At 49.3% G+C, this 72,089-nt stretch overlaps 1 protein-coding gene across 1 annotated transcript; it reads left to right on the forward strand.

Annotated features, from left to right (window-relative positions):
* Positions 1-1,988: 1,988 nt before the first annotated feature.
* LOC147097576 (uncharacterized) lies at positions 1,989-37,534 on the forward strand. Its single transcript, XM_085971414.1, has 8 exons — positions 1,989-2,720; positions 3,388-3,507; positions 19,512-19,586; positions 20,291-20,362; positions 31,436-31,510; positions 32,589-32,660; positions 36,287-36,361; positions 37,440-37,534. The coding sequence occupies exons 1-8, from the start codon at positions 2,630-2,632 to the stop codon at positions 37,532-37,534; spliced, it is 675 nt and encodes a 224-aa protein (XP_085827540.1). The 5' UTR covers positions 1,989-2,629.
* Positions 37,535-72,089: the final 34,555 nt, after the last annotated feature.

Raw genomic sequence — 72,089 nt, forward strand, 5'->3', positions numbered from 1 at the left:
ACCCCCCTCCTTTTTTATCCCTCTCTCTATCTCGTTTGAAAATCCTGTAACCAGGAATGTTGAGCTGCCATTCCTGCCCTTCTTTCAGCCATGTCTCAGTAATAGCTATGATATCATACTTCCAAGTGTCTATCTGTGCCCTTAGCTCATCTGCCTTATTCCCTATACTCCTTGCATTGAAGTATATATCATTAAGCACTGCCAAACTCTTCTGGTGTCTATTTTCTAGCCTTTGTTTCCTCTGCCTTCCAAACTCACTTACTAATTTTCTGCCTTCCATTTCCAGCTTTGCTTCTCTTCCTTCTGAATCTCCTCTCAGGTCCCCATCCCCCTGCCAAGCTAGTTTAAACCCTCCCCAACAGCACTAGCAAACCGCCCCACGAGGATATTGTTTCAGGTCCTGTTGAGGTGCACCCCATCTGGCTTTTACAGGTCCCATGTCCCCCAGAACTGGTCCCAATGCCTCAGGAATCTAAAGCCCTCCCTCCTGCACCAGCTCTCCAATCACGCATTCATCTGCTCTATCATCCTATTTCTGCTCTCACTTGCGCGTGGCACTGGGAGTAATCCAGAGATTACTACATTTGAGGTTCTGCTTATTAATCCCTTTCCTAGCTCCCTAAAATCTGTCTGCAGGACCTCATCCCTCTTTCTACTACGCCATTGGCACCAATATGGACTACGACATCTGGCTGTTCACCCTCCCCACCTCAGAATGTCCTACAGCCGCTCAGTGAGATCCTAGATACTGGCACCAGGGAGGCAACATATTATCCTGGAGTCATGTGTGTGGCGGAATAAAGAACTGTCTGTTCCCCTAACTATTGAATCCCCTATCACTATTGCTTTTCTGAACTTCCTCCTCCTCCCCTACACAGCTGAGCCACCCATGGTGCCGTGGCCTTGGCTCTGGCTGTACTCCCCAGAGAAACCAGCTTCCTCAACAGTATTCAGATCTGAAGATGGAGATGAGAGCAAGATGCACTCAGAGGGCTCCTGAACTACTTGTCCTCCTTGTCTGTCTGGCAGTCTCCCATTCAGACTCTGCCTACAAACTCTTAAGCTGCGGGGTGACCACCTCCTGAGACATGCTGTCAACGTTGCTCTCAGCCTCGCGGATGCACTGCAATGGCGCTCGCCACTGCTCGTGCTCCGAAACCCAGAGCTCCAGCTCCTCCAGCTGACAACACGTCCTGGAAACGTGGTTGTCCAGGACATAAGAAGAATTCCCACGTGGGATAGGATGTGCATTCGACAGGACTGAGGTGCCCTGCATTCCTCTATTTAATGGACAACTAACTAAACTTTTTATTTTAACCCACTGCCCTAAATTATAGAGAAAAAGGAAAATTATTTACTCAAGTTTAACAAGAACCATTGAGATACCAAACACAAAGGGGGAGAAATTCAGTTGGCTGCGCCACCCGTTAGCGCCTTAAGAGGGCGCTAAGTGGGTCGTTAGCCAACTGGCGCCCGGGCGCGGCACTGTCCACGCCTCCCGCTAAATTCCACGGGACGCTATTGGTGGCGCTAGCTGTTAGCGCTGCGCCACTACCGATGATGTCATCGGTATGCGCAGCGCCCCGCTAACGCCCCAGCCGTGATTTGGAAGCGCCCCTTGACTTACCGCCAGACGCTATGTCCGACCGGTTCAGGGGGGCCTACCTGTGGCCAGGGAGGTGCAAATTAAAGGTGTGGGGCGGCCATTTTTGTTGTTGGCCGCCTGCCAACACCTGCCTGCGCACCCCCCCCCCCCCCCCCCCGCAGAGTGCTGGCTGCGTTCCAAGAGCCCGGCACTTCTCCTCGGTGCTGGGCTCTTTTGCCGGCACTCGCGATCCTCGGGGGCCCAGCTGGGCCCCAGATTGCGCTGCACAAGGCCCCTCCCCTTTAAGAAGGGGAGGAAGGCCTGCAATACCACAGCACGACATGCCGCAGCGTGTGGCACTGCGGTACGTTGCGCCACGATATTCAGTCGCAGTGCCCCAAGAGGGATGCGGGGCGCTCAATTTCCGGTGGGCGGCCGCGAATGCTTCCTGGGTGCTACTTTTAGCGCCCTGGTGAGGCTGGTGCCCCAAACGGGCCTACACTCAATTTCTCCCCCAAAGAATCTAAATATTAGATATCTAGATACTTAGCTTAGAGTCCTCAGGTTCTGTGGCTCCACTCCTCCTTTTGAGATTCCACTGAAGTTTGTGGTGTCTGTAACCCATTATACTGCACAGAGGAATTAAACATCACCTGAAATAATTCTCTTTCTTGGCACACTTATTGTACCCAATAGCAGTCCAGGGAGCTGAAGGCCACTTTCACTCATGGGCTCCTACCGACAGTGAATATCTACAAATCCAAAGAAATCTGTATAAAAGCCCTCGGTCTGAGAGCACGTTTAGGGCAGGAATTCCTGACAGACCCCTCAAGGTCCTCAGTTCAGGGCATTGCCAGTTACACCCATCATCTAAAAACAGAGGTGCTAAAATATCTTGGTGCCCATCAGAAAATAGTAACAGTTGTGGTTTTTCAGAGAAACACTGAAAGCGCAGCAAGAGGAAGTGTGAGTGTCAAAAAGTTCCATTTCTCTAACAGCCTCTCACACATTCTTCAAAGACAAGATTATCATCCAACTAATAACATGGAGCTAGACGACGATTATCAAAATATCGCCGATCTTTTTCCTGATCGACTAAGAGGAGACAGAGGAAAACAGGAAGAGTTGAAGCCAGGTACACATCAGTGATCTGATCATTATTGTAGTTTATTCAGTTTGAGTTAATTAGCTCGAATTCATTAAAACCTTCAGATCTGTTAACAACAGTGTAAAGGTCATTTCTTGTTGGTTCAGAGAACATGTTGTCAGGACATTCCACTACTTCAGAAAACTGTTGGGTTTTAGATCTGAACAGTGAAATAAAGCAGTGGGGTCAGAACCCCCCCCCCGTGACCATCCCTTTAACTGATGGTGTTCTTGGCTCACACTGAAATCTGCGAGGAAGGTGATGATGTAAAGATGCTGGATGAGGGATGGTGAAATGTTGAAGAAATGGCAAGGACGAGGTGTGAGATGAACGAATGGTCTTTATTCCTTGTACCCTGCAGATTACCTGAGTAAATGATATTTTGTGCCTGTTGTTTGTAACTGTCCATAACTTGCGCCACTTCAGTTTCCTGCCCAGTTTAGATCTCTAACCTGCTGTTGATGAATGTTCTTGAATTGAAGAAATGTGTGTTCGAGAGGCCCAATGGTGCAAAGTTTAAAAAATTCCAGTGTTGACAACATCACTCGGCTCCTCTGCCTCTTCTCCAGGTCCAAATGAGAAAAGGTTTGGAGCCTTTTTCACAAGACGGTTCCCTCTAATCCTTTCAGTGATGACTTTCACTTACACTTTGCAGAACCTGGAGTCCGATCAGCAGAGGCTGTCCGAGAAAAATGGTCACCTCTGGTCATTTACATTCTCCTGGGTCTCTCCATCCTGCTGTCTGTAGTGATTCTTGGCACTGCAGTTATACTGCGTAAGTTTTGTGATATTTTAAACTATGGAACTTACTGTTGTGAATTCTGCAATGAGAGTTAACAAAGCTAATTCAGAGCTGTGCATCAATTAGCATGCATTAATAATGTAGGTATCGGGACAGAATTTGCTGAAACAATATCTGTGTGAAAGACGCACGCCATTATTAATGTACAAATCGGCCGACATCTTGTGGCGAGGAAGAGATACCCTGAATTATGAATCGCCCCAAGTTGCTGGACGATTTGTGCCGCTCCGCCGTTAGCCTCGCGAAAACGGTATCTCGCCCTTAACCTCCCCATGAGCTTCCTGAAGTTTCTGCATCTGCACATTAATTGTCCATTAAACTCTGTTCAGAAAATTAAGTCTAGTAATTAACAATGCGATTATTGTTAATGAGTGCCAGTCAACCTCCCTGGCCCAGAAAGTGAACAATTAAACTGTGAATCCTCATTCCTTCAGGTAATGAAATGTTTTTGGAGATTTTACGAATGTTAAATTTAAAATTTAAATGTTTTTTCTTATTTTTCCTTCCTGTCTCTTTCTTCTCTATCCAATCTATTGTTGGCATTGAATTCACCCTCTTCTCAGTCATTCCTAGTTCATTTTCAATCCTTAAATCTCATTGGTTAAGGAGATAGACTGTTGGTCCCATCGTTCACTAAGGTCTCAGATGTCCCGTTGCCCTCGCCGCGCCGCTGTGAGCTCGAACTTCCAGCAAGTTACGGAGCAAAAAACCTTTGAGCTGAAGAGGGCAGGAAAAATCTAACTAATGGCGCTGCCGCGAGATGCCTCACTCCAGCCAGATTTGGCCCAATATTAATTCAGTAGTGGGACTGGGGATCAGTAATAGTAAAGGTGGTCCTACTCGACAGTGTGGGGCAGGACACATAACAACACCTTATAGTAAATACAGGCTCACTGATCTAACAGTGAATTGGACACATCTTTACACTCCTGGGGAGGGGTTGGAGTTCCTTACTGCATTAGAGAAAAGACACACACATATTAGGGGGACTTTTACCTCCTTCTACCCGGCAGTAACTGGACAGAATGGGAGTTAAAATCCAAGCAGTAAACTTCCTGTTCTTTCACTGGCCTGCGGACATCTTAATGCTGCTGTTTTCTTGGGCAGTTGAGGCTCTTTGACTCAGGCGGGCGCCTCATGAATAAATGTAATTCGGAGTCCTGTGATGTACAAAAGAACCCAAAGCTATTTTAATAGCTGACTGGACGGAGCCTGTGTTCAGTAGAACTGTTAAGGCAAGAAGCAGAGGCCACGTGAGCCGCCTAGACTAATCCCACTCCTGCTCGCTCCTCGCACTCTTTAATCTGCCTCTTTTTCAAGCAACTGTCTAATTGACTTTTTAATTACAAGGGTGTAAATTCTGATCTGTGGGAATGTGGAGAACTGCAATGTGACTGGTGATTGTTATTAGTGTGGAGCCCAGGTCCGCAGAATTTCCACCCCTTTCAGCTCCCCTGGGAAACTGCTCAATTGAGGGGCTGCCCCACTTAGACCTGCCCCGTTACATCGCAACGACTGGGGGCATGCCTGGGGTTTTCCAGGACACGCCCAGGAATTCTGCCCATGGAGTCCCTGATAGACCCAGTGTCAGGCACGCTGCTGAGAACGAGCGAGGGTCCAGTGTGTCCTGGAGAAGTTCCATGAATAATGAACACAGAGGTGATTGATCCTGAAAGGACCGATTACCTTCATTGGGTTTACCCTCTGTTCCCTGAGGGGCAGGTCAGCAATTTCAAACACTTATCTTTGGATTTGGGCCTCTGTGCCCCATCATGAAATTTAAGGGAGCCACGCCAACATCCACCTCCTCCGTGAGGCGAACACCTCCATTGGAGAACTACAGCTGTCTGTGCCCAGCTTGGATATCCCAATAACCCCCATCCACAGGATTTGGGAGAGGATCAAGGAGACAGAAAAAGAGCAGCGAGAAGTCCCGCCCCGATGTATTTCTGTCCCCTCAACAGGGTCATTGGAAGCTTTGGGCTAAGGAATTTTATCTCCATTCCCTTGTGTGTTTTCCATGTCACTCCAGACCCAAGCCCATTACTTCTATCTCCATTTTTTTCTCTTGTCTCCTCTCTTCTCTCCTGTCTACTCCCCTTCCTATCACCCAATCATGTCACCTTTCATTGATCAAATCACAATTCCGACTCCAACCCAGCCTACTCTCCTGGCACTGTAACACGTTTGTATCCGCTTTGGATAAGCCCACAGCTTTCCTCTGTGCCTCTCTCGAAGGGTCTATTGAGGAACCCATCACTGCCTCCTGACAAACAGCAACCCTAGCTGCCTCATCCTTCTCTCGCTTCACACAGAGTGCACCCCGGGGAAAACCTCGCCAACCAGCTTCCCATCCCGATTATAACAACAACAGCTTGTATTTATATAGCGCCTTTAACATAGTCAAATGTCACAAGGCACTTCACAGTCATGTCATAAAACAATATTTGACACCGAGCCACATAAGGAGATATTAGGGCAGGTGACCAAAAGCTTGGTCAAAGGGGCAGGTTTTAAAGAGTTTCTTAAAGGAAGAAGGAGAGGTAGAGAGGCGGCGAAGTTTAGGCAGGGAATTCCAGAGCTTAGCGCCTAGACAGCTGAAGGGACGGCCACCAATGGTTTAGCGATTAAAATCAGGGATGCTGAAGAGGCCAGGATGAGAATTTTAAAATCGAGGTGTTGCTTAACCAGGAGGCAATGTAGGTCAGCGCGCACAGGGGTGAAGGTTGAATGGGACTTGGTGTGATTTTGCACACGGGCAGCCGACCAGGATCTCAAGTTTACATAGGGTAGAACGTGGGAGGCCAGCCAGGAGTGCATTGGAATAGTCAAGTCTAGAGGTAACAAAGGCATGGATGAGGGTTTCAGCAGCAGATGAGCTGAGGCAGGGGCGCAGGCAGGCGATGTAACAGAGGTGGGAATAGGCGGTCTTAGTTATGGTGTGGATATGTGGTTGGAAGGTGGTCGGAAGCTCATTCCAGGGTCAAATATGACACCAAGTTTGCGAACAGTCTGGTTCAGCCCCTGACAGATGCTCAGGAGTGGAATGGAGTCAATGGCTAGGGAATGGAGTTTGTGGCGGGGACCGAGGACAAAGACTTCGGTCTTCCCAATATTTAAATAGAGGAATTTTCTGCTCATTCAATACTGGATATCAGTTAAGCAGTCTGACAATTTAGGGACCGTGGAGGGGTCGAGAGAGGAGGTGGTGAGATAGAGCTGGATGTCGTCAGCGTACATGCGGAATCTGATTTGTTTTCGGATGATGTTGCCGAGGGGCAGCATGTAGATGAGAGATAGGAGGGGGCCAAGGATAGATCCTTGGGGGACACCACAGGTAAGGATGTGGGAGCAGGAAGAGAAGCCATTGCAAGTGATTCTCTGGCTAAGATTAGATAAATAAGAATGGAGCCAGGCGAGTGCAGTCCCACCCAGCTGGACGATGGTGGAGAGGGGCTGGAGGAGGTTGGAGTGGTTCACTTTGTCAAAGGCTGCAGACAAGTCGAGAAGGAGAAGGAGGGAAAGTTTACCTTTGTGACAGTCATAAAGGAAGCCATTTGTGACTTTGATAAGAGCCGTTTCAGGACTGTGGCAGGGATGGAAACCTGATTGGAGGGATTCAAATATGGAGTCCCGGGAAAGATGGGCACAGATTTGGGAGAAGACGTCACGTTCAAGGACTTTGGAGAGGAAAGAGAGGTTGGAGATGGGGCGGTAGTTTGCAAGGACGGAGGGGTCAAGGGTTTGTTTTTTGAGGGGAGGGGTGATGACGGCAGACTTGAAGGAGAGGGGAGTGTACCTGAGGAGAGAGAACCGTTAACAATACCCGCTAACATTGGAGCCAGAAAAGGAAGTTGTGTGGTCAGTAGTTTGGTGGGAATAGGGTGGAAGGAGCAGGAAATGGGTCTCATGGACAAGATCAGTGCGGAGAGTGTTGTGTATGTCCCTTTAAGGGAATAACTGGTCTCAGACTGCAGTACCGGCAGTGACCATCCCTGTATAAAAGGCCCTGGCAGGCTTCTGTAGTTTCAGTTTCCAGATTGTCTCCATTCAGTAAAGACTTGTTAAACCAACTCCTGCATTCCGTGCCTCCATTAACACACGGATTTAATACTGGCGACGAGTAAGAAACGAACTTACCTGCAACTCGGCAGCACCTCAGACGACGTTATTGAAGGTCGAAGCCAGAAAAGAAAAAAAAAAATAATCCAAAGAAACTCGAGAAACGGGCGTTGACCGTGGGCAACCGCCCTCCAAATCATCAGATTGAAAACTTGCAGGGGAGACTGTCAAGAGCCAGGCTTGGTTCCCCAGTCTGTGGTTTCCCAGCTAATCGGGCTGGTGGCAGGTAGTGCACTGATCCTTCCTGGGCTGCGGCGGGCGAGAGCTCGATCGGGTGGCTCTGCAACGGGGCCGGGCAGCGAGTCGGGAAGCAAAGAGAGAGAGAGAGGGTGGAGCACAGAGGGCGTGGCCGGTGCTTCGCAGCCGGGCAGCGTTCGGACCTAAGAAGACGGAGGGAAGTGTCCCAGAAGGTCCGCTCCACGACGGGAACAGTTAAAAATAAAAATACCGTGGAGAGCAGCGTTGACAGCAGCAGCAGCGGCGGGAAAGCGCGGGAGGCACCATCTTAATTCGGCGGGGAAGAAGGAAAAGCGCGGGAGGCGCCATTTTGATCCATCGGGGATGAAGGAAAAGCCCGGGAGACGCCATCTTAGGTTTTCAAGATGCCAAAGACTGGCGCTATCACTGCCTTCGATAATGCAATAGAAGACTGGACCACGTATGTGGAAAGAGTCGAGGTATATTGCGAGGCAAACGAAATAGCCGAGGAGAAAAAGGCATCGGTATTGCTAAATTTAATGGGCGCAAGAACATACGGCCTATTGCGGGACCTGATTACTCCAGCCAAACCGAAGGCGAAGAGTTTTAACGAAATTGATGCTATCCTGCAGGAACACCCAAATCCTAGACCGCTGCTGATAGCAGAAAGATTTAAATTCCACAGGAGAAATCAGCATAAAAATGAGAGCAATGCTGATTACCTTACGGAACTACGCAAGCTATCAAAGCACTGCTAGTTCGGAGCAGGACTGGCAGATACCTTACGGGACAAATTTGTCTGTGGACTCCTGAGTGAAGGAACCCAGAAGAGGTTACTCTCAGAGAAAGAGCTGATGCTAGATAAGGCTTTCAGCGTGGCAGTATCATATGAAGCAGCAGCAAGGGGAGCTGCGGAAATACAACAAAAGCCACAGGAATACGGCACCCATGAAATGACACAGGGATTTGCAAAATGTTATCGCTGCGGCAGAACAAACCATGACCAGAAGGACTGCTGGTCCAAGGACAAAATATGCAGGCAATGCGGAAAGATGGGACACATTGCACGAGTTTGCAGGTCTGGGAAGAAGACCAACGACAACAAAAAGGCTACTAAGGAACTGTACAGGAAAGTACAAAAGATGACGGACAGTAGTTCCGAAGACCAGATGAGCGATAGTGAATCCGGGAACAAGAGACTAAGCTGTCTCAAACTTCACAACGTAATCGCAAAAGAGGATCACTGAACCATTTGGGTCACCCTCACGATAGCAGGGTCTCAAGTCAAAATGGAATTGGATACAGGATCAGCTCTAACCATCATGAATCGACGAGACTACGAGTGGCTATTCTCACACATACCCTTGAGAGAGACATCCATTGTCTTGAGGACGTATACGGGGCAAAAAGTATACCCCAGAGGAAAAATAAGGGTGCCTGTCGAATACAACGGCAAGAAAATACGGAAATTGTATCTCTACATTCTGCAAGATGGTGGCCCACCGTTATTGGGACGTGAATAGATCAGAAAGATAAGTTTAGACTGGCACTCCATTCAGGCACTGACGGTGGCTGGTAAAAAGGATGACGACGTCACTCCTGGACGATTGTCAACAATCTTAGCTGACGCCAAAGAGGTATTTCAACAAGAACTGGGCACTCTTAAAGGCGTAACCGCCTTGATAAAAATAGAGGAGAATGCAATTCCCAAGTTTTTCAAAGCAAGACCGGTACCATATGCAATTCGCCCAGCCGTCGAGGCAGAGCTGGAGAATCTGGAGAATGCAGGCGTGTTATCTAAGGTAGACTGGAGCGAGTGGGTGACACCCATCGTTCCTGTCATGAAGAAAACGTTAAACAATAAGTCTGAGGAGCCAAGGAAGGTTCGCATCTGTGGGGACTTCAAGGTGACAGTGAACCCAGTCCTTCACACAGTACAATATCCTCTTCCAAGGATAGAAGATATCTTCGCCTCACTATCCGGAGGGAAACGTTTTACAAAAATTGACCTAGCGTAAGCATATTTGCAGATGGAGGTTGAAGAATCCTCTAGGAAGTATCTCACGATAAACACTCACAAAGGTCTTTACCAGTATAATCGACTGGCATTCGGAGTAGCATCAGCTCCGGCGATATGGCAAAGAGCGATGGAACAAGTCCTGCAAGGGATTCCGAGGACTCAGTGTTACTTGGACGACATCCTAGTGACAGGTGAAGATGACAGTGAACACCTTGCCAACCTAGAGCAGGTGCTCACTAGACTACGTGAACATGGGCTACGAGCCAATCGCCCCAAGTGCGAGTTTTTTAAGAAACAGATATCGTATTGTGGCCACGTGATTGATGAAGAGGGGTTGCATAAGTCCCCTGACAAAATTGAAGCGGTAGTTAAGGCTCCAGCGCCTGAAAATGTGTCACAACTGAGGTCATTCCTCGGATTGGTGAATTACTATCGTAAGTTTTTGCCGAATTTGTCCACAATTCTGCATCCACTGAACGCCCTACTACGAACGGGAGTAGCATGGAAATGGAGCAATGAATGTAAGTGGGCCTTTCAGAAGAGTAAGGACCTAATCACTTCAAGAAAAGTATTGGCTCACTACAACCCATCACTACCGATAAGACTGGCGTGTGATGCGTCTCCCTACGGCATTGGGGCGGTACTGTCACATAAATTACTTGATGGTTCTGAGAGGCCGATAGCTTTTGCGTCACGCTCGTTAACTTCAGCCGAGCGTAACTACGCCCAGATTGACAGAGAGGCCCTCAGCCTGGTGTGGGGGGTGAAGAAGTTCAATCACTACCTGCACGGTCAGAAATTTACTCTACTAACTGATCATCAACCTCTCGTCTCCATTTTCAACCCTGAGAAGGGCGTACCGATAATGACGGCACAACGGCTACAGAGGTGGTCCCTTTTCCTAGGGGCACACCAATATGACATCGAGTACAAAGGAACTAAACAGCATGGGAATGCTGATGGATTGTCGCGCTTACCGTTGCTGACGGTGGAAGAAGAACTGGCAGTGGATCCAGTGGAGTTATTCCACTCGACTATTGTCGAATGTCTCCCTGTGACGAATGCAAACATAGAAAAGGAAACACGAAATGACCCAACACTCTCCTGGGTCTATGATTTAACGGTGAAGGGATGGCCAGCACATGGCGAACCACTGCTGCCAGCATTCTCGCAGAGAAGAGAACAGCTGTCAGTGTGCAGAGGAACCTTGATGTGTGGGTCCAGAGTAGTAATTCCACCCAAATTGAAGGATAGAGTGCTCAATGAGCTTCATGAGGGTCATCTGGGAGGGGTAAAAATGAAGAACTTAGCCAGAGCGTTTGTGTGGTGGCCGGGAATCGATAGAGAAATCGAAGAGATGACCAAGAGCTGTATAGGATGCCAGAAGGTCCAAAATGCCCCACCACAAGCCCCTCTACATCCATGGGAGTGGCCCTCATCTCCATGGCAAAGGGTGCACATTGATTTTGCTGGTCCCTTTATGGACTCGATGTTTTTAATTGCAGTGGATGCACATTCAAAGTGGTCAGAGGTAATAAAAATGTCCTCAACCACCACAGAAAAAACTATCACAGTCTTACGAACCATATTCGCCAGGAATGGGCTGCCTGAACAGATTTGCTCTGACAATGGACCACAGTTTGTGTCTGAAGAGTTCCGGAGGTTCTTAAAGAACAATGGTGTTAAGCACTACACATCCACCCCATATCATCCAGCCACTAATGGATTGGCCGAGAGGTTTGTTCAAACATTCAAGAAGGCTATCAAGGCAATGTGTAATGAAGATATACCCCTACAACACAAGGTGGATAACTTCTTGTTTGCCTACCGGAATGCGACACATGCAGTTACCAACCAAACTCCAGCCATGATGTTCTTCAATCGAAGACTACGATGCCGCTTGGATTTGGTTAAGCCAAACATCAGAAGAGATGTGGAGAACAGGCAGTTTCAGAATATGAATGAAAGGCCGACCAGGAGTTTTAAGATAGGTCAACCAGTTTTGGCCCGGGACTACCGCACAGAGAAATGGCAGCCAGGAACGATTTGTACACAGCAAGGACCTCTATTGTATACCGTGGACATTGGAGAAAGGATTGTAAGACGCCATGCTGACCAGATTCTAGAGTCACTGGAAAACTTCAACTCCACACCACGATCTGATACACCTAGCGATGAAACCGAAGTACCAATTGCATCTACCGCAGAATCGGTGATATTGGAAGCAGACGAACCAAACAACGACATTGATCCCAACTCAACCTTGCCAGAAGAACCTGATATCCCAAAGAGGCGTTATCCAGACAGAATCAGGAAGCCTCCTCAAAGACTGAACTTATAATTGCTTAACTTCAACTAATGTATCTAGCAACCGTAATTGTAATTGTAATTAGTTATTATTTAGTTGTTAAATGAATGTTATGTACTGTTTATCTAAAAGGGGAGGAATTGTTGTGTATGTCCCTTTAAGGGAATAACTGGTCTCAGACTGCAGTACCGGCAGTGACCATCCCTGTATAAAAGGCCCTAGCAGGCTTCTGTAGTTTCAGTTTCCAGATTGTCTCCATTCAGTAAAGACTTGTTAAACCAACTCCTGCATTCCGTGTCTCCATTAACACACGGATTTAATAGAGAGGTCATGAGGAGAGATCGGAGAGAAACCGGAGAAAGATGCGAGTTCAGGGCTAGGGCATGGGGGATCCTCAGGGGAAGTTTGGCCTGGGGAAGGATGCGAAGTGGCAGAGGCATGGTCGCAACCTAAGAGGCAAAGAAGTCCATGAGCTCCTCACACTTGTTGTTGGAGGTGACGGTGGAGGAGACAGGGGAGAGAGGTTTAAGAAGATGGTTTGCAGTAGAGAAAAGAAGCCGGGGGTTATCTTTGCATTCTAGAATGATCCTGAAATAGTGAGCAGATTTGGCAGACAAGAGCAGGACCCGATTTAAGTGGTCCAGTCAGATCTGGCGGTGAATGGCTAAACAAGTTGTCCACCATATCCGTTTAATTCTGTGTCCCTGCAACGAAAGGTCGCGGATAAAGGGCCATACCAGGGGGAACGGCTAAGATGAGCGAGAGTAATGGTTTTAATAGGGACAAGGGCATCAAAGTTGATGGTGAGGGTGTGGTTGAGCAGATCGGTAGTTGCTGAAATGTCCTGGTGAATGGAGGGCCAAAGAATGTTTGGATTTTGTAAGTGCAGTTGCAAGTGATTTGGGTGAGAGTATTTTCCAGGAGTGAACACAGAAGGAAGTAGGTTTGACGGGGGGTCGGGGGGGGGGAGGGTGGAAGGGGGATGTGGGTGGAGAGCAATACATGGAAGTAGTCAGAGATGGCCTTATCTGTGATTGACACGATGCAAGTAGCGAGGCCACGAGAGATGGTAAGATCAAAGGGGTGGCCGTGAATATGTGTTGGGGAGTTTACATGAAGGGAGAGATTAAGGGAGGATGGGAGGGTAGTGATCTCAGAGGAGAGAGAGCGTGATGAATTGAGATGGAGGTTGAAATCACCGAGGATGAGAAATCGCTTGGTGCAGGGGCTGAGGGAGGAAAGCAGTGAAGATATCTCGGTGATAACATTTTTATGGTGCTTGGGTGTGCAGTAGAGAATGAGAATGTTAAATGAGAGGTGAGGGGGTGGAGCAAGGTGAGAAGCTCAAAGGAGGAGAAAGTGGCGGAGGAGTAGGGGGACAGACCAAGGTGCGATTTGGTGATGAAAGCCACATCGCCACCACGGCAGTTTGAGCGGGGCAAGTGGTGGAAGGTATGACCAGGCAGGGAGGCTTGTTTAGGGGGGAAGGTGTCATCACCCCTCAGCCAGGTTTCTGTCAAGGCCATGATGGCGATGCAATCATCCACGATAAGCTCATGGATGGCAAGGGCCTTGTTCACAAGTGAATGGACATTCTGGAGGGAGATGCAAAGATTGCTGATCCCCTGCCAGAATCCACAGGGTCAGCACTGGGAGGGGTGAGTTGGACGGGGAGGAGATTGGCAAGATTAGCCTCCAGCGGGTGCGCTGAGCGGGAAGGTTGGCGAGAGGGTTGGGGCAGACGGGGTTGCTGCTTGTGAGGAGGCAGTGATGAGTGCCTCAATGGGCCCTTCGCAGGATTCCAAGAGAGGCACAGAGGGAAGCTGCAGGCTTCTCTAGGAGGGAGTCAAGCCGGGGACGGCGGAAGGAGAGTAAGAAGGTCGAAGTGTAATGAAGGGTTGGGGTAATGATTTGGGAGGGCAAAGTACCCGAGAGAGGTGAAATGAAAGATGGCATGACAACAGGATAGAGCGCTCAAGGTTGGGTAGGAAAAAACAGTGGGAGAAAAAAGTGGAAATAGAAGTGATCGGCTCGGGTCCGGAGCAGCAGCCAAAGTGCGCACGTGAATGGACACAGGGAAAACTCAAGTTTCATAGGCTTGGTTATGTAGCAATTATTGGGATACATATTTCCTGGTAGTAACAGGGAAAAGATAGGAGACAATAGGAGGGTGTTCAGAGTCAAAGTCAGAGGTCCCGTGGAAGGATAAGGTTGACGTAGATAGGGTAGAGTCGGCATGGAGCTTCGACGAAATGTTGTCCAAGTTCGAGACAGGTTTAGCGGCCGAGTGAAATCCAGAAACTATTCGCAGGGTAGAGAATTGGAGGAGGAAGGTTATTTCCATGGGAATGAAGATCCAGGAGATGTGCAGAATTGGTTGCGGAGCCGAAAGTTGATGGCAAAGTTGGAGGTCACCATAGATGAGAGCAGAGGAGAAAAGTAACCCACTAGCCAGAAACCAACAAAGTTGAAAAACCAGTGCTCACCTTATACAATACTGCCCCCTTATACTTCGCCTGTAGATGAACATTCACTGCCCTCTCCACACCTCCCTCCAGAATGTCCACTCGCTCGTGAACAAGGCCCTTGCCATCCACAACCTTATTGCGGATGGTTGCATTGACTTCATGGCTTTGACTGAAACTCGGCTCACCGGTGGTGAGACTTTGCCCCTTACTGCAGAAGGCAGTAGAAGCCAATTCATTAAATATATTCAAGAAGGAGTTGGATATATTTCTTAAGGCTAAAGGGATCAAGGGGTATGGGGAGAAAGCAGGGACCGGGTACTGAAATTGGATGATCAGCCATGGTCGCATTGAATGGTGGAGCAGGCTCGAGGGGCCGAATGGCCTACTCCTGCTCCTATCTTCTATGTTACTGAAACCTCCCTGCCGAATTTTCCTTCCACCACGTGCCCCACCCAAACTGCCATGGTAGTGGTGTGGTTCTTACCACCAAATTACAACTTGGTCTCTCCCCCTATTTGACCGATACCTTCTTTTCCTTCAACTGCCTCACCTTGCTCCACGCCTCGTCTCTTTTAGAATCTGTCTTCTCTACCAACCCCACCCAAGCCCTATGCCGAGTTTCTCATTGAGATAGACTTCCTGCTTTCCTCCCTCAGCCTCTGCATGGAACACGTTCTCATCCTTGGTGATTTCAATCTCCATCTCAGCTATCCTCGCCCTCTTTCCTCTCAATTCACTGCCCGCCTGTCCTCCCCAAACCTCTCTCTCCATAGAAATTCTCTCCCCATAACCACGGCCAGATGCTTGATCTTTCCATCTCATGAAGCCTCCCACTTCCATGGTCTTGATCGCTGATTAGGTCATTTCCGACCCCTTCCTTGCACCTCCTAACTCCCTTCCAACCCCACTGCCTTCTGCATCCATTCCTGAAAAAAACTCTCCTCCAGGTTACTGACAACTGCACTTTGAAACTGCCAACTGTCTCGACATTAGTTCTGCACTCACCATGATACTTCTGCAGCTAACGATCTGCTCAAACAGAAACTCACCTCCACATTTGATGGTCTTGTCCCCAACAAAACTATTACTCGCTCCTGCCCTCATCATTCCCCCTGACATGACCCTCACCTTTGCTCCTTCAAGTGCAAGGGACCACAAATTGAGCATATCTGGCCCACAACTAGTTTAGCCTTCCATCACCAGATATGGCAGGAACAGATCGAGTGCTATCGGACCTCACTCTGCTCTGCCAAAGCCACCCACTACTCCAGGATCACCCTGGATGGCAAATATAACCCGGCTTCTTTTCTCCACTATCAACCATCTCCTGAAACCCCTCTCCCATGCCCGCTCCTTCCTCCCATGCAACAACGAGTACGAAGAGCTCATGGATTTCTTTGTCACTAAGATTGCAACCATCTGTTCAGCTGCCTCTGCTGCTTCCGCACCTTCCCCTAGCACACCGGGCCAAACCTGCCCCCAGGCTCTTCCCTTACTGAGTGCTGATCCTGTGTCTTTGTCTAGTTTCTCTCCTATCTCCCTGCTGCACTCTCTGATCTCAGCTTGTCCATGAGACCCATCCCCTGCTCTCTTGACCTCCCTCCCACCAAACTGTGGACCACCCAACTTCCCTTCCTGCCGCCATGCTAATTGACATAAATTATTCCCTCTCTGCATGTACTGACCATCTATCAAAACTGCTCTTGAGAGACCTGTAGCTGGACAGCAGAGAAGGGGCAGCAGAGAGAGAGAGCAGCAAAGGGGTGGGCAGCTGAGAGGGCGCTGCACAGAGAGGGAGCAGCAAAGGGGGCGCTGCACAGAGAGGGGGCAGCAGAGGGGGCACTGCACAGAGAGGGGGCAGCATTGGAGGTGCTGCATAGAGAGGGGGCAGCAGAGGGGGCACTGCACAGAGAAGGGGCAGCAGAGGGGGCGCTGCACAGAGAGGGGGAAGCAGTGGAGGTGCTGCACAGAGAGGGGGCAGCAGAGGGGGCACTGCACAGAGAAGGGGCAGCAGAGAGGGCGCTGCACAGAGAGGGCAGCAGAGGGCGCTGCACAGAGAGGGGGCAGTAGAGAGGGCAGTGCACAGAGAGGGGGCAGTAGAGGGGGCGCTGAACAGAGCGAGGGCAGCAGAGCGGGTGCTGCACAGAGAGGGGGCAGCAGAGGGGGCGCTGCATAGAGAGGGGCCAGCAGAGGGGGCGCTGCACAGAGAGGGAGCAGCAGAGGGGGCGCTGCACAGAGAGGGGGCAGCAGAGGGGCTGCTGCACAGAGAGAGGGCAGCAGAGGGGGCGCTGCACAGAGAGGGGGCAGCAGAGGGGGCGCTGCACAGAGAGGGGGCAGCAGAGGGGGCGCTGAACAGAGAGAGGGCAGCAGAGTGGGCGCTGCATAGAGAGGGGGCAGCAGAGGGGGCGCTGCACAGAGAGGGGGCAGCAGAGGGGCTGCTGCACAGAGAGAGGGCAGCAGAGGAGGTGCTGCACAGAGAGGGGGCAGCTCACAGGGGGGCTACGCTCGACACAGGGAGTACAGGCCGAGGCTGAGTTTCCTTGACATGTCCAAACAGCAGTGTTTCAGGAGGCTCAGGTTGTTGTGCCAGGTGGTGGCAGACATCTGCAGCCTCCTAGAAGAAGACCTGCTCCCTTCGGGACCTGGTTGGCCACCAGTGACTGTAAAAGTGAACACAACCCTCAACCTTTTTGCCTCCGGATCCTTCCAGGACACGACCGGAGACATATCCAGGATCTCCCAGTCGGCGGCCCAACAATGTATAAGACAGGTGAGTGATGGCCTGTTTGCCAAGGCTGGCAATTGTGTCAACATCACCTGAGGTGAGGCTAGTCAGAATGAGCGGACACTCGGGCTTGCATCTCTGGCTGGCTTCCCACAGGTGCAGGGCATCATCGACTGCACGCACGTTGCAATCTGTGCACCCCAGATCAACCAGGAGTATTCGTCAACCACAAGGGCTTCCAATCCATCAATGTGCAGCTGCTGTGCAACCACAAGGTTCCCGGGGAGCTGCCACGGTGCTTTCATCCTGCAGTAGTCCAAGCTCTCTGATGTCTTTGGAGCTGCAAGCAGACTTAAGGCATGGCTGCTAGGAGACAAAGGTTACCCACTTCAAACTTGGCCGATGACACCCGTGAAAACCAACCAATGAAGCCCAAGAGCAGTACAACAAAAGCCATATGTCAACCAGATGTGTCACAATCGGCATGCTCAAGATGCGCTTCAGGTGCCTGAACAGACCTGGAGGCGCCCTTCATTACGCACCAGCCAGGGTGTCCAGAATGATCGTGGTGTCCTGTGCTCTGCACATCATTGCGCAGGATAGGCTCCACAGGAGGAACAAGGCGCTGAGCGCACACCATCTACAGGTGGATCCGAGGAGGAAGAGGAGCAGGAGCAAGAGGAATATGGCAACCCCAATGTAGCACCAGCCACTCACATTGCTGTCCGGGTGCCAGGGATTCCCTTATGGCTGTAAGGTTCAGTTAGATGCCAGCACTGGACCGATGTAGCAATCACACCCAACAGCCACTCTCCTCGCTCCTCTCCTCAGACCCACTAAAACAAAGCAGTTCAAAAACAACCCATCACCTATTACACATCCATTGATCTGTCATCCTATTTAAGGTATCCAGAGACGTTGTGATCAAGGGCTGCATGATCTCATTTGATTGCCGTGATTGATGTGCCATGAGGAATTGTACTCACCCTTCCTGACCTGGTTAGGTCATTATAGCGCTTCCTGCACTGAATCCAGGAACGTGGCACAATGCTCCTGCTGCTCACTTCCTGGGCCACCTCCAGCCAGGCCTCCTTTGTGCCAGCAGCAGGTTTCTTCTTCCCGTTGCTGGCGAAGAGGATCTCTCTCCGGCTCCTGACAGCATTCAGCAGTACATCGAGCGATGCATTATTAAAGTTGGACGCAGCCTTTGAGCGTCCTGAGTCCATTTGTACAATGGCTGTCTCTGGGCAAAAACTCCCAACTCCTCCAAATTCCATCTTTGAAATGGACCTTTAAATACTGGAGTTGAGATTATGTCAGGCAGGTCCGCGCCACGCCCGGTGCCGCGCATTCGATGTCAAACCCGGAAGTAAAATGATAATGAGGTAGCCATGTTAAAATTCCACAGACAGAGATGCTGAAATTCCTTCCGGGTTTCCCACCCGACATTGCACATCCCGCTCCAAACACACCGCGGAGTTATTATTGGGGCCATTGTCTCAGGCTGATCCAAAATGTTCCAAACCTCAGCATTCTATTGGACCCCGACTTTAGCTTCCAACCCCATATCCATTCCATCGCGAAGACTGCCTACTTCCACTTCCGTAACATCACCCACCATGTGCTGCTGAAACCCTCATCCATGCCTCTGTCCCCTCCAGACTCGGCTGTTCTCCTGCCCGGCCTCCAATGTTGCACTCTCCATAACCTTCAGCTCATCCAAATCTCTACTGCCCATATCGTGTCCCACATCCCAAGTCTCACTCACTCATCACCCCTGTCCTTACTGAACTACATTGGCTCCAGGTCCCCCAATCCATTCATGGCCCAGCCTTTCCCTATCTCTGTAACCTACTTCAGCCCTAAAACCTGAGCTTTCTCCTTGTCCTCCCTACAATTGTGTGGTGTGTTCAGAACTCTCAAAGGAATACACATACTCACCTCGTGTGAGGAAACATCAAAGTCAACAGCAAGCAAGAATAATGATGGTGACGCGACCATTAGTCTATTCACGGTATCATTAAACTCCAAACTGGTATCAGAACAGCCTCTTAGCTGCCATTTGTGTACAAACTATTCCAACCTGTGCCACGGTGTGTTTCTGGGTTGAGAGCTAAAGCTGTCTTTCCATTTCAGTTCCACAGATGTTCAGTGAAATGAAAGCGTCATTGGCCGATTTCAAGATGGAACTTTCCCAGATAAAGAGTAACAGTAAGTGTTAAATGCCAGTCAGGATCTCCAGTTCAAAGGGCTCTCTAGTTTTTCAGATGGTCTGCTCATTCTTCGAGGATTGATCTCCAATGCATTTCACACTGGAGTGTTTGGCTTGGTTCAAATTTTGAACCAATCAAGTATAAGTGGATTTGATTGGTTCACATTTCCCATGGGCCCATTATAAAAGCACTACAGATTTTTATGCTGTGAACACATTGGGGGAATTCCCAGAGAAGAAAATTAAATAGATAATAAATGAGTGTCCATGTACTGTACAATTAAAATCAATAGAATCTTACAGCACGGTAGGAGGTCATTCAGCCCATCACGTGTGCTGGCTCTCTGGGATTACAACAGTGACTACACTTCAAAGTACTTCATTGGCTGTAAAGCACTTTGAGACGTCCGGTGGTCGTGAAAGGCACTGTATAAATAAAAGTCTTTCTTTTTTTCCGACATTATTTCTGGTTGGCCATTCCATGTCATAAAAACCGTTTGTATAAAACAATTCCTAACCTCTCCCTTCATTGTGTTGCTGATCATCTTCAAATCTTCAGTTGATGCCCTCCAGTTAGCAACTCACCAAACAGTGGAAGCAGTTTTGTCTGTTTTCTCCTGTGAAAATCTCTCATGTTCGAAAGCAAAATTGATCTTGTTCTACAAACAGTGCCACACGATCTCAAGTGTTCTTCCTCTTTCAGTTACAGGAACGTCTGAGGAGACAAGAAGCTCAGTCGCTGAACTTAGGACTGACATTTCACAGCTGAAGGAGAGTAAGTTTAATAACCATCAGAGGGACCTTTGATCTCCAATTATTCATACTGGAAACTATCAGAATGGTGACACTGGGATCGGGTGGATTGTAAATACTGCACAGATACTGATCACTGGCTCTGGTTACTACAGACATTTATATTGATGCACAGAGTGGGATTAAACGGAATGGAATGAACAGAGTGCCTTATTTGGGAGTTTGTAAAGAGTGGAAATTTGGAGAAGAGGGGGAAGAAGTTGCTGCTTGTTGCCTACGCTACTTGTAGTGCTTTGTGTTACAGGCAGATATTTAATTTCAGTACCCTTAACCTAATCTAGATCAAGTAAGTAGTCAAGAAACTACACTATAAACTAAGTTACCTAAATACAAATTTATTGAATAAAACAAGCTCATATTGGGATGGCAGTGTAGGTGGTGTGCCGCAACTGCAGCATGTGGGAGTTTGTGGAGAGCTTTGTGATCCCGAACAACCACGTTTGCAGTAAGTGCCTGCATCTTGAGGAACTTCAGCTCAGAGTTTTTGAGCTGGAGTCTGAGGTACAGACATTGCGGGGCATCAGGGATGGGGAGAGTTACCTGGGTACTTTGATCCAAGAGGCAGTCACACCCCTTAGGTTAGATAGTGGTACAGGTCTGGTTAGTGGTCAGGGACAGGAGGGTGTGATTGCAACTCAGGCAGGTAAGGGGACTCCAGGTACAGTGCTGGAGGAGCCTCGGCCTTTGCCGTTGTCCAACAACTATGAGGTTCTTGCTCCGTGTGTGGATGAGGGAAAAGCCTGCAGGATGGATGAGCAAGCTGACCTGGGTGGGTAAGGCCTCCTGTGCCGACGCCTGTTGGCCCTTCTCCATCTGGCCATGATTGGCACTGGGGGCGCTGCACAGAGAGGGGCAGTAGAGGGGGCGCTGCACAGAGAGGGGGCAGCAGAGGGGGCGCTGCACAGAGAGGGGGCAGCAGAGGGGGCACTGCACAGAGAGGGGGCAGTAAAGGAGGTGCTGCACAGAGAGGGGGCAGCAGAGGGGGCGCTGCACAGAGAGGGGGCACTGCACAGAGAGGGGGCAGTAAAGGGGGTGCTGCACAGAGAGGGGGCAGCAGACGGGGCGCTGCACAGAGAGGGGGCAGCAGAGGGGGCGCTGCACAGAGAGGGGGCAGCAGAGGGGGCGCTGCACAGAGAGGGGGCAGCAGAGGGGGCGCTGCACAGAGAGGGGGCAGCAGAGGGGGCGCTGCACAGAGAGGGGGCAGCAGAGTGGGCGCTGCACAGAGAGGGGGCAGCAGAGGGGGCGCTGCACAGAGAGGGGGCAGCAGAGGGGGCGCTGCACAGAGAGGGGGCAGCAGAGGAGGTGCTGCACAGAGACGGGGCAGAAGAGGGGGCGCTGCACAGAGAGGGGGCAGCAGAGGGGGCGCTGCACAGAGAGGGGGCAGCAGAGGGGGTGCTGCACAGAGACGGGGCAGCAGAGAAGGTGCTGCACAGAGAGGGGGCAGCTCACAGGGGGCCCTACCCTCGACACAGGGCGTACAGGCCGAGGCTGAGTTTCCTTGACATGTCCGAACAGCAGTGTTTCAGGAGGCTCAGGTTGTCATGTCAGGTGGTGGCAGACATCTGCAGCCTCCTAGAAGAAGACCTGCTCCCTTCTGGACCTGGTTGGCCACCAGTGGCTGTAAAAGTGACCACAACCCTCAACCTTTTTACCTCCGGATCCTTCCAGGACACGACCGGAGACATATCCAGGATCTCCCAGTCGGCAGCCCAACAATATATAAGAGAGGTGAGTGATGGCCTGTTTGCCAAGGCTGGCAATTGTGTCAACATCACCTGAGGTGAGGCTAGTCAGAATGAGCGGACACTCGGGTTTGTATCTCTGGCTGGCTTCCCATAGGTGCAGGGCATCATCGACTGCACACACGTGGCAATCCGTGCACCCCAGATCAACCAGGAGTATTCGTCAACCACAAGGGCTTCCAATCCATCAATGTGCAGCTGCTGTGCAACCGCAAGGTTCCCGGGGAGCTGCCACGGTGCTTTCATCCTGCGGTAGTCCAAGCTCTCTGATGTCTTTGGAGCTGCAAGCAGACTTAAGGCATGGCTGCTAGGAGACAAAGGTTACCCACTTCAAACTTGGCCGATGACACCCGTGAAAACACACCAATGAAGCCCAAGAGCAGTACAACAAAAGCCATATGACAACCAGATGTGTCACTTAGCAAGCAATCGGCATGCTCTAGATGCGCTTTAGGTGCCTGGACACATCTGGAGGCACCCTTTGTTAAGTATGTGTATTGTATTGAACAATTAACACAAAGACTTAAACGTATAACTCAAACAGGTCTTTACTGGTTGGAGGTAGGGACTACACGTAGGTCTTTACTTCATGCCCACAGGCGGGAACTGAGGGGAGATCAGTACCCACAGTACTATTTATACCCCTATGGCCAGGAGTGGTACTGCGTATCACTACGCCCTACAAGTAGTGCAGTCCTGTCCATAGGTTTAAAGTAGCACACATATTACATACACAACATTCCTCCCTTCTTAGCTTTACAGTCATCTCCCCATTTAACATAACGTAATAACATATATACATATATAACTTCAGGTTTACATAACAGAATAACATAGATACATAGATAACTTCATGTCAAAACAGATCACAGATTCAGTCTCTGCGGAAAACAGTTCACAGATTCAATCTCTGCGGAAAATAGTTCACAGATTCAGTCTCTGTGGTGTAGTCAGTTCACGTTGCTGGAGTGACTCATTCAATAGTCCTTCCATGGATTTAACAGCTTGAACTTCCGAACTGATTTGGCTCCGTTCGGAGGGACCACGTGTGTGATCTGGTAGGGGTGATAATGGTTCAGATGGTTATCATCTTCTGCTTCGTCTTTTCCTTTTCTGCTTCTTAGAGACTCTCTGGGCTCCCCTGTCAGCTGCCAGCTGTAGCGCCACCATCTCCCTATGTTCCTTAGACTTTAAGTGATTCATCCTGATTTCTGCACTTTGGGAGTTTTCATCACAAGTTGGGCAGTCCAGGTCACTATAATATTCAGTGTCACTCAATAGCTCACGGTAATATTCGGTGTCGTCCTGATCTAGGCCAGCGAGAGGGTCTTCTATTTCCTCCATACCCAGCTGGGCGTTAGCCAGCTTTTGTTCCAAGTCCAGACATCTTTCCTGAAGAGACTTCTTCATGCGTACCTCTTCATCCAGCTTTTTCTGGGCTTTCAGCAAGTCGTTTACTAATGACCTCATTTGAGATTTTACTACTTCAACTTCTTTTGGAGATTGATTGATCGGACTATTCAATCCCTCTACCGGAGCAGCTGTTTCAGCGGTCTGTTGTTCTACGTTGACGTGAGTCAGCGTACTTTTGGCATCCAAGGGCTGCTCTGTTGCAGTCATCTCAGTCTGTGTTGCCACCTCAGCTCTTCCAATAACCTTTGAGAGCTCCGAACCCCTTTCGTTTGAATATTGAAGTTCGTGTTCAAGTTTTTCCCATTTCAGAGTCCTGTCCTTCAGCATATGCAGGAGTTGGCTGACCGTTAACTCCTCTGACATCAGACGTTTTGTGTGCTCCTGCTCCATTTGCTCCAGCAGCTGCTTCTGTTGTCTTTCCAGATGTTCCCACTCTATATCAAAGAACTCTTTCGTCGCATTCATCTCTTGCTCAAAACGGCGAATCATTTGTTCTAATTGCTGTTGCAGTTTGAAATGGAGTTGAGTTGGAGCCCGGTGTCCCTCAGAAATGTGCATGTCAGTAGACTGGACAGACTCAGAATTCTCTATCTCAGTGGAATTCTGTGCTGAAACTTTGTCTTTTGCACACGGGTTGGTCTTACCATCATCAGTTCCAGAGTCTGGGTTGATTATGTTCACCGAGTTCTCACTCGTTATTGTTTGTAGGAAATGCCAGTCGATATTCATTTTCCTAATCCACTCCCATCCTGGTAGAGGAGGACCTCCTTCAGATAGCACATATAAGTCCATTATTTGACTTTCTTCGCCCTTGTGGACCACTGTGACCTCAATTTTCCCGATGGGGTACACTCTTTGCCCCGTGTATGTTTTCAATATGAGCTCCGTATCCTGTAGGGGAATATGTTGGAATAACCTTCCATAATCTTTCTTATTTATGACCGTCAATGCCGATCCAGTGTCCAATTCCAGTTTTACTTGGACTCCTTCTATCTGAAGAGTGACCCAAATTGTCTGGAGGTCTGCACCCTTACCCACGTTGAGTACCCTTAAGCTAGCCAGTTCAATACTGCTTAAGCCAGCCAGTTCATTACTACTAGCATCTGAATCGGACTCCTGTTTGGCCACCTTGTGTACTTTTGCGTATTTTCCTTGCGGTGACTTCTTGTTGCTGGTCTTCTTCCCTGACCTGCATACTCTAGCTATGTGTCCAAGCCTACCACAAGTTCTACATTCTTGGTTTTTAAACCAACACTGGTTCTGATCATGCGTTGTCTTTCCACAACGATAACATTTTCCAGAACTCACACCCAATTTGTGTGCACTGAGCTCCAGTGACCGTAGCTGCATTACTGCCGTGCCTCTTGCTGCGGCTTCGTGTGCTGCTGCCATAGTGACCGCCTTCTCAAGCGTCAGCTCATTCTCCTCGAGCAGTCGCTTTTGTGTATCCTGTTTAAATAAACCACACACAAATTTGTCTCGTAGTGCATCTGTCAGTCCCGTTCCAAACTGGCAATATTTCGCTAATTTACGCAATTCCAGCAAATATTCAGCATTGCTTTCATGCTGTAGCTGCCTTCTGTCGTAAAATTTAAATCGTTCCGCTAGCATCAGCGGCGTGGGGTTTAGATGATCTTTCAGGACAGTAACAATCTCATAGAACGTCTTATCCGCCGGTTCATCTGGTGATAACAGGTGTTTCAATTGCCCGTATGTCTTCGCACCCATTAAATTTAATAAGGTTAGAGCTTTATCTTGGTCACGAATTTTATTGGCCTTACAATAATTTTTTACTCTTTCAACATATATGGCCCAATCTTCGAGGTCACTATCAAAGGTACTAATATTCCCGTGTTTAGGCATTGTAGATTTGCAATTTCTCAGATTTTATTTTCTTTACTTGTTATCAAAAATGGCGGCTTCCCGCTCTTGCCGTCGTCCTCCGCCCACAAAATGGCGGTTTTCCCGCGCTTGGCGGTCTTCACCCGTGCCCCGACGCCGTCTCCCTTCAGCCCCCGAGTGCGGCCCTTATCTTCACCGCGATCGCCCGAGTGCGGCCCTTATCAGCGGATGCGATCGCTGGATCATGAAGTGGCTCCCGACCGAAGCGGCTCTCGGCCCTTATCTTCTGTGCGTTCGATAGCCTGTGCACCGCGGCTCTCGCACCTTGAGCTTCTGCAGCCGCCGCGCCTTTCAGTCCGAGTGCGGCCCTTATCTTTGGTCCCGATCGCTGGCCTGCACTGCGCCTCGCACTTGAAAGCGGCTTATCTCCGATCGCGATCGATGGCCCTTATCTCCTCCGACTTCCCCAGCCCTGTCTTTGCAGCCAACACTGCACGGCTTACCCCACCACCTAGGTTGAACAAGGAAACTGCAGAAAGACTTCTGTCAGTCGCTGGGAGCTGTCAGGATGGCTGCTGCACTCCAGTGCTCAGTCGCTGATGGAGGCTTCAGAGTCCTAAAGCCTGTCGCTTCTAGTGGGGTGGTGAGGTTTGAAACTTCTCTTCAACTGCCGCAGGGTAAGAACCTGACTCATCGCCAGTGTTAAGTATGTGTATTGTATTGAACAATTAACACAAAGACTTAAACGTATAACTCAAACAGGTCTTTACTGGTTGGAGGTAGGGACTACACGTAGGTCTTTACTTCATGCCCACAGGCGGGAACTGAGGGGAGATCAGTACCCACAGTACTATTTATACCCCTATGGCCAGGAGTGGTACTGCGTATCACTACGCCCTACAAGTAGTGCAGTCCTGTCCATAGGTTTAAAGTAGCACACATATTACATACACAACATTCCTCCCTTCTTAGCTTTACAGTCATCTCCCCATTTAACATAACGTAATAACATATATACATATATAACTTCAGGTTTACATAACAGAATAACATAGATACATAGATAACTTCATGTCAAAACAGATCACAGATTCAGTCTCTGCGGAAAACAGTTCACAGATTCAATCTCTGCGGAAAATAGTTCACAGATTCAGTCTCTGTGGTGTAGTCAGTTCACGTTGCTGGAGTGACTCATTCAATAGTCCTTCCATGGATTTAACAGCTTGAACTTCCGAACTGATTTGGCTCCGTTCGGAGGGACCACGTGTGTGATCTGGTAGGGGTGATAATGGTTCAGATGGTTATCATCTTCTGCTTCGTCTTTTCCTTTTCTGCTTCTTAGAGACTCTCTGGGCTCCCCTGTCAGCTGCCAGCTGTAGCGCCACCATCTCCCTATGTTCCTTAGACTTTAAGTGATTCATCCTGATTTCTGCACTTTGGGAGTTTTCATCACAAGCTGGGCAGTCCAGGTCACTATAATATTCAGTGTCACTCAATAGCTCACGGTAATATTCGGTGTCGTCCTGATCTAGGCCAGCGAGAGGGTCTTCTATTTCCTCCATACCCAGCTGGGCGTTAGCCAGCTTTTGTTCCAAGTCCAGACATCTTTCCTGAAGAGACTTCTTCATGCGTACCTCTTCATCCAGCTTTTTCTGGGCTTTCAGCAAGTCGTTTACTAATGACCTCATTTGAGATTTTACTACTTCAACTTCTTTTGGAGATTGATTGATCGGACTATTCAATCCCTCTACCGGAGCAGCTGTTTCAGCGGTCTGTTGTTCTACGTTGACGTGAGTCAGCGTACTTTTGGCATCCAAGGGCTGCTCTGTTGCAGTCATCTCAGTCTGTGTTGCCACCTCAGCTCTTCCAATAACCTTTGAGAGCTCCGAACCCCTTTCGTTTGAATATTGAAGTTCGTGTTCAAGTTTTTCCCATTTCAGAGTCCTGTCCTTCAGCATATGCAGGAGTTGGCTGACCGTTAACTCCTCTGACATCAGACGTTTTGTGTGCTCCTGCTCCATTTGCTCCAGCAGCTGCTTCTGTTGTCTTTCCAGATGTTCCCACTCTATATCAAAGAACTCTTTCGTCGCATTCATCTCTTGCTCAAAACGGCGAATCATTTGTTCTAATTGCTGTTGCAGTTTGAAATGGAGTTGAGTTGGAGCCCGGTGTCCCTCAGAAATGTGCATGTCAGTAGACTGGACAGACTCAGAATTCTCTATCTCAGTGGAATTCTGTGCTGAAACTTTGTCTTTTGCACACGGGTTGGTCTTACCATCATCAGTTCCAGAGTCTGGGTTGATTATGTTCACCGAGTTCTCACTCGTTATTGTTTGTAGGAAATGCCAGTCGATATTCATTTTCCTAATCCACTCCCATCCTGGTAGAGGAGGACCTCCTTCAGATAGCACATATAAGTCCATTATTTGACTTTCTTCGCCCTTGTGGACCACTGTGACCTCAATTTTCCCGATGGGGTACACTCTTTGCCCCGTGTATGTTTTCAATATGAGCTCCGTATCCTGTAGGGGAATATGTTGGAATAACCTTCCATAATCTTTCTTATTTATGACCGTCAATGCCGATCCAGTGTCCAATTCCAGTTTTACTTGGACTCCTTCTATCTGAAGAGTGACCCAAATTGTCTGGAGGTCTGCACCCTTACCCACGTTGAGTACCCTTAAGCTAGCCAGTTCAATACTGCTTAAGCCAGCCAGTTCATTACTACTAGCATCTGAATCGGACTCCTGTTTGGCCACCTTGTGTACTTTTGCGTATTTTCCTTGCGGTGACTTCTTGTTGCTGGTCTTCTTCCCTGACCTGCATACTCTAGCTATGTGTCCAAGCCTACCACAAGTTCTACATTCTTGGTTTTTAAACCAACACTGGTTCTGATCATGCGTTGTCTTTCCACAACGATAACATTTTCCAGAACTCACACCCAATTTGTGTGCACTGAGCTCCAGTGACCGTAGCTGCATTACTGCCGTGCCTCTTGCTGCGGCTTCGTGTGCTGCTGCCATAGTGACCGCCTTCTCAAGCGTCAGCTCATTCTCCTCGAGCAGTCGCTTTTGTGTATCCTGTTTAAATAAACCACACACAAATTTGTCTCGTAGTGCATCTGTCAGTCCCGTTCCAAACTGGCAATATTTCGCTAATTTACGCAATTCCAGCAAATATTCAGCATTGCTTTCATGCTGTAGCTGCCTTCTGTCGTAAAATTTAAATCGTTCCGCTAGCATCAGCGGCGTGGGGTTTAGATGATCTTTCAGGACAGTAACAATCTCATAGAACGTCTTATCCGCCGGTTCATCTGGTGATAACAGGTGTTTCAATTGCCCGTATGTCTTCGCACCCATTAAATTTAATAAGGTTAGAGCTTTATCTTGGTCACGAATTTTATTGGCCTTACAATAATTTTTTACTCTTTCAACATATATGGCCCAATCTTCGAGGTCACTATCAAAGGTACTAATATTCCCGTGTTTAGGCATTGTAGATTTGCAATTTCTCAGATTTTATTTTCTTTACTTGTTATCAAAAATGGCGGCTTCCCGCTCTTGCCGTCGTCCTCCGCCCACAAAATGGCGGTTTTCCCGCGCTTGGCGGTCTTCACCCGTGCCCCGACGCCGTCTCCCTTCAGCCCCCGAGTGCGGCCCTTATCTTCACCGCGATCGCCCGAGTGCGGCCCTTATCAGCGGATGCGATCGCTGGATCATGAAGTGGCTCCCGACCGAAGCGGCTCTCGGCCCTTATCTTCTGTGCGTTCGATAGCCTGTGCACCGCGGCTCTCGCACCTTGAGCTTCTGCAGCCGCCGCGCCTTTCAGTCCGAGTGCGGCCCTTATCTTTGGTCCCGATCGCTGGCCTGCACTGCGCCTCGCACTTGAAAGCGGCTTATCTCCGATCGCGATCGATGGCCCTTATCTCCTCCGACTTCCCCAGCCCTGTCTTTGCAGCCAACACTGCACGGCTTACCCCACCACCTAGGTTGAACAAGGAAACTGCAGAAAGACTTCTGTCAGTCGCTGGGAGCTGTCAGGATGGCTGCTGCACTCCAGTGCTCAGTCGCTGATGGAGGCTTCAGAGTCCTAAAGCCTGTCGCTTCTAGTGGGGTGGTGAGGTTTGAAACCTCTCTTCAACTGCCGCAGGGTAAGAACCTGACTCATCGCCAGTGTTAAGTATGTGTATTGTATTGAACAATTAACACAAAGACTTAAACGTATAACTCAAACAGGTCTTTACTGGTTGGAGGTAGGGACTACACGTAGGTCTTTACTTCATGCCCACAGGCGGGAACTGAGGGGAGATCAGTACCCACAGTACTATTTATACCCCTATGGCCAGGAGTGGTACTGCGTATCACTACGCCCTACAAGTAGTGCAGTCCTGTCCATAGGTTTAAAGTAGCACACATATTACATACACAACACCCTTCATTATGCACCAGCCAGGGTGTCCAGAATGATCATGGTGTGCTGCGCGCTGCACATCATTGCGCAGGATAGGCTCCACATGAGGAACAAGGCGCTGAGTGCACACCATCTACAAGTGGATCCGAGGAGGAAGAGGAGCAGGAGCAAGAGGAATATGGCAACCCCAATGCAGCACCAGCCACTCACATTGCTGTCCGGGTGCCAGGGAATCCCTTATGGCTGTAAGGTTCAGTTAGATGCCAGCACTGGACCGATGTAGCAATCACACCCAACAGCCACTCTCCTCGCTCCTCTCCTCAATCCCACTAAAACAAAGCAGTTCTATAAACAACCAATCACCTATTACGCATCCATTGATCTGTCATCCTATTTAAGGTATCCAGAGATGTTGTGATCAAGGGCTGCATGGTCTCATTTGATTGCCGTGATTGATGTGCCATGAGGAATTGTACTCACCCTTCCTGACCTGGTTAGGTCATTATAGCGCTTCCTGCACTGAATCCAGGAACGTGGCACAATGCTCCTGCTGCTCACTTCCTGGGTCACCTCCAGCCATGCCTCCTTTGTGCCAGCAGCAGGTTTCTTCTTCCCGTTGCTGGCGAAGAGGATCTCTCTCCGGCTCCTGACAGCATTCAGCAGTACATCGAGCGATGCATTATTAAAGTTGGACGCAGCCTTTGAGCGTCCTGAGTCCATTTGTACAATGGCTGTCTCTGGGCAAAAACTCCCAACTCCTTCAAATTCCATCTTTGAAATGGACCTTTAAATACTGGAGTTGAGATTATGTCAGGCAGGTCCGCACCACGCCCGGTGCCCCGCATTCGATGTCAAACTTGGAGGCAAATGATAATAAAGTAGCTACACTAAAATGCCACAGACAGAGGTGCTAAAATTCCTTCCTGATTTCCTACCCGACATTGCACATCCCGCTCCAAACACACCGCGGAGTTATTATTGGGGCCATTGTCTCAGGCTGGTCCAAAATGTTCCAAACCTCAGCATTCTATTGGACCCCGACTTCAGCTTCCAACCCCATATCCTTTCCATCGCGAAGACTGCCTACTTCCACTTCCGTAACATCACCCACCATGTGCTGCTGAAACCCTCATCCATGCCTCTGTCCCCTCCAGACTCGGCTGTTCTCCTGCCCGGCCTCCAATGTTGCACTCTCCATAACCTTCAGCTCATCCAAATCTCTACTGCCCATATCGTGTCCCACATCCCAAGTCTCACTCACTCATCACCCCTGTCCTTACTGAACTACATTGGCTCCAGGTCCCCCAATCCATTCATGGCCCAGCCTTTCCCTATCTCTGTAACCTACTTCAGCCCTAAAACCTGAGCTTTCTCCTTGTCCTCCCTACAATTGTGTTGTGTGTTCAGAACTCTCAAAGGAATACACATCCTCACCTCGTGTGAGGAACATCAAAGTCAACAACAAGCAAGAATAATGATGGTGACAGGACCATTAGTCTATTCACGATATCATTAAACTCCAATCTGGTATCAGAACAGTCTCTTGGCTGCCATTTGTGTACAAACTATTCTAACCTGTGCCACGGTGTGTTTCTGGGTTGGGAGCTAAAGCTGTCTTTCTATTTCAGTTCCACAGGTGTTCAGTGAAATGAAAGCGTCATTGGCCAATTTCAAGATGGAACTTTCCCAGATAAAGAGTAACAGTAAGTGTTAAATGCCAGTCAGGATCTCCAGTTCAAAGGGCTCTCTAGTTTTTCAGATGGTCTGCTCATTCTTCGAGGATTGATCTCCAGTGCATTTCACACTGGAGTGTTTTGCTTGGTTCAAATTTTGAACCAATCAAGTATAAGTGGATTTCACAGAATCACAGAATCACAGAAACCCCACAGTGCAGATAGAGGCCATTTCGGCCCACCGAGCCTGCACCGACACATATCCCACCCGATTCCCGTAACCCCTACACCAACACATATCCCACCCTATCCCCGTAACCCCATGTATTTAATCCCCCTAACACTAAGGGTCAATTTATCATAGCCAATCAACCTAACCCGCACATCTTTGGACTGTGGGAGGAAACCGGAGCACCCGGAGGAAACCCACGCAAACACGGGGAGAATGTGCAAACTCCACACAGACAGTCGCCCGAGGCTGGATTCGAACCCGGGTCCCTGGCGCTGTGAGGCAACAGTGCTAACCACTATGCCACCGTGCTGCCCACTGTTTGATTGGTTCACACTTCCCATCGGCCCATTATAAAAGCACTACAGATTTTTATGCTGTGAACACATTGGGGGAATTCCCAGAGAAGAAAATTAAATAGATAATAAATGAGTGTCCATGTACTGTACAATTAAAATCAATAGAATCTTACAGCACGGAAGGAGGTCATTCAGCCCATCATGTGTGCTGGCTCTCCGGGATTACAACAGTGACTACACTTCAAAAGTACTTCATTGGCTGTAAAGCACTTTGAGACGTCTGGTGGTCGTGAAAGACGCTGTATAAATAATAGTCTTTCTTTCTTTTTTTCCGCCACTATTTCTGGTTGGCCATTCCAGGTCTTAAAAACCATTTGCATAAAACAATTCCTAACCTCTCCCTTCATTGTGTTGCTGATCACCTTCAAATCTTCAGTTGATGCCCTCCAGTTACCAACTCGCCAACCAGTGGAAACAGTTTTGTCTGTTTTCTCCTGTGAAAATCTCTCGTGTTCGAAAGCAAAATTGATCTTGTTCTACAAACAGTGCCACACGATCTCAAGTGTTGTTCCTCTTTCAGTTACAGGAACGTCTGAGGAGACAAGAAGCTCAGTCGCTGAACTTAGGACTGACATTTCACAGCTGAAGGAGAGTAAGTTTAATAACCATCAGTGAGACCTTTGATCTCCAATTATTCATACTGGAAACTATCAGAATGGTGACACTGGGATCAGGTGGATTGTAAATACTGCACAGATACTGATCACTGGCTCTGGTTACTACAGACATTTATATTGATGCACAGAGTGGGATTAAACGGAATGGAATGAACAGAGTGCTTTATTTGGGAGTTTGGAAAGAGTGGAAATTTGGAGAAGAGGGGGAAGGAGTTGCTGCTTCTTGCCTACGCTACTTGTAGTGCTTTGTGTTACAGGCAGATATTTAATTTCAGTACCCTTAACTTAATCTAGATCAAGTAAGTAGTCAAGAAACTACACTATAAACTAAGTTACCTAAATACAAATTTATTAAATAAAACAAGGTCATATTGGGATGGCAGTGTAGGCGGTGTGCCGCAACTGCAGCATGTGGGAGTTTGTGGAGAGCTTTGTGATCCCGGACAACCACGCTTGCAGTAAGTGCCTGCATCTTGAGGAACTTCAGCTCAGAGTTTTTGAGCTGGAGTCTGAGGTACAGACATTGCGGGGCATCAGGGATGGGGAGAGTTACCTGGGTACTTTGATCCAAGAGGCAGTCACACCCCTTAGGTTAGATAGTGGTACAGGTCTGGTTAGTGGTCAGGGACAGGAGGGTGTGATTGCAACTCAGGCAGGTAAGGGGACTCCAGGTACAGTGCTGGAGGAGCCTCGGCCTTTGCCGTTGTCCAACAACTATGAGGTTCTTGCTCCGTGTGTGGATGAGGGAAAAGCCTGCAGGATGGATGAGCAAGCTGACCTGGGTGGGTAAGGCATCCTGTGCCGACGCCTGTTGGCCCTTCTCCATCTGGCCATGACTGGCACTGGGAACGCTGCACAGAGAGGGGCCAGCAGATGGGGCGCTGCACAGAGAGGGGGCAGTAGAGGGGGCGCTGCGCAGAGAGGGGGCAGTGGAGGGGGCGCTGCACAGAGAGGGGGCAGCAAAGGAGGTGCTGCACAGAGAGGGGGCAGCAGAGGGGGCGCTGCACAGAGAGGGGGCACTGCACAGAGAGGGGGCAGCAGAGGGGGCGCTGCACAGAGAGGGGGCAGCAGAGGGGGCGCTGCACAGACAGGGGGCAACAGAGGGGTCGCTGCACAGAGAGGGGGCAGCAGAGGGGGCGCTGCACAGAGAGGGGGCAGCAGAGGGGGCGCTGCACAGAGAGGGGGCAGCAGAGGAGGTGCTGCACAGAGAGGGGGCAGCTCACAGGGGGCGCTACCCTCGACACAGGACGTACAGGCCGAGGCTGAGTTTCCTTGACATGTCCGAACAGCAGTGTTTCAGGAGGCTCAGGTTGTCATGTCAGGTGGTGGCAGACATCTGCAGCCTCCTAGAAGAAGACCTGCTCCCTTCTGGACCTGGTTGGCCACCAGTGGCTGTAAAAGTGACCACAACCCTCAACCTTTTTGCCTCCGGATCCTTCCAGGACACGACCGGAGACATATCCACGATCTCCCAGTTGGCAGCCCAACAATGTATAAGAGAGGTGAGTGATGGCCTGTTTGCCAAGGCTGGCAATTGTGTCGACATCACCTGAGGTGAGGCTAGTCAGAATGAGCGGACACTCGGGTTTGTATCTCTGGCTGGCTTCCCACAGGTGCAGGGCATCATCGACTGCACACACGTGGCAATCCGTGCACCCCAGATCAACCGGGAGTATTCGTCAACCACAAGGGCTTCCAATCCATCAATGTGCAGCTGCTGTGCAACCGCAAGGTTCCCGGGGAGCTGCCACGGTGCTTTCATCCTGCGGTAGTCCAAGCTCTCTGATGTCTTTGGAGCTGCAAGCAGACTTAAGGCATGGCTGCTAGGAGACAAAGGTTACCCACTTCAAACTTGGCCGATGACACCCGTGAAAACCCACCAATGAAGCCCAAGAGCAGTACAACAAAAGCCATATGACAACCAGATGTGTCACTTAGCAAGCAATCGGCATGCTCTAGATGCGCTTCAGGTGCCTGGACACATCTGGAGGCGCCCTTCATTATGCACCAGCCAGGGTGTCCAGAATGATCGTGGTGTGCTGCGCTCTGCACATCATTGCGCAGGATAGGCTCCACAGGAGGAACAAGGCGCTGAGTGCACACCATCTACAGGTGGATCCGAGGAGGAAGAGGAGCAGGAGCAAGAGGAATATGGCAACCCCAATGCAGCACCAGCCACTCACATTGCTGTCCGGGTGCCAGGGATTCCCTTATGGCTGTAAGGTTCAGTTAGATGCCAGCACTGGACCGATGTAGCAATCACACCCAACAGCCACTCTCCTCGCTCCTCTCCTCAGTCCCACTAAAACAAAGCAGTTCTATAGACAACCAATCACCTATTACACATCCATTGATCTGTCATCCTATTTAAGGTATCCAGAGACGTTGTGATCAAGGGCTGCATGGTCTCATTTGATTGCCGTGATTGATGTGCCATGAGGAATTGTACTCACCCTTCCTGACCTGGTTAGGTCATTATAGCGCTTCCTGCACTGAATCCAGGAACGTGGCACAATGCTCCTGCTGCTCACTTCCTGGGCCACCTCCAGCCAGGCCTCCTTTATGCCAGCAGCAGGTTTCTTCTTCCCATTGCTGGCGAAGAGGATCTCTCTCCGGCTCCTGACAGCATTCAGCAGTACATCGAGCGATGCATTATTAAAGTGGGACGCAGCCTTTGAGCGTCCTGAGTCCATTTGTACAATGGCTGTCTCGAGGCAAAAACTCCCAACTCCTCCAAATTCCATCTTTGAAATGGACCTTTAAATACTGGAGTTGAGATTATGTCAGGCAGGTCCGCACCACGCCCGGTGCCCCGCATTCGATGTCAAACTTGGAGGCAAATGATAATAAAGTAGCTACACTAAAATGCCACAGACAGAGGTGCTAAAATTCCTTCCTGATTTCCCACCCGACATTGCACATCCCGCTCCAAACACACCGCGGAGTTATTATTGGGGCCATTGTCTCAGGCTGATCCAAAATGTTCCAAACCTCAGCATTCTATTGGACCCCGACTTTAGCTTCGAACCCCATATCCTTTCCATCGCGAAGACTGCCTACTTCCACTTCCGTAACATCACCCACCATGTGCTGCTGAAACCCTCATCCATGCCTCTGTCCCCTCCAGACTCGGCTGTTCTCCTGCCCGGCCTCCAATGTTGCACTCTCCATAACCTTCAGCTCATCCAAATCTCTACTGCCCATATTGTGTCCCACATCCCAAGTCTCACTCACTCATCACCCCTGTCCTTACTGAACTACATTGGCTCCAGGTCCCCCAATCCATTCATGGCCCAGCCTTTCCCTATCTCTGTAACCTACTTCAGCCCTAAAACCTGAGCTTTCTCCTTGTCCTCCCTACAATTGTGTTGTGTGTTCAGAACTCTCAAAGGAATACACATCCTCACCTCGTGTGAGGAACATCAAAGTCAACAACAAGCAAGAATAATGATGGTGACAGGACCATTAGTCTATTCACGATATCATTAAACTCCAATCTGGTATCAGAACAGTCTCTTGGCTGCCATTTGTGTACAAACTATTCTAACCTGTGCCACGGTGTGTTTCTGGGTTGGGAGCTAAAGCTGTCTTTCTATTTCAGTTCCACAGGTGCTCAGTGAAATGAAAGCGTCATTGGCCGATTTCAAGATGGAACTTTCCCAGATAAAGAGTAACAGTAAGTGTTAAATGCCAGTCAGGATCTCCAGTTCAAAGGGCTCTCTAGTTTTTCAGATGGTCTGCTCATTCTTCGAGGATTGATCTCCAGTGCATTTCACACTGGAGTGTTTTGCTTGGTTCAAATTTTGAACCAATCAAGTATAAGTGGATTTCACAGAATCACAGAATCACAGAAACCCCACAGTGCAGATAGAGGCCATTTCGGCCCACCGAGCCTGCACCGACACATATCCCACCCGATTCCCGTAACCCCTACACCAACACATATCCCACCCTATCCCCGTAAACCCATGTATTTAATCCCCCTAACACTAAGGGTCAATTTATCATAGCCAATCAACCTAACCCGCACATCTTTGGACTGTGGGAGGAAACCGGAGCACCCGGAGGAAACCCACGCAAACACGGGGAGAATGTGCAAACTCCACACAGACAGTCGCCCGAGGCTGGATTCGAACCCGGGTCCCTGGCGCTGTGAGGCAACAGTGCTAACCACTATGCCACCATGCTGCCCACTGTTTGATTGGTTCACACTTCCCATCGGCCCATTATAAAAGCACTACAGATTTTTATGCTGTGAACACATTGGGGGAATTCCCAGAGAAGAAAATTAAATAGATAATAAATGAGTGTCCATGTACTGTACAATTAAAATCAATAGAATCTTACAGCACGGAAGGAGGTCATTCAGCCCATCATGTGTGCTGGCTCTCCGGGATTACAACAGTGACTACACTTCAAAAGTACTTCATTGGCTGTAAAGCACTTTGAGACGTCTGGTGGTCGTGAAAGACGCTGTATAAATAATAGTCTTTCTTTCTTTTTTTCCGCCACTATTTCTGGTTGGCCATTCCAGGTCTTAAAAACCATTTGCATAAAACAATTCCTAACCTCTCCCTTCATTGTGTTGCTGATCACCTTCAAATCTTCAGTTGATGCCCTCCAGTTACCAACTCGCCAACCAGTGGAAACAGTTTTGTCTGTTTTCTCCTGTGAAAATCTCTCGTGTTCGAAAGCAAAATTGATCTTGTTCTACAAACAGTGCCACACGATCTCAAGTGTTGTTCCTCTTTCAGTTACAGGAACGTCTGAGGAGACAAGAAGCTCAGTCGCTGAACTTAGGACTGACATTTCACAGCTGAAGGAGAGTAAGTTTAATAACCATCAGTGAGACCTTTGATCTCCAATTATTCATACTGGAAACTATCAGAATGGTGACACTGGGATCGGGTGGATTGATAATACTGCACAGATACTGATCACTGGCTCTGGTTACTACAGACATTTATATTGGTGCACAGAGTGGGATTAAACGGAGTGGATTGAACAGAGTGCTTTATTTGGGAGTTTGGAAAGAGTGGAAATTTGGAGAAGAGGGGGAAGGAGTTGCTGCTTGTTGCCTACGCTACTTGTAGTGCTTTGTGTTACAGGCAGATATTTAATTTCAGTACCCTTAACCTAATCTAGATCAAGTAAGTAGTCAAGAAACTACACTGTAAACTAAGTTACCTAAATACAAATTTAATTAAATAAAACAAGGTCATATTGGGATTGCAGTGCAGGTGGTGTGCCGCAACTGCAGCATGTGGGAGTTAGTGGAGAGCTTTGTGATCCCGGACAACCACGTTTGCAGTAAGTGCCTGCATCTTGAGGAACTTCAGCTCAGAGATTTTGAGCTGGAGTCTGAGGTACAGACATTGCGGGGCATCAGGGATGGGGAGAGTTACCTGGGCACTTTGATCCAAGAGGCAGTCACACCCCTTATGTTAGATAGTGGTACAGGTCTGGTTAGTGGTCAGGGACAGGAGGGTGTGATTGCAACTCAGGCAGGTAAGGGAACTCCAGGTACAGTGCTGGAGGAGCCTCAGCCTTTGCCCTTGTCCAACAACTATGAGGTTCTTGCTCCCTGTGTGGATGAGGGAAAAGCCTGCAGGATGGATGAGCAAGCTGACCTGGGTGGGTAAGGCCTCCTGTGCCGACGCCTGTTGGACCTTCTCCGTCTGGCCATGACAGGCACTCTCTCACGGCGTCTCTGAGCCCTCTGAATGCAATGCAGTAAGCCAACTTTTGCACCCATTACAGTCCCCATTAGATGTATCGAATTAATGCTATGGCACTGAAGTTCCGGTTCGGGGCGCACAAAGGGCGTTGCACCATGAAATGACGTCAGGATCAGCGCGCGCAGCTGAGTGGGCACAACAGTTTTGCACCGCCGCTAATTCTTGACTGAAGTTCGCGAGAGGTGCAGATCGCGCCGCGCCCGGGCGCCAGCCGCCTCGCGCCCCGCTTCTCGGCCTCTTAAGGCGCTAGCGGCTGGCGCTAACCACTGAGTTTCTAGGCCCAAGACTTTTGCAGATTTATGTAGGAAATCTAAACAATATGATATAAAAGTAACTAACAATAGATGTTTGGAACAATCTTCCACAAATGGCAGTTTATGCTGGGTCAACTGTTAATTTTAAATCTAACCAAAGGTATTAAGGGATTGGGGTAAAGGCAGGTACATGGAGTTAGGTCAGAGATCAGCCACAATCACATTGAATGGCGGAAAAGGCTCGAGGGGTTAAAAGGCCTCCTCCATTCCTATCTTCCCTTCCCCATCACTAACTCCATCCGATCCATATCGCTAACTTCATCACTTCCCCATCACTAACACCATCCCTTCCCCATTTCTAAAACCATCCCATTCCCTTCACTAACTCCACCCGTTCCCCATCACTAAATCCATTCCTTCCCCATCACTAACTCCATCCCTTCCCCATCACTAAATCCATCCCTTCCCCATCACTAAATTCATCAATTCCCCATCACTAACTCCATTGCTTCCACATCATTAAATCCATCCCTTCCCCATCCCGAACACAATCATTTCCCCATCATTAACTCCATCCCTTCCCCATAACTGACTGCATCCCTGCCCCATCACTAACTACATTGCTTCCCGATCACTAACTCCATCATTCCCCATCATTAACTCCATTACAGTCCAATCACTAATTCCATCCCTTCCCCATCACTAAATCCATCACTTCCCCATCACTAACTCCATCCCTTCCCCATCATTAAGTCCATCCATGTCCCATCACTAACTCCATCCCTTCCCCATCACTAACTCCATCCCTTCCCCATCACTAACTCCATCCCTTCCCCATCACTAACTCCATCCCTTCCCCATCACTAACTCCATCCCTTCCCCATCACTAACTCCATCCCTTCCCCATCACTAACTCCATCCCTTCCCCATCACAAACTCCATTTCTTCCCATCACTATCTCCATTCCTTCCCCATCACTAACTCCATCCCTTCCCCATCACTAACTCCATCCCTTCCCCATCACTAACTCCATTCCTTCCCCATCACTAACTCCATCCCTTCCCCATCACTAACTCCATCCATTCCCCATCACTAAATCCATCCCTTCCCCATCACTAACTCCATCCCTTCCCCATCACAAACTCCATTTCTTCCCATCACTAACTCCATTTCTTCCCCATCACTAACTCCATCCCTTCCCCATCACTAACTCCATCCCATCCCCATCACTAACTGCATCCCTTCCCCATCACAATCTCCATCACTTCCCCATCACTAACTCCATCCCTTCCCCATCACTGACTCCATCCCTTCCCCATCACTAAATCCATTCCTTCCCCATCACTAACTCCATCCCTTCCCCATCACTGACTCCATCCCTTCCCCATCACTAACTCCATCCCTTCCCCATCACTAAATCCATCACTTCCCCATCACTAACTCCATCCCTTCCCCATCACTTAGTCCATCCATGTCCCATCACTAACTCCATCCCTTCCCCATCACTAACTCCATCCCTTCCCCATCACTAACTCCATCACTTCCCCATCACAAACTCCATCCCTTCCCCATCACTAGCTCCATCCCTTCCCCATCACTAACTCCATCCCTTCCCCATCACTAACTCCATCCCTTCCCCATCACTAACTCCATCCCTTCCCCATCACTAACTCCATCCCTTCCCCATCACTAACTCCATCCCTTCCCCATCACTAACTCCATCCCTTCCCCATTACTAACTCCATCCCTTCCCCATCACTAACTCCATCCCTTCCCCATCACTAACTCCATCCCTTCCCCATCACTAAATCCATCCCTTCCCCATCACTAACTCCATCCCTTCCCCATCACAAACTCCATTTCTTCCCATCACTATCTCCATTCCTTCCCCATCACTAACTCCATCCCTTCCCCATCACTAACTCCATCCCATCCCCATCACTAACTGCATCCCTTCCCCATCACAATCTCCATCACTTCCCCATCACTACATCCATTCCTTCCCCATCACTAACTCCATCCCTTCCCCATCACTGACTCCATCCCTTCCCCATCACTAACTCCATCCCTTCCCCATCACTAAATCCATCCCTTCCCCATCACTAACTCCATCCCTTCCCCATCACAAACTCCATTTCTTCCCATCACTAACTGCATCCCTTCCCCATCACAATCTCCATCCCTTCCCCATCACTAACTCCATCCCTTCCCCATCACTGACTCCATCCCTTCCCCATTACTAAATCCATTCCTTCCCCATCACTAACTCCATCCCTTCCCCATCACTGACTCCATCCCTTCCCCATCACTAACTCCATCCCTTCCCCATCACTGACTCCATTCCTTCCCCATGACTAACTCCATCCCTCCCCCATCGCTGACTCCATCCCTTCCCCATCACTAAATTCATCCCTTCCCCATCACTAACTCCATCCCTTCCGTATCACTAACTCCATCACTTCCCCATCACTAACTCCATCGTTTGCCCATCACTAACTCCATTCTTTCCCCATCACTATCTCCATTATTTCCCCATCAGTAACTCTATCCCTTCACCATCACTTCCCCATCACTAATTCCATCCATACCCCATTACTAACTCCATCCCTTCCCCATCACGAACTCCATCCCTTCCCCATCCCGAACACAATCATTTCCCCATCATTAACTCCATCCCTTCCCCATTACTGATTGCATCCCTGCCCCTTCACTAACTACATCACTTCCCGATCACTAACTCCATCACTTCCCCATCATTAACTCCATTACGGTCCAATCACTAATTCCATCCCTTCCCCATCACTAAATCCATCACTTCCCCATCACTAACACCATCCCTTCCCCATCACTTAGTCCATCCATGTCCCATCACTAACTCCATCCCATCCCCATCATTAAAGCCATTCCTTCCCATCACTAACTCCATCACTTCCCCATCACTATCTCCATCCCTTATCCATCAGTAAATCCATCCCTTCCCCATCACTAACTCCATCCCTTCCCCATCACTAACTCCATCCCTTCCCCATCACTAACTCCATCCCTTCCCCATCACTAACTCCATCACTTCCCCATCACTATCTCCATCCCTTCCCCATCACTAACTCCATCCCTTCCGCAACACTAACTCCATCCCTTCCCCATCACAAACTCCATTTCTTCCCATCACTAACTCCATTCCTTCCCCATCACTAACTCCATCCCTTCCGCATCACTAACTCCATCCCTTCCCCACCACTAACTCCATCCCTTCCCCATTACTAACTCCATCCCTTCCCCATCACTAACTCATCCCTTCCCCATCACTAACTCCATCCCTTCCCCATCACTAAATCCATCCCTTCCCCATCACTAACTCCATTCCTTCCCCATCACTAACTCATGCCTTCCCCATCACAAACTCCATCCCTTCCCCATCACTAAATCCATCCCTTCCCCATCACTAACTCATCCCTTCCCCATCACTAACTCCATCCCTTCCCCATCACTAAATCCATCCCTTCCCCATCACTAACTCCATTCCTTCCCCATCACTAACTCCATCCCTTCCCCAACACTAACTCCATCCCATTCCCATCACTAACTGCATCCCTTCCCCATCACAATCTCCATCCCTTCCCCATCACTACCTCCACCCTTTCCCCATCTATAACTGCATCCCTTCCCCATCACTAAATCCATCCCTACCACATCACTAACTCCATCGAAGTTACCATCACTAACTCCATCACTTCCCCCTCACTAACCCCTTCCCATACCCATCACCAACTCCATCCCTTCCCATCACTTAATCCATCCCTGTCCCATCACTCACTCCATCCCTTCCCCATCACTAACTCCATCCTTCCCTCATCAGTATCTCCATCCCTTCCCCATCAGTAACACCATCCCTTCCCCATCATTAACTCCATCAATTCCCCATTATTAACTCCATCCCTTCCCAATCACTATCTCCATCCCTTCCCCATCACTAACTCCATCCCTTCCCCATCAATAACTCCTTCCCTTCCCCATCAGTAACTCCATCCCGTCCCCATCACTATCTCCATCCCTTCCCCATCACTAATTCCATCCCTTCCCCATCAGTAACTCCTTCCCTTCCCCATCACTAAATCCTTCCCTTCCCCATCACTAACTCCATCCCTTCCCCATCACTGACTCCATCCTTTCCCCATCACTAACTCCATTCCTGCCCCATCAGTAACTCCATCCCATCCCCATCACTAATTCCATCACTTCCCCATTACTAACTCCAAACCATTCCATCACTAACTCCATCACTTCCCCATCACTGACTCCATTCCTTCCCCATCACTAAAACCATCCATTCCCCATCACTAACTCGGTCCCTTCCCCATCACTAACTCCATCTCATCCTCATCATTAACTCCATCTCTTCCTCATCACTAACTCCATCCCTGCCCCATCACTAACTCCATCCCTTCGCCATTACTAAATCCATTCCTTCCCCATCACTAACATGATCCCTTTTCCAACATGAGATCCATCCCTTCCCCACCACTACATCCATTCCTTCCGCATCACCATCTCCATTTCTTCCCCATCACTAACTCCATCCCAGTCCCATCACTAAACCCATCCCTTCCCCAACACTAACACCATCACATCCCCATCACCAACACCATCCCTTCCCCATGACTGACTCCATGCCTTCCCCATCACTAAATCCATCCTTTCCCCAACAATAACACCATCACATCCCCATCACCAACACCCGCCGTTCCCCATGACTGATTCCATGCCTTCCCCATCACGAACTCCATCCCTTCCTGATCACTTACTTCCATCCCTTCCCCTTCACTATCTCCATCCCTTCCCCACCAATAAATCCAACACTTCCCCATCACTAACACCATCACTTCCCCGTCACTAACTCCTTCCCTTACCCATCACTAACTCCGTCCCTTCCCCATCACTAACTCCATTCCTTCCCCATCACTAACTCCATCCCATCCCCATCACTAACTGCATCCCTTCCCCATCACAATCTCCATCACTTCCCCATCACTACATCCATTCCTTCCCCATCACTAACTCCATCCCTTCCCCATCACTGACTCCATCCCTTCCCCATCACTAACTCCATCCCTTCCCCATCACTAAATCCATCCCTTCCCCATCACTAACTCCATCCCTTCCCCATCACAAACTCCATTTCTTCCCATCACTAACTGCATCCCTTCCCCATCACAATCTCCATCCCTTCCCCATCACTAACTCCATCCCTTCCCCATCACTGACTCCATCCCTTCCCCATTACTAAATCCATTCCTACCCCATCACTAACTCCATCCCTTCCCCATCACTGACTCCATCCCTTCCCCATCACTAACTCCATCCCTTCCCCATCACTGACTCCATTCCTTCCCCATGACTAACTCCATCCCTCCCCCATCGCTGACTCCATCCCTTCCCCATCACTAAATTCATCCCTTCCCCATCACTAACTCCATCCCTTCCGTATCACTAACTCCATCACTTCCCCATCACTAACTCCATCGTTTGCCCATCACTAACTCCATTCTTTCCCCATCACTATCTCCATCATTTCCCCATCAGTAACTCTATCCCTTCACCATCACTTCCCCATCACTAATTCCATCCATACCCCATTACTAACTCCATCCCTTCCCCATCACGAACTCCATCCCTTCCCCATCCCGAACACAATCATTTCCCCATCATTAACTCCATCCCTTCCCCATTACTGATTGCATCCCTGCCCCTTCACTAACTACATCACTTCCCGATCACTAACTCCATCACTTCCCCATCATTAACTCCATTACGGTCCAATCACTAATTCCATCCCTTCCCCATCACTAAATCCATCACTTCCCCATCACTAACACCATCCCTTCCCCATCACTTAGTCCATCCATGTCCCATCACTAACTCCATCCCATCCCCATCATTAAAGCCATTCCTTCCCATCACTAACTCCATCACTTCCCCATCACTATCTCCATCCCTTATCCATCAGTAAATCCATCCCTTCCCCATCACTAACTCCATCCCTTCCCCATCACTAACTCCATCCCTTCCCCATCACTAACTCCATCCCTTCCCCATCACTAACTCCATCACTTCCCCATCACTATCTCCATCCCTTCCCCATCACTAACTCCATCCCTTCCGCAACACTAACTCCATCCCTTCCCCATCACAAACTCCATTTCTTCCCATCACTAACTCCATTCCTTCCCCATCACTAACTCCATCCCTTCCGCATCACTAACTCCATCCCTTCCCCACCACTAACTCCATCCCTTCCCCATTACTAACTCCATCCCTTCCCCATCACTAACTCATCCCTTCCCCATCACTAACTCCATCCCTTCCCCATCACTAAATCCATCCCTTCCCCATCACTAACTCCATTCCTTCCCCATCACTAACTCATGCCTTCCCCATCACAAACTCCATCCCTTCCCCATCACTAAATCCATCCCTTCCCCATCACTAACTCATCCCTTCCCCATCACTAACTCCATCCCTTCCCCATCACTAAATCCATCCCTTCCCCATCACTAACTCCATTCCTTCCCCATCACTAACTCCATCCCTTCCCCAACACTAACTCCATCCCATTCCCATCACTAACTGCATCCCTTCCCCATCACAATCTCCATCCCTTCCCCATCACTACCTCCACCCTTTCCCCATCTATAACTGCATCCCTTCCCCATCACTAAATCCATCCCTACCACATCACTAACTCCATCGAAGTTACCATCACTAACTCCATCACTTCCCCCTCACTAACCCCTTCCCATACCCATCACCAACTCCATCCCTTCCCATCACTTAATCCATCCCTGTCCCATCACTCACTCCATCCCTTCCCCATCACTAACTCCATCCTTCCCTCATCAGTATCTCCATCCCTTCCCCATCAGTAACACCATCCCTTCCCCATCATTAACTCCATCAATTCCCCATTATTAACTCCATCCCTTCCCAATCACTATCTCCATCCCTTCCCCATCACTAACTCCATCCCTTCCCCATCAATAACTCCTTCCCTTCCCCATCAGTAACTCCATCCCGTCCCCATCACTATCTCCATCCCTTCCCCATCACTAATTCCATCCCTTCCCCATCAGTAACTCCTTCCCTTCCCCATCACTAAATCCTTCCCTTCCCCATCACTAACTCCATCCCTTCCCCATCACTGACTCCATCCTTTCCCCATCACTAACTCCATTCCTGCCCCATCAGTAACTCCATCCCATCCCCATCACTAATTCCATCACTTCCCCATTACTAACTCCAAACCATTCCATCACTAACTCCATCACTTCCCCATCACTGACTCCATTCCTTCCCCATCACTAAAACCATCCCTTCCCCATCACTAACTCGGTCCCTTCCCCATCACTAACTCCATCTCATCCTCATCATTAACTCCATCTCTTCCTCATCACTAACTCCATCCCTGCCCCATCACTAACTCCATCCCTTCGCCATTACTAAATCCATTCCTTCCCCATCACTAACATGATCCCTTTTCCAACATGAGATCCATCCCTTCCCCACCACTACATCCATTCCTTCCGCATCACCATCTCCATTTCTTCCCCATCACTAACTCCATCCCAGTCCCATCACTAAACCCATCCCTTCCCCAACACTAACACCATCACATCCCCATCACCAACACCATCCCTTCCCCATGACTGACTCCATGCCTTCCCCATCACTAAATCCATCCTTTCCCCAACAATAACACCATCACATCCCCATCACCAACACCCGCCGTTCCCCATGACTGATTCCATGCCTTCCCCATCACGAACTCCATCCCTTCCTGATCACTTACTTCCATCCCTTCCCCTTCACTATCTCCATCCCTTCCCCACCAATAAATCCAACACTTCCCCATCACTAACACCATCACTTCCCCGTCACTAACTCCTTCCCTTACCCATCACTAACTCCGTCCCTTCCCCATCACTAACTCCATTCCTTCCCCATCACTAACTCCATCCATTCCCCATCACTAACTCCATGCCTTCCCCATTATTAACGCCATCCCTTCCCCATCATTAACTCCATCCTTTCCCCACAACTAACTCCATCCCTTCCCCATCACTGACCACATCCCTTCCCCATCACTAAATCCGTCCCTTCCCCAACACTGAGTCTATCACTTCCCCATCACTAACTCCAAACCATCCCATCACTAACTCCTGCTCTTCCCCATAACTAACTCTTTCACTTCCCCATCACTAACTCCATCCCTTCCCCATCACTAACTCCTTCGCTTCCCCATCACTAACTCCATCCCATCCCCATCACTAATTCCATCCCTTTCCCATCAGTAATTCCATCCCTTTCCCAACACTTACTCCATCCCTGTCCCATCACCAAATCCATCCTTTCCCATCACTTACTCCATCCCTGTCCCATCACTCACTCCATCCCTTCCCCATCACTAACTCCATCCCTTCCCCATCATTAACTCCATCCCTTCCCCATCATTAACTCCATCCTTCCCTGGTCATTAATTCCATCCCTTCCCCATCATTAACTCCATCCCTTCCCCATCACTATCTCCATCACTTCTCCATCAGTAACTCCATCCCTTCCCCATCACTAAATCCATCCCTTCCCGTGCACTAAATCCATCCCTTCCCCATCATTTTCTCCATCCCTTCCCCATGACTTACTCCATCCCTTCCCCATCACTGATTCCATCCCTTCCCCATCACTAAATCCATTCCTTCCCCATCACTGACTCCATCGTGTCCCCATCACTAACTCCATTCCTGCCCCATCACTAATTCCAACCCTTCCCCATCACTGACTCCATCCCTTCCCCATCACTAACTCCATTCATGCCCCATCAGTAAGTCCATCCCTTCCCCATCACTAAATCCATTCCTTCCCCATCACTGACTCCATCCCTTCCCCATCACTAACTCCAAACCATCCCATCACTAATTCCATCCCTTCACCATCACGAACTCCATCGTTTGCCCATCACGAACTCCATCCTTTCCCCATCACTATCTCCATCATTTCCCCATCAGTAACTCTATCCCTTCACCATCACTTCCCCATCACTAATTCCATCCATTCCCCATCACTAACTCCATCCCTTCCCCATCACGAACTCCATCCCTTCCGCAACACTAACTCCATCCCTTCCCCATCACAAACTCCATTTCTTCCCATCACTAACTCCATTCCTTCCCCATCACTAACTCCATCCCTTCCCCATCACTAACTCCATCCCTTCCCCATCACTAACTCCATCCCTTCCCCATCACTAACTCCATCACTTCCCCATCACTAAATCCACCCTTTCCCCATTTATAACTCCATCCCTTCCCCATCACTAAATCCATCCCTACCACATCAGTAACTCCATCGAAGTTACCATCACTAACTCCATCACTTCCCCATCACTAACTCCTTCCCATACCATCAACAACTCCATCCCTTCCCATCACTTAATCCATCCATTTCCCATCACTCACTCCATCCCTTCCCCATCACTAAATCCATCCTTTCCCCATCACTAACTCCATCCTTCCCTCGTCAGTAACTCCATCCCGTCCCCATCAGTAACAACATCCCTTCCCCATCATTAACTCCATCAATTCCCCATCATTAAATCCATCCCTTCCCAATCACTATCTCCATCCCTTCCCCATCACTAACTCTATCCCTTCCCCATCACTAACTCCTTCCCTTCCCCATCAGTAACTCCATCCCGTCCCCATCACTATCTCCATCCCTTACCCATCACTAACTCCATCCCTTCCCCATCAGTAACTCCTTCCCTTCCCCATCACTAAATCCTTCCCTTCCCCATCACTAACTCCATCCCTTCACCATCACTTACTCCATCCTTTCCCCATCACTAATTCCATTCCTGCCCCATCAGTAAATCCATCCCGTCCCCATCACTATCTCCATCCCTTCCCCATCACTAACTCCATCCCTTCCCCATTAGTAACTCCTTCCCTTCCCCATCACTAAATCCTTCCCTTCCCCATCACTAACTCCATCCCTTCCCCATCACTAACTCCATCTCGTCCTCATCATTAACTGCATCTCTTCCTCATCACTAACTCCATCCCGGCCCCATCACTAACTCCATCGCTTCGCCGTCAACAACTCCATCCCTTCACCATTACTAAATCCAATCCTTCCCCATCACTAACATCATCCCTTTTCCAACATGAGATCCATCCCTTCCCCACCACTACCTCCATCCCTTCCCCATCACCATCTCCATTTCTTCCCCATCACGAACTCCATCCCAGTCCCATCACTAAACCCATCCCTTCCCCACCACTAACACCATCACATCCCCATCACTAACACCATCCCTTCCCCATGACTGAATCCATGCCTTCCCCATCACTAAATCCATCCCTTCCCCACCACTAACTCCATCCCTTCCCCATCACTAACTGAATCCCTTCCCCATCACTAACTCCGTCTCTTCCCCATCACTAACTCCGCCCCTTCCCCATCACTAACTCCATCCCTTCCCCATCACTAACTCCATCCCTTCCCCATCACTAACTCCATCCCTTCCCCATCACGAACTCAATCCCTTCCCCATCACTAACTCCGTCTCTTCCCCATCACTAACTCCGCCCCTTCCCCATCACTAACTCCATCCCTTCCCCATCACTAACTCCAGCCCTTCCCCATCACTAACTCCATCCCTTCCCCATCACTAACTCCATCCCTTCCCCATCACTAACTCCATCCCTTCCCCATCACTAACTCCATCCCTTCCCCATCACTAACTCCATCCCTTCCCCATCACTAACTCCATCCCTTCCCCATCACTAACTCCATCCCTGTCCCCTCACTCACTCCATCCCTTCCCCATCTCTAACTCCATCACTTCCCCATCACTAACTCCATCCATTCCCCATCACTAAACACATCCATTCCCCATCACTAAATCCATCCATTCCCCATCACTAAATCCATCCCTTCCCCATCACTAAATCCATCCCTTCCCCAACACTGAGTCTATCACTTCCCCATCACTAACTCCAAACCATCCCATCACTAACTCCTGCTCTTCCCCATAACTAACACTTTCACTTCCCCATCACGAAATCCATCCCTTCCCCATCACTAACTCCATCCCTTCCCCATCACTAACTCCTTCGCTTCCCCATCACTAACTCCATCCCATCCCCATCACTAACTCCATCCCTTTCCCATCACTAACTCCATCCCTTCCCATCACATACTCCATCCCTGTCCCATCACCAAATCCATCCCTTCCCCATCACTAACTCCATCCCTTCCCCATCATTAACTCCATCCCTTCCCCATCATTAACTCCAACCCTTCCCCATCACTATCTCCATCACTTCTCCATCAGTAACTCCATCCCTTCCCCATCACTAACTCCATCCCTTCCCCATGACTAAATCCATCCCTTCCCGAGCACTAAATCCATCCCTTCCCCATCATTTTCTCCATCCCTTCCCCATTACTTACTCCATCCCTTCCACATCACTGACTCCATCCCGTCCCCATCACTAAATCCATTCCTGCCCCATCACTAACTCCATCCCTTCCTCATCACTAACTCCATCCCTTCCCCATCACTAACTCCATTCCTGCCCCATCAGTAACTCCATCCCTTCCTCATCACTAAATCCATTCCTTCCCCATCACTGACTCCATCCCTTCCCCATCACTAACTCCAAACCATCCCATCACTAACTCCATCCCTTCCCCATCACTAACTCCAAACCATCCCATCACTAAATCCATCCATTCTCCATCACTAACTCCATCCCTTCCCCATCACGAACTCCATCATTTGCCCATCACTAACTCCATCCTTTCCCCATCACTATCTCCATCATTTCCCCATCAGTAACTCTATCCCTTCACCATCACTTCCCGATCGCTAACTCCATCACTTCCCCATCAGTAACTCCATTACGGTCCAATCACTAATTCCATCCCTTCCCCATCACTAAATCCATCACTTCCCCATCACTAACTCCATCCCTTCCCCATCACTTCGTCCATCCATGTCCCATCACTAACTCCATCCCTTCCCCATCATTAACGCCATTCCTTCCCATCACTAACTCCTTCGCTTCCCCATCACTAACTCCATCACTTCCCCATCACTAACTCCATCCCTTCCCCATCACTAACTCCATCCCTTCCCCATCACTAACTCCATCCCTTCCCCATCACTAACTCCATCCCTTCCCCATCACTGACTCCATCCCTTCCCCATCACTAAATCCATCCCTACCACATCACAAATCCCATCGCTGTTACCATCACTAACTCCATCCCTTCCCCATCACTAACTCCACCTTTTCCCCATCAATAACTCCATCCCTTCCCATCCCTTAATCCATCCATGTCCCATCACTAACTCCATCCCTTCCCCATCACTAACTCCATCACTTCCCCATCACTAACTCCATCCCTTCCCCATCACTAACTCCATCCCTTCCCCATCATTAACTCCATCCCTTCCCCATCACTTACTCCTTCCCTTCCCCATTACTAACTCCATCCCTTCCCCATCACTAACTCATCCCTTCCCCATCACTAACTCCATCCCTTCCCCATCACTAAATCCATCCCTTCCCCAGCACTAACTCCATCCCTTCCCCATCACTAAATCCATCCCTTCCCCAGCACGAACTCCATCCCTTCCCCATCACTAAATCCATCCCTTCCCCATCACTAACTCCATCGCTTCCGCAACACTAACTGCATCCCTTCCCCATCACTAACTCCTTCCCTTCCCCATCACTGACTCCATCCCTAACCCATCACTAAATCCATCCCTACCACATCACAAACTCCATCGCAGTTACCATCACTAACTCCATCCCTTCCCCATCACTAACTCCACCCTTTCCCCATCTATAACTCCATCCGTTCACCATCACTAAATCCATCCCTACCACATCACTAACTCCATCTAAGTTACCATCACTAACTCCATCACTTCCCCATCACTAACTCCTTCCCATACCCATCACCAACTCCATCCCTTCCCATCACTTCATCCATCACTGTCCCATCACTCACTCCATCCCTTCCCCATCACTAACTCCATCCCTTCCCCATCACTAACTCCATCCCTTCCCCATCACTAAATCCATCCCTTCCCCATCACTAACTCCATCCCTTCCCCATCACTAACTCCATCCCTTCCCCATCACTGACTCCATCCTTTCCCCATCACTAACTCCATTCCTGCCCCATCAGTAACTCCATCCCATCCCCATCACTAACTCCATCACTTCCCCATTACTAACTCCAAACCATCCCATCACTAACTCCATCCCTTCCCCATCAATAACTACATTCCTTCCCCATCACTAAATCCATCCCTTCCCCATCACTAACTCCTTCGCTTATCCATCACGAACTCCATCCCATCCCCATCACTAACTCCATCCCTGTCCCATCACCAACTCCATCCCTGTCCCATCACCAGCTCCATCCCTTCCCATCACTTACTCCATCCCTGTCCCATCATTCACTCCATCCCTTCCCCATCACTAACTCCATCCCTTCCCCATCATTAACTCCATCCCTTCCCCATCATTAACTCCATCCTTCCCTGGTCATTAATTCCATCCCTTCCCCATCATTAATTCCAGCCCTTCCCCACCACTATCTCCATCACTTCTCCATCAGTAACTCCATCCCTTCCCCATCACTAACTCCATCCCTTCCCCATCACTAAATCCATCCCTTCCCGAGCACTAAATCCATCCCTTCCCCATCATTTTCTCCATCCCTTCCCAATTACTCACTCCATCCCTTCCCCATCACTGATTCCATCCCTTCCCCATCACTAAATCCATTCCTTCCCCATCACTGACTCCATACCGTCCCCATCACTAACTCCATTCCTGCCCCATCACTAACTCCAACCCTTCCCCATCACTGACTCCATCCCTTCCCCATCACTAACTCCGAACCATCCCATCACTAACTCCATCCCTTCCCCATCACTAACTCCATCCCTTCGCCATCATGAACTCCATCGTTTGCCCATCACTAACTCCATCCTTTCCCCATCACTATCTCCATCATTTCCCCATCAGTAACTCTATCCCTTCACCATCACTTCCCCATCACTAATTCCATCCATTCCCCATCACTAACTCCATCCCTTCACCATCACGAACTCCATCCCTTCCCCATCCTGAACACAATCATTTCCCTATCACTAACTCCATCCCTTCCCCATTACTGACTGCATCCCTGCCCCATCACTAACTCCATCACTTCCCGATCACTAACTCCATCACTTCCCCATCATTAACTCCATTACGGTCCAATCACTAATTCCATCCCTTCCCCATCACTAAATCCATCACTTCCCCATGACTAACTCCATCCCTTCCCCATCACTTAGTCCATCCCTTCCCATCACTAACTCCATCCCTGTCCCATCACTAACTCCATCCCTTCCACATCACTAACTGCATCCTATTCCCATCACTAACTCCATCCCTTCCCCATCACTAAATCAATCCCATCCCCATCATGAACTCCAACACTTCCCCATCATTAACTCCATCCCTTCCGCATCACTAACTCCATCCCTTCCACTTCACTAACTCCATCCCTTCCCCATCGCTAACTACATTCCTTCCCCATCCCTAACTCCATCCGTTCTCCATCACTAACTCCTTCCCTCCCCCATCAGTAACTCCAGCCCTTCCCCATCACTAAATCCAACCCTTCCCCATCACTAAATCCATCCCTTCCCCATCACTAACTCCATCCCTTCCCCATCACTAAATCCATCCCTTCCCGAGCACTAAATCCATCCCTTCCCCATCATTTTCTCCTTCGCTTCCCCATCACTAACTCCATCACTTCCCCATCACTAACTCCATCCCTTCCCCATCACTAACTCCATCCCTTCCCCATCACTAACTCCATCCCTTCCCCATCACTAACTCCATCCCTTCCCCATCACTGACTCCATCCCTTCCCCATCACTAAATCCATCCCTACCACATCACAAATCCCATCGCTGTTACCATCACTAACTCCATCCCTTCCCCATCACTAACTCCACCTTTTCCCCATCAATAACTCCATCCCTTCCCATCCCTTAATCCATCCATGTCCCATCACTAACTCCATCCCTTCCCCATCACTAACTCCATCACTTCCCCATCACTAACTCCATCCCTTCCCCATCACTAACTCCATCCCTTCCCCATCATTAACTCCATCCCTTCCCCATCACTTACTCCTTCCCTTCCCCATTACTAACTCCATCCCTTCCCCATCACTAACTCATCCCTTCCCCATCACTAACTCCATCCCTTCCCCATCACTAAATCCATCCCTTCCCCAGCACTAACTCCATCCCTTCCCCATCACTAAATCCATCCCTTCCCCAGCACGAACTCCATCCCTTCCCCATCACTAAATCCATCCCTTCCCCATCACTAACTCCATCGCTTCCGCAACACTAACTGCATCCCTTCCCCATCACTAACTCCTTCCCTTCCCCATCACTGACTCCATCCCTAACCCATCACTAAATCCATCCCTACCACATCACAAACTCCATCGCAGTTACCATCACTAACTCCATCCCTTCCCCATCACTAACTCCACCCTTTCCCCATCTATAACTCCATCCGTTCACCATCACTAAATCCATCCCTACCACATCACTAACTCCATCTAAGTTACCATCACTAACTCCATCACTTCCCCATCACTAACTCCTTCCCATACCCATCACCAACTCCATCCCTTCCCATCACTTCATCCATCACTGTCCCATCACTCACTCCATCCCTTCCCCATCACTAACTCCATCCCTTCCCCATCACTAACTCCATCCTTTCCCCATCACTAACTCCATTCCTGCCCCATCAGTAACTCCATCCCATCCCCATCACTAACTCCATCACTTCCCCATTACTAACTCCAAACCATCCCATCACTAACTCCATCCCTTCCCCATCAATAACTACATTCCTTCCCCATCACTAAATCCATCCCTTCCCCATCACTAACTCCTTCGCTTATCCATCACGAACTCCATCCCATCCCCATCACTAACTCCATCCCTGTCCCATCACCAACTCCATCCCTGTCCCATCACCAGCTCCATCCCTTCCCATCACTTACTCCATCCCTGTCCCATCATTCACTCCATCCCTTCCCCATCACTAACTCCATCCCTTCCCCATCATTAACTCCATCCCTTCCCCATCATTAACTCCATCCTTCCCTGGTCATTAATTCCATCCCTTCCCCATCATTAATTCCAGCCCTTCCCCACCACTATCTCCATCACTTCTCCATCAGTAACTCCATCCCTTCCCCATCACTAACTCCATCCCTTCCCCATCACTAAATCCATCCCTTCCCGAGCACTAAATCCATCCCTTCCCCATCATTTTCTCCATCCCTTCCCAATTACTCACTCCATCCCTTCCCCATCACTGATTCCATCCCTTCCCCATCACTAAATCCATTCCTTCCCCATCACTGACTCCATACCGTCCCCATCACTAACTCCATTCCTGCCCCATCACTAACTCCAACCCTTCCCCATCACTGACTCCATCCCTTCCCCATCACTAACTCCGAACCATCCCATCACTAACTCCATCCCTTCCCCATCACTAACTCCATCCCTTCGCCATCATGAACTCCATCGTTTGCCCATCACTAACTCCATCCTTTCCCCATCACTATCTCCATCATTTCCCCATCAGTAACTCTATCCCTTCACCATCACTTCCCCATCACTAATTCCATCCATTCCCCATCACTAACTCCATCCCTTCACCATCACGAACTCCATCCCTTCCCCATCCTGAACACAATCATTTCCCTATCACTAACTCCATCCCTTCCCCATTACTGACTGCATCCCTGCCCCATCACTAACTCCATCACTTCCCGATCACTAACTCCAACACTTCCCCATCATTAACTCCATTACGGTCCAATCACTAATTCCATCCCTTCCCCATCACTAAATCCATCACTTCCCCATGACTAACTCCATCCCTTCCCCATCACTTAGTCCATCCCTTCCCATCACTAACTCCATCCCTGTCCCATCACTAACTCCATCCCTTCCACATCACTAACTGCATCCTATTCCCATCACTAACTCCATCCCTTCCCCATCACTAAATCAATCCCATCCCCATCATGAACTCCAACACTTCCCCATCATTAACTCCATCCCTTCCGCATCACTAACTCCATCCCTTCCACTTCACTAACTCCATCCCTTCCCCATCGCTAACTACATTCCTTCCCCATCCCTAACTCCATCCGTTCTCCATCACTAACTCCTTCCCTCCCCCATCAGTAACTCCAGCCCTTCCCCATCACTAAATCCAACCCTTCCCCATCACTAAATCCATCCCTTCCCCATCACTAACTCCATCCCTTCCCCATCACTAAATCCATCCCTTCCCGAGCACTAAATCCATCCCTTCCCCATCATTTTCTCCATCCCTTCCCCATTACTTACTCCATCCCTTCCCCATCACTGATTCCATCCCTTCCCCATCACTAAATCCATTCCTTCCCCATCACTGACTCCATCCCGTCCCCATCACTAACTCCATTCCTGCCCCATCACTAACTCCAACCCTTCCCCATCACTGACTCCATTCCTTCCCCATCACTAAATCCATCCCTTCCCCATCACTAACTCCTTCGCTTATCCATCACTAACTCCATCCCATCCCCATCACTAACTCCATCCCTGTCCCATCACCAACTCCATCCCTGTCCCATCACCAGCTCCATCCCTTCCCATCACTTACTCCATCCCTGTCCCATCATTCACTCCATCCCTTCCCCATCACTAACTCCATCCCTTCCCCATCATTAACTCCATCCCTTCCCCATCATTAACTCCATCCTTCCCTGGTCATTAATTCCATCCCTTCCCCATCATTAACTCCAGCCCTTCCCCACCACTATCTCCATCACTTCTCCATCAGTAACTCCATCCCTTCCCCATCACTAACTCCATCCCTTCCCCATCACTAAATCCATCCCTTCCCGAGCGCTAAATCCATCCCTTCCCCATCATTTTCTCCATCCCTTCCCAATTACTCACTCCATCCCTTCCCCATCACTGATTCCATCCCTTCCCCATCACTAAATCCATTCCTTCCCCATCACTGACTCCATACCGTCCCCATCACTAACTCCATTCCTGCCCCATCACTAACTCCAACCCTTCCCCATCACTGACTCCATCCCTTCCCCATCACTAACTCCGAACCATCCCATCACTAACTCCATCCCTTCCCCATCACTAACTCCATCCCTTCGCCATCATGAACTCCATCGTTTGCCCATCACTAACTCCATCCTTTCCCCATCACTATCTCCATCATTTCCCCATCAGTAACTCTATCCCTTCACCATCACTTCCCCATCACAAATTCCATCCATTCCCCATCACTAACTCCATCCCTTCACCATCACGAACTCCATCCCTTCCCCATCCTGAACACAATCATTTCCCTATCACTAACTCCATCCCTTCCCCATTACTGACTGCATCCCTGCCCCATCACTAACTCCATCACTTCCCGATCACTAACTCCATCACTTCCCCATCATTAACTCCATTACGGTCCAATCACTAATTCCATCCCTTCCCCATCACTAAATCCATCACTTCCCCATCACTAACTCCATCCCTTCCCCATCACTTAGTCCATCCCTTCCCATCACTAACTCCATCCCTGTCCCATCACTAACTCCATCCCTTCCACATCACTAACTGCATCCTATTCCCATCACTAACTCCATCCCTTCCCCATCACTAAATCCATCCCATCCCCATCATTAACTCCAACACTTCCCCATCATTAACTCCATCCCTTCCGCATCGCTAACTCCATCCCTTCCCCATCGCTAACTACATTCCTTCCCCATCCCTAACTCCATCCGTTCTCCATCACTAACTCCTTCCCTCCCCCATCAGTAACTCCAGCCCTTCCCCATCACTAAATCCAACCCTTCCCCATCACTAAATCCATCCCTTTCCCATCACTAACTCCATCCCTTCCCCATCACTAAATCCATCCCTTCCCGAGCACTAAATCCATCCCTTCCCCATCATTTTCTCCATCCCTTCCCCATTACTTACTCCATCCCTTCCCCATCACTGATTCCATCCCTTCCCCATCACTAAATCCATTCCTTCCCCATCACTGACTCCATCCCGTCCCCATCACTAACTCCATTCCTGCCCCATCACTAACTCCAACCCTTCCCCATCACTGACTCCATTCCTTCCCCATCACTAACTCCATTCCTGCCGCATCAGTACCTCCATCCCTTCCCCATCACTAAATCCATTCCTTCCCCATCACTGACTCCATCCCTTCCCCATCACTAACTCCGAACCATCCCATCACTAACTCCATCCATTCCCCATCACTAACTCCATCCCTTCGCCATCATGAACTCCATCGTTTGCCCATCACTAACTCCATTCTTTCCCCATCACTGACTCCATCCTTTCCCCATCACTAACTCCATTCCTGCCCCATCAGTAACGCCATCCCATCCCCATCACTAACTCCTTCACTTCCCCATTACTAACTCCAAATCATCCCATCACTAACACCATCCCTTCCCCCTCAATAACTCCATTCCTTCCCCATCACTAAATCCATCCCTTCCCCATCTCTAACTCCTTCGCTTACCCATCACTAACTCCATCCCATCCCCATCACTAACTCCATCCCTTTCCCATCACTAACTCCATCCCTTCCCCATCACTTAATCCATCCCTCTCCCAACGCCAACTCCATCCTTTCCCATCACTTACTCCATCCCTGTCCCATCACTCACTCCATCCCTTCCCCATCACTAACTCCATCACTTCCCCATCATTAACTCCATCCCTTCCCCATCATTAACTCCATCCTTCCCTGGTCATTAATTCCATCCCTTTCCCATCATTAACTCCATCCCTTCCCCATCACTATCTCCATCACTTCTCCATCAGTAACTCCATCCCTTCCCCATCACTAACTCCATCCCTTCCCCATCACTAAATCCATCCCTTCCCGAGCACTAAATCCATCCCTACCCCATCATTTTCTCCATCCCTTCCCCATTACTTACTCCATCCCTTCCCCATCACTGATTCCATCCCTTCCCCATCACTAAATCCATTCCTTCCCCATCACTGACTCCATCACGTCCCCATCACTAACTCCATTCCTGCCCCATCACTAACTCCAACCCTTCCCCATCACTGACTCCATCCCTTCTCCATCACTAACTCCATTCCTGCCGCATCAGTACCTCCATCCCTTCCCCATCACTAAATCCATTCCTTCCCCATCACTGACTCCATCCCTTCCCCATCACTAACTCCGAACCATCCCATCACTAACTCCATCCCTTCCCCATCACTAACTCCACCCCTTCGCCATCATGAACTCCATCGTTTGCCCATCACTAACTCCATCCTTTCCCCATCACTATCTCCATCATTTCCCCATCAGTAACTCTATCCCTTCACCATCACTTCCCCATCACTAATTCCATCCATTCCCCATCACTAACTCCATCCCTTCCCCATCACGAACTCCATCCCTTCCCCATCCTGAACACTATCATTTCCCCATCACTAACTCCATCCCTTACCCATTACTGACTGCATCCCTGCCCCATCACGAACTCCTTCACTTCCCGATCACTAACTCCATCACTTCCCCATCATTAACTCCATTACGGTCCAATCACTAATTCCATCCCTTCCCCATCACTAAATCCATCACTTCCCCATCACTAACTCCATCCCTTCCCCATCACTTAGTCCATCCCTTCCCATCACTAACTCCATCCCTGTCCCATCACTAACTCCATCCCTTCCACATCACTAACTGCATCCTATTCCCATCACTAACTCCATCCCTTCCCCATCACTAAATCCATCCCATCCCCATCATTAACTCCAACACTTCCCCATCATTAACTCCATCCCTTCCGCATCACTAACTCCATCCCTTCCCCATCACTAACTCCATCCCTTCCCCATCGCTAACTACATTCCTTCCCCATCACTAACTCCATCCCTTCCCCATCACTAACTCCATTCCTTCCCATCACTAACTCCATCCCTTCCCCATCACTAAATCAATCCCTTCCCCATCACTAACTCCATCCCTTCCCCATCACTAACTCCACCCCTTCGCCATCATGAACTCCATGGTTTGCCCATCACTAACTCCATCCTTTCCCCATCACTATCTCCATCATTTCCCCATCAGTAACTCTATCCCTTCACCATCACTTCCCCATCACTAATTCCATCCATTCCCCATCACTAACTCCATCCCTTCCCCATCACGAATTCCATCCTTTCCCCATCCTGAACGCAATCATTTCCCCATCACTAACTCCATCCCTTCCCCATTACTGACTGCATCCCTGCCCCATCACTAACTCCATCACTTCCCGATCACTAACTCCATCACTTCCCCATCATTAACTCCATTACGGTCCAATCACTAATTCCATCCCTTCCCCATCACTAAATCCATCACTTCCCCATCACTAACTCCATCCCTTCCCCATCACTTCGTCCATCCCTTCCCATCACTAACTCCATCCCTGTCCCATCACGAACTCCATCCCTTCCACATCACTAACTGCATCCTATTCCCAACACTAACTCCATCCCTTCCCCATCACTAAATCCATCCCATCCCCATCATTAACTCCAACACTTCCCCATCATTAACTCCATCCCTTCCGCATCACTAACTCCATCCCTTCCCCATCACTAACTCCATCCCTTCCCCATCGCTAACTACATTCCTTCCCCATCACTAACTCCATCCCTTCCCCATCACTAACTCCATCCCTTCCCCATCACTAACTCCATCCCTTCCCCATCACTAAATCAATCCCTTCCCCATCACTAAATCCATCCCTGCCCCATCACTAACTCCATCCGATCCCTATCTCTAACTCCATTCCTTCCCATCACTAACTCCATTCCTTCCCCATCACTAAATCCATCCCTTCCCCCTCACTAACTCCATCCGATCCCTATCTCTAACTCCATTCCTTCCCATCACTAACTCCATCCCTTCCCCATCACTAACTCCATCACTTCCCCATCACTAAATCCATCAATTCCCCATCACTAACTCCATCCGATCCCTATCTCTAACTCCATTCCTTCCCATCACTAACTCCATCCCTTCCCCATCACTAACTCCATCCCTTCCCCATCACTAACTCCATCCCTTCCCCAACACTAACTCCATCCCTTCCCCAACACTAACTCCATCCCTTCCCCATCACTAAATCCATCCCTTCCCCATCACTAACTCCATTCATTCCCCATCACTAAAACCAACCCTTCCCCATCACTAAATCTGTCCTTACACCATCACTAAATCCATCCCTTCCCCATCACTAACTCCACCCCTTCCCCATTGCTAACTCCATCCCTTCCCCATCACTAACTCCATCCCTTCCCTATCACTAACTCCATCCCTTCCCCAACACTAACTCCATCCCTTCCCCATCACTAACTCCATCCCTTCTCCTTCATGTACTCCATCCCTTCCCCATCACTAAATCCATCGCTTCCCCATCACTAACTCCATCGCTTCCCCATCACTAACTCCATTCATTCCCCATCACGAAAACCAACCCTTCCCCATCACTAAATCTGTCCTTACACCATCACTAACTCCATCCCTTCCCCATCACTAACTCCATCCCTTCACCATCACTAACTCCATGCCTTCCCCATGACTAACTCCATCCCTTCCCCATCACTAACTCTATCCCTTCCCCATCACTAACTCCATCCCTTCCCCATCACTAACTCCATCCCTTCCCCATCACTAACTCCATCCCTTACCCATCACTAAAACCAACCCTTCCCCATCAATAAATCTGTCCTTACACCATCACTAACTCCATCCCGTCCCCATCACTAACTCCATCCCTTCCCCATCACTAATTCCATCCCTTCCCCATCACTAACTCCATCCCTTCCCATCACTAACTAAATCCCTTCCCAATCACTAACTCCAACACTTCCCCATCACTAAAACCAACCCTTCCCCATCATTAAATCTGTCCTTACACCATCACTAACTCCATGCCTTCCCCATGACTAACTCCATCCCTTCCCCATCACTAACTCCATTCCTTCACCATCATGAACTCTATCCATTCCCCATCACTAACTCCATCCCTTCCCATCACTAACTCCATCCGTTCCCCATTCACGAACTCCATTCCTTCCCCATCACTAAATCCATCCCATCCCCAACACTAACTCCATCCGTCCGCATCACTAACTCCATCCCTTCCCCATCACTGACCATGTCCCTTCCACATCACTAACTCCATCCCTTCCACATCACTATCTACATCCCTTCCCCATCACTGACTCCATCACTTCCCCATCATAAACTGCATCCCTTCCCGATCACTAACTCCACCCCTTCCACATCACTAACTCCATCCCTTCCCCATCACTAAATCCATCCCATCCCCATCATTAACTCCATCCCTTCCCCATCATTAACTCCATCCCTTCCCCATCACTAACTGCGTGCATTCCCCATCACGAACTCCATCCCTTCCCCATCACTAACTCCATCCCTTCCCCATCACTAACTCCATCCCTTCCCATCACTAACTCCATCCCTTCCCCATCACTAACTCCATCTCTTCCCCATCACTAACTCCATCCCTTCCCCATCACTAACTCCATCCCTTCCCCATCACTAACTGCGTGCAGTCCCCATCACTAACTCCATCCCTTCCCCATCACTAACTCCATCCCTTCCCCATCACTAACTCCATCCCTTCCCATCACTAACTCCATCCCTTCCCCATCACTAAATCCATCCCATCCCCATCATTAACTCCAACACTTCCCCATCATTAACTCCATCCCTTCCGCATCACTAACTCCATCCCTTCCCCATCACTAACTCCATCCCTTCCCCATCGCTAACTACATTCCTTCCCCATCACTAACTCCATCCCTTCCCCATCACTAACTCCATCCCTTCCCCATCACTAACTCCATCCCTTCCCCATCACTAAATCAATCCCTTCCCCATCACTAAATCCATCCCTGCCCCATCACTAACTCCATCCGATCCCTATCTCTAACTCCATTCCTTCCCATCACTAACTCCATTCCTTCCCCATCACTAAATCCATCCCTTCCCCCTCACTAACTCCATCCGATCCCTATCTCTAACTCCATTCCTTCCCATCACTAACTCCATCCCTTCCCCATCACTAACTCCATCCCTTCCCCATCACTAAATCCATCAATTCCCCATCACTAACTCCATCCGATCCCTATCTCTAACTCCATTCCTTCCCATCACTAACTCCATCCCTTCCCCATCACTAACTCCATCCCTTCCCCATCACTAACTCCATCCCTTCCCCAACACTAACTCCATCCCTTCCCCAACACTAACTCCATCCCTTCCCCATCACTAAATCCATCCCTTCCCCATCACTAACTCCATTCATTCCCCATCACTAAAACCAACCCTTCCCCATCACTAAATCTGTCCTTACACCATCACTAAATCCATCCCTTCCCCATCACTAACTCCACCCCTTCCCCATTGCTAACTCCATCCCTTCCCCATCACTAACTCCATCCCTTCCCTATCACTAACTCCATCCCTTCCCCAACACTAACTCCATCCCTTCCCCATCACTAACTCCATCCCTTCTCCTTCATGTACTCCATCCCTTCCCCATCACTAAATCCATCGCTTCCCCATCACTAACTCCATCGCTTCCCCATCACTAACTCCATTCATTCCCCATCACGAAAACCAACCCTTCCCCATCACTAAATCTGTCCTTACACCATCACTAACTCCATCCCTTCCCCATCACTAACTCCATCCCTTCACCATCACTAACTCCATGCCTTCCCCATGACTAACTCCATCCCTTCCCCATCACTAACTCTATCCCTTCCCCATCACTAACTCCATCCCTTCCCCATCACTAACTCCATCCCTTCCCCATCACTAACTCCATCCCTTACCCATCACTAAAACCAACCCTTCCCCATCAATAAATCTGTCCTTACACCATCACTAACTCCATCCCGTCCCCATCACTAACTCCATCCCTTCCCCATCACTAATTCCATCCCTTCCCCATCACTAACTCCATCCCTTCCCATCACTAACTAAATCCCTTCCCAATCACTAACTCCAACACTTCCCCATCACTAAAACCAACCCTTCCCCATCATTAAATCTGTCCTTACACCATCACTAACTCCATGCCTTCCCCATGACTAACTCCATCCCTTCCCCATCACTAACTCCATTCCTTCACCATCATGAACTCTATCCATTCCCCATCACTAACTCCATCCCTTCCCATCACTAACTCCATCCGTTCCCCATTCACGAACTCCATTCCTTCCCCATCACTAAATCCATCCCATCCCCAACACTAACTCCATCCGTCCGCATCACTAACTCCATCCCTTCCCCATCACTGACCATGTCCCTTCCACATCACTAACTCCATCCCTTCCACATCACTATCTACATCCCTTCCCCATCACTGACTCCATCACTTCCCCATCATAAACTGCATCCCTTCCCGATCACTAACTCCACCCCTTCCACATCACTAACTCCATCCCTTCCCCATCACTAAATCCATCCCATCCCCATCATTAACTCCATCCCTTCCCCATCATTAACTCCATCCCTTCCCCATCACTAACTGCGTGCATTCCCCATCACGAACTCCATCCCTTCCCCATCACTAACTCCATCCCTTCCCCATCACTAACTCCATCCCTTCCCATCACTAACTCCATCCCTTCCCCATCACTAACTCCATCTCTTCCCCATCACTAACTCCATCCCTTCCCCATCACTAACTCCATCCCTTCCCCATCACTAACTGCGTGCAGTCCCCATCACTAACTCCATCCCTTCCCCATCACTAACTCCATCCCTTCCCCATCACTAACTCCATCCCTTCCCATCACTAACTCCATCCCTTCCCCATCACTAACTCCATCTCTTCCCCATCACTAACTCCATCCCTTCCCATCATTAACTCCATCCCTTCCCATCAATAACTCCATCCCTTCCCCATCACTAACTCCATCCCTTCCCCATCAGTAACTCCATCCCTTCCCATCACTAACTAAATCCCTTCCCAATCACTAACTCCAACCCTTCCTCATCACTAAAACCAACCCTTCCCCATCATTAAATCTGGCCTTACACCATCACTAACTCCATCCCTTCCGCATCACTAACTCCATCCCTTCACCATCACTAACTCCATGCCCTCCCCATGACTAACTCCATCCCTTCCCCATCACTAACTCCATCCCTTCCACATCACTAACTCCATCCCTTCCGCATCACTAACTCCATCCCTTCTCCATCATGAACTCTATCCCTTCCCCATCACTAACTCCATCCCTTCCCATCACTACCTCCATCCCTTCCCCATTCACGAACTCCATTCCTTCCCCATCACTAAATCCATCCCATCCCCTTCACTAACTCCATCCCTTCCCCATCCCTAACTCCATCCCTTCCCCATCACTAACTCCATCCCTTCCCCATCACTAAATCCATCGCTTCCCCATCACTAACTCCATTCCTTCCCCATCACTAACTCCATTCCTTCCCATCACTAATTCCATCCCTTCCCCATCACTAAATCCATCCCTTCCCCAGCACTAACTGCATCCCTTCCCCATCACTAACTCCATCCCTTCCCCATCACTAACTCCATCCCTTACCCATCACTAAAACCAACCCTTCCCCATCAATAAATCTGTCCTTACACCATCACTAACTCCATCCCTTCCCCATCACTAACTCCATCCCTTCCCCATCACTAATTCCATCCCTTCCCCATCACTAACTCCATCCCTTCCCATCACTAACTAAATCCCTTCCCAATCACTAACTCCAACACTTCCCCATCACTAAAACCAACCCTTCCCCATCATTAAATCTGTCCTTACACCATCACTAACTCCATGCCTTCCCCATGACTAACTCCATCCCTTCCCCATCACTAACTCCATTCCTTCACCATCATGAACTCTATCCATTCCCCATCACTAACTCCATCCCTTCCCATCACTAACTCCATCCGTTCCCCATTCACGAACTCCATTCCTTCCCCATCACTAAATCCATCCCATCCCCAACACTAACTCCATCCGTCCGCATCACTAACTCCATCCCTTCCCCATCACTGACCATGTCCCTTCCACATCACTAACTCCATCCCTTCCACATCACTATCTACATCCCTTCCCCATCACTGACTCCATCACTTCCCCATCATAAACTGCATCCCTTCCCGATCACTAACTCCACCCCTTCCACATCACTAACTCCATCCCTTCCCCATCACTAAATCCATCCCATCCCCATCATTAACTCCATCCCTTCCCCATCATTAACTCCATCCCTTCCCCATCACTAACTGCGTGCATTCCCCATCACGAACTCCATCCCTTCCCCATCACTAACTCCATCCCTTCCCCATCACTAACTCCATCCCTTCCCATCACTAACTCCATCCCTTCCCCATCACTAACTCCATCTCTTCCCCATCACTAACTCCATCCCTTCCCCATCACTAACTCCATCCCTTCCCCATCACTAACTGCGTGCAGTCCCCATCACTAACTCCATCCCTTCCCCATCACTAACTCCATCCCTTCCCCATCACTAACTCCATCCCTTCCCATCACTAACTCCATCCCTTCCCCATCACTAACTCCATCTCTTCCCCATCACTAACTCCATCCCTTCCCATCATTAACTCCATCCCTTCCCATCAATAACTCCATCCCTTCCCCATCACTAACTCCATCCCTTCCCCATCAGTAACTCCATCCCTTCCCATCACTAACTAAATCCCTTCCCAATCACTAACTCCAACCCTTCCTCATCACTAAAACCAACCCTTCCCCATCATTAAATCTGGCCTTACACCATCACTAACTCCATCCCTTCCCCATCACTAACTCCATCCCTTCACCATCACTAACTCCATGCCCTCCCCATGACTAACTCCATCCCTTCCCCATCACTAACTCCATCCCTTCCACATCACTAACTCCATCCCTTCCGCATCACTAACTCCATCCCTTCTCCATCATGAACTCTATCCCTTCCCCATCACTAACTCCATCCCTTCCCATCACTACCTCCATCCCTTCCCCATTCACGAACTCCATTCCTTCCCCATCACTAAATCCATCCCATCCCCTTCACTAACTCCATCCCTTCCCCATCCCTAACTCCATCCCTTCCCCATCACTAACTCCATCCCTTCCCCATCACTAAATCCATCGCTTCCCCATCACTAACTCCATTCCTTCCCCATCACTAACTCCATTCCTTCCCATCACTAATTCCATCCCTTCCCCATCACTAAATCCATCCCTTCCCCAGCACTAACTGCATCCCTTCCCCATCACTAACTCCATCCCTTCCCCATCACTAACTCCATCCCTTACCCATCACTAAAACCAACCCTTCCCCATCAATAAATCTGTCCTTACACCATCACTAACTCCATCCCTTCCCCATCACTAACTCCATCCCTTCCCCATCACTAATTCCATCCCTTCCCCATCACTAACTCCATCCCTTCCCATCACTAACTAAATCCCTTCCCAATCACTAACTCCAACACTTCCCCATCACTAAAACCAACCCTTCCCCATCATTAAATCTGTCCTTACACCATCACTAACTCCATGCCTTCCCCATGACTAACTCCATCCCTTCCCCATCACTAACTCCATTCCTTCACCATCATGAACTCTATCCATTCCCCATCACTAACTCCATCCCTTCCCATCACTAACTCCATCCGTTCCCCATTCACGAACTCCATTCCTTCCCCATCACTAAATCCATCCCATCCCCAACACTAACTCCATCCGTCCGCATCACTAACTCCATCCCTTCCCCATCACTGACCATGTCCCTTCCACATCACTAACTCCATCCCTTCCACATCACTATCTACATCCCTTCCCCATCACTGACTCCATCACTTCCCCATCATAAACTGCATCCCTTCCCGATCACTAACTCCACCCCTTCCACATCACTAACTCCATCCCTTCCCCATCACTAAATCCATCCCATCCCCATCATTAACTCCATCCCTTCCCCATCATTAACTCCATCCCTTCCCCATCACTAACTGCGTGCATTCCCCATCACGAACTCCATCCCTTCCCCATCACTAACTCCATCCCTTCCCCATCACTAACTCCATCCCTTCCCATCACTAACTCCATCCCTTCCCCATCACTAACTCCATCTCTTCCCCATCACTAACTCCATCCCTTCCCCATCACTAACTCCATCCCTTCCCCATCACTAACTGCGTGCAGTCCCCATCACTAACTCCATCCCTTCCCCATCACTAACTCCATCCCTTCCCCATCACTAACTCCATCCCTTCCCATCACTAACTCCATCCCTTCCCCATCACTAACTCCATCTCTTCCCCATCACTAACTCCATCCCTTCCCATCATTAACTCCATCCCTTCCCATCAATAACTCCATCCCTTCCCCATCACTAACTCCATCCCTTCCCCATCAGTAACTCCATCCCTTCCCATCACTAACTAAATCCCTTCCCAATCACTAACTCCAACCCTTCCTCATCACTAAAACCAACCCTTCCCCATCATTAAATCTGGCCTTACACCATCACTAACTCCATCCCTTCCCCATCACTAACTCCATCCCTTCACCATCACTAACTCCATGCCCTCCCCATGACTAACTCCATCCCTTCCCCATCACTAACTCCATCCCTTCCACATCACTAACTCCATCCCTTCCGCATCACTAACTCCATCCCTTCTCCATCATGAACTCTATCCCTTCCCCATCACTAACTCCATCCCTTCCCATCACTACCTCCATCCCTTCCCCATTCACGAACTCCATTCCTTCCCCATCACTAAATCCATCCCATCCCCTTCACTAACTCCATCCCTTCCCCATCCCTAACTCCATCCCTTCCCCATCACTAACTCCATCCCTTCCCCATCACTAAATCCATCGCTTCCCCATCACTAACTCCATTCCTTCCCCATCACTAACTCCATTCCTTCCCATCACTAATTCCATCCCTTCCCCATCACTAAATCCATCCCTTCCCCAGCACTAACTGCATCCCTTCCCCATCACTAAAACCATTCCTTCCCCATCACGAACTCCATCCCTTCCCCAGCACTAACTCCATCCTTTCCCCATCACTAAATCCATCCCTTCCCCAGCACTAACTCCATCCCTTCCCCATCACTAATTCCATCCCTTCCCTATCACTAACTCCATCCCTTCCCCAACACTAACTCCATCCCTTCCCCATCACTAACTCCATCCCTTCTCCTTCATGTACTCCATCCCTTCCCCATCACTAAATCCATCGCTTCCCCATCACTAACTCCATCCGATCCCTATCACTAACTCCATTCCTTCCCATCACGATCTCCGTTCCTTCCCATCACTAACTCCATCCCTTCCCTAGCACTAAATCCATCCCTTCCCCATCACTAACTCCATCCGATCCCTATCACTAACTCCATTCCTTCCCATCACGATCTCCGTTCCTTCCCATCACTAACTCCATCCCTTCCCCATCACTAACTCCATCCCTTCCCCATCAGTAAATTCACCCCTTTCTCATCACTAGCTCCATCCCTTCCTCATTAGTAACTCCATCACTTCCCCATCACCAGCTCCATCCGTTTCCCATCACTAACGCCATCCCTTCCCATCACCAGCTCGATCCCTTCCCCATCACGAACTCCTTCCCTTCCCCATCACCCACTCCATCCCTTCCCTATCACTAACTCTGTCCCTTCCCCATCACTAACTCCATCCCTTCCCCATCACTAACTCCATCCAATCCCCATCACTAACTCCATCCCTTCACCATCATTAACCATGTCCCTTCCACATCACTAACTCCATCCCTTCCCCATCACTAACTACATCCCTTCCCCATCACTAAATCCATCCCTTCCCCATCACTGACTCCATCCCTTCCCTATCATTGACTCCATTCCTTCCCCATCACTAACTGCATTCCTTCCCATCACTAACTCCATCCCTTCCCCATCTCTATCTCCATCCCTTCCCCATCATAAACTCCATCCCTTCCACATCACTAATCTATCCCTTCCACATCACTAACTGTATCACTTTCCCAGCACTAACTCCATCCCTTCCCCATCACTAAATCCATCCCATCCCCATCATTAACTCCATCCCTTCCCATCACTAACTCCATCCCTTCCCCATCACTAACTCCATCCCTTCCCCATCACGAACTGCATCACTTCCCCATCACTAAATCCATCCCTTCCCATCACTAACTAAATCCCTTCCCAATCACTAACTCCAACCCTTCCCCATCACTAAAACCAACCCTTCCCCATCATTAAATCTGGCCTTACACCATCACTAACTCCATCCCTTCCCCATCACTAACTCCATCCCTTCACCATCACTAACTCCATGCCCTCCCCATGACTAACTCCATCCCTTCCCCATCACTAACTCCATCCCTTCCACATCACTAACTCCATCCCTTCCGCATCACTAACTCCATCCCTTCTCCATCATGAACTCTATCCCTTCCCCATCACTAACTCCATCCCTTCCCATCACTACCTCCATCCCTTCCCCATTCACGAACTCCATTCCTTCCCCATCACTAAATCCATCCCATCCCCTTCACTAACTCCATCCCTTCCCCATCCCTAACTCCATCCCTTCCCCATCACTAACTCCATCCCTTCCCCATCACTAAATCCATCGCTTCCCCATCACTAACTCCATTCCTTCCCCATCACTAACTCCATTCCTTCCCATCACTAATTCCATCCCTTCCCCATCACTAAATCCATCCCTTCCCCAGCACTAACTGCATCCCTTCCCCATCACTAAAACCATTCCTTCCCCATCACGAACTCCATCCCTTCCCCAGCACTAACTCCATCCTTTCCCCATCACTAAATCCATCCCTTCCCCAGCACTAACTCCATCCCTTCCCCATCACTAATTCCATCCCTTCCCTATCACTAACTCCATCCCTTCCCCAACACTAACTCCATCCCTTCCCCATCACTAACTCCATCCCTTCTCCTTCATGTACTCCATCCCTTCCCCATCACTAAATCCATCGCTTCCCCATCACTAACTCCATCCGATCCCTATCACTAACTCCATTCCTTCCCATCACGATCTCCGTTCCTTCCCATCACTAACTCCATCCCTTCCCTAGCACTAAATCCATCCCTTCCCCATCACTAACTCCATCCGATCCCTATCACTAACTCCATTCCTTCCCATCACGATCTCCGTTCCTTCCCATCACTAACTCCATCCCTTCCCCATCACTAACTCCATCCCTTCCCCATCAGTAAATTCACCCCTTTCTCATCACTAGCTCCATCCCTTCCTCATTAGTAACTCCATCACTTCCCCATCACCAGCTCCATCCGTTTCCCATCACTAACGCCATCCCTTCCCATCACCAGCTCGATCCCTTCCCCATCACGAACTCCTTCCCTTCCCCATCACCCACTCCATCCCTTCCCTATCACTAACTCTGTCCCTTCCCCATCACTAACTCCATCCCTTCCCCATCACTAACTCCATCCAATCCCCATCACTAACTCCATCCCTTCACCATCATTAACCATGTCCCTTCCACATCACTAACTCCATCCCTTCCCCATCACTAACTACATCCCTTCCCCATCACTAAATCCATCCCTTCCCCATCACTGACTCCATCCCTTCCCTATCATTGACTCCATTCCTTCCCCATCACTAACTGCATTCCTTCCCATCACTAACTCCATCCCTTCCCCATCTCTATCTCCATCCCTTCCCCATCATAAACTCCATCCCTTCCACATCACTAATCTATCCCTTCCACATCACTAACTGTATCACTTTCCCAGCACTAACTCCATCCCTTCCCCATCACTAAATCCATCCCATCCCCATCATTAACTCCATCCCTTCCCATCACTAACTCCATCCCTTCCCCATCACTAACTCCATCCCTTCCCCATCACGAACTGCATCACTTCCCCATCACTAAATCCATCCCTTCCCATCACTAACTAAATCCCTTCCCAATCACTAACTCCAACCCTTCCCCATCACTAAAACCAACCCTTCCCCATCACTAAATCTGTCCTTACACCATCACTAACTCCATCCCTTCCCCATCACTAACTCCATCCCTTCACCATCACTAACTCCATGCCTTCCCCATGACTAACTCCATCCCTTCCCCATCAC

Source organism: Somniosus microcephalus, chromosome 31 (assembly GCF_052327205.1).
Source record: "Somniosus microcephalus isolate GS21.2 chromosome 31, FLI_Smic_1.0, whole genome shotgun sequence".
NCBI classification, from domain to species: domain Eukaryota; kingdom Metazoa; phylum Chordata; class Chondrichthyes; order Squaliformes; family Somniosidae; genus Somniosus; species Somniosus microcephalus.

What these genes read in the sequence shown, in the direction of transcription:
- LOC147097576 (XM_085971414.1), top strand. Translation starts at nt 2,630, where the DNA reads ATGGAGCTAGACGACGATTATCAAAATATCGCCGATCTTTTTCCTGAT. An exon ending in CATTTCACAGCTGAAGGAGA is followed by an intron (nt 20,363 to 31,435) that starts GTAAGTTTAATA and finishes TTTCTATTTCAG; the next exon opens with TTCCACAGGTGTTCAGTGAA. An exon ending in TTCCCAGATAAAGAGTAACA is followed by an intron (nt 31,511 to 32,588) that starts GTAAGTGTTAAA and finishes TTCCTCTTTCAG; the next exon opens with TTACAGGAACGTCTGAGGAG.